Consider the following 72,089-nt stretch of genomic DNA (forward strand, 5'->3'; position numbering starts at 1 on the left):
AACCTACAGAGAAGAAAATGAGGACTGGAGCTGGTGTTCGAATTCTTTGTTAGAATTCTCTCTTTATTGTATTTTCACCTGTCCCTGTGTATTCCTCTCCCGTTTGCATGGGATGTTCCCTTTCCCCTTATTTGTCCTTTCTAGCTCCTTGTTGAACCCTCTTTCTCTCAGCTCTCAGCAGGTCCTTTGAAAATGCAGAAGTGAAATTGTGTAGGAAGGTTGATGCATTAAAAGTTAGAAATGGCAGGCAGCCAGGGAGCTGTCCCTGAGCGACACAGGTGGCTGACATGGACCTTTAACAGAAAAGGACAGGACAGGATGGTAGGATTCTGTAATCAGGTATGAAGGAGGCAGGGAAAGTGACACACCATTACTATACACCTTGCACCCTTCTCTGTGGAAGGTCGTAGGACTCAGCTGACTGAAGATTTACCAAGTATCTTACTCTAGAGCTAGAGCTCTGATCTCTGACTGTGTTTTCAGTTCCCCTCACTCAAAGCCACAGTGCTGTCACAACTAGGCACATCACCTTCCAACTTCTAAGCTGCCATTGGTCAGTTGCCCTTCTGTAACAGCAATTGTTTTGACAGTCCTGTCCTGAGGATATTTTACTCTGTCTGTAAGATCAATTCAAAGTGCCCTTTTTACTACACAAATACCTAAGTCTCCTGCTGTTTGCCTTTTTCTGGAATCTGACAGTCTTTGCAGTATTTTGCTGCCAAGTCTGGGAAGGAGAGTACACGATTTTGGGGGGTGAGAGTGGAGGAAAGTGTCTTTCTTTATGATTCATCATAAAACCAGATAATTAGTGGCTTATTAAAAATTAAAAAGATGTGATGATGGTAAAATGTGGGAAGGCAGAGAATTAGAAGAGGAAATGGGAATAGATGGGACAGCCATGGGTTGTACATATGAATAAAACTTTCCAAATAGGATTTAAAGACTAGTAAATAAAGATTGAATGAGAGAGAGAGAGAGAGAGAGAGAGAGAGAGAGAGAGAGAGAGAGAGAGAGAGAGAGAGGAGAGAGAGAGAGAGAGAGAGAGAGAGAGAGAGAGAGAGAGAGAGAGAGAGAGAGAGAGAGAGAGAGAGAGAGAGAGAGAGAGAGAGAGAGAGAGAGAGAGAGAGAGAAAGAGGCAGAGAGAGAGACAGAGACAGACAGCGAGAGAGACAGAGACAGACAGAGAGAAAGTGACAGAGAGACAGAGAGAGACTGAGACAGAGAGAGGATCACTGTTTTTAAGGTTCAATGTGAATTATGTTGTTCATAATAATATGGAACATTTCATTTTCAGGTATCTTACAAATGCTTGCTCTTGGACGAATTCAACAAAATATAAATTAACTAATTAATACTGTACAATATGTTAGAAAGTACCATATAAAAAATTAGGGACCAAATTCCTTACATGTTTATCCTAATTACTTCAGCAGGTTTTCTCTGATGAAATGCTCATTCTGTGAGGGGTTCTGCCGTATCATAGACTATAATCCATCAGGACAGAGCCCAGGAAGGACAAAGGTTTATACTTTATTCCTACTTTAAATACAGTGCTCAGAAGACCATAGAGTCACATGGATGAGCAATTTCTTTGCTTTATTTTGTAAATTAAGTAATTTTTCCTACATCCTCTTTTGAAAAGAGGACCAATTTGGTAGCAAACTCATCTAATGGACCCAAAATGATTATTTTAAAATTTGTTGCTAAATGCCTGGCAGTGGTGGCTCAAACCTTTAAATCTAGCCCTTAGGAGGCAGAGGCAGGCAGATCCTTGAGCTGGAGGCCAGTCTGGTATAGCAAGTTCTAGGACATCCAAAACTATACAGAGAAACCCTGTTGCTAAAAGGTTAATCCTTTTTGGATTCATTATATCAGATAAGCAGATCAATTTTGTTGTCCAACATTTTTCTTTTTCTAAAAACAAAATGGATTTTTATAAAGGTAAAATGGTACTAGGGGGGTAGAAAACCCTCCCGTATCCTTCAGTTGGGTTCAGTGTATCTTATATGAGATTTACGGGAATATTTCTACCCTGATACCATAAACTTTCTTCCACAAATTTCATTTTCTCTTAAATAAGAAAAAGAGGACTGTGCATATTCATACTAAACTTATCATTTTGGCATCTGCTTTTCAGGGTTGTGATTTACATATAAAATTGTAGAGAAAGGAGACAATGAAAGAAACTCTTGAGAGATCAGAGATTAGGAGGTTTTACTCTTTCACCTCCAAGTGGTTACTTTAGCTGGCTCTAGTTCAGGGGTTAAGGTGAAGATATCCTGCTATATGCTTTCAAAGTCTGGTTTTGATTTCAAGAAGCATTTCCCAAAGAACAGAGGAGCAGGAGAACCAGCTGAAGAACCTTTGAGAAGGGGTAATTTTTTTTGTTGTTTTGTTTTGTTTTGTTGTTTTTGTTTTTGTTTTTTTTGAGACAGGGTTTCTCTGTGTAGCCCTGGCAGTCTTGGAACTCACTTTGTAGACCAGGCTGGCCTCGAACTCAGAAAAGTGCCTGCCTCTGTCTCCCAAGTGCTGGAATTAAAGGCATGAGCCACCACTGCCCGGAGTTTCAATAAGAAATGGTTCTCTCTTTCTGAGTTTTGAATAGTGTCAATTAAAATATAAGGAAAATTAACTTGTCACTTGTGCTTCATATCATGAATACCTGTGATTTTGATTGCTTATTTCTCAGGATTGCAGGCTTGGTGACTCCAAATGCTCCTCTGAGAAGACAATTAGCATGGTTAGAAGAGGACACACAGGCAGCTTACAGGTAACTTTGGCTCCCCTTCCCATCTTCTGCTGTTTGAAAGAATGGGGGTGGTCAGCATGAGTACAGTAAAGGAGGTTCATTTAATATATTCTATAAACTTGGGTAGAAAACCTTGCCATTTCATGTACATATGGGGAAAAATCATCTGGGAGTTTATGGTTAGGAAATGAATCTGGAATATACTAATAGATTCTTTTTTTTTTTTTTTTTTGAGCTCACTCTGTGCTGGGTTGTGTTTCTTGGATGGCTCTGCTATTTTCAGAAGGTGGGCCCTAGCTGGCACAAATGGGTTTCCTGTTCCACAGTAATATGAAAATCTTCTACTGGATTCTCTGGTTGCCTTGAACACTATCAGAATTTCCCACTAGGGTAGTTTCAAACTCTTTGGGTTGAAGAGCAAAATAAAACTTGGCCCTGATTAGTAGTTTTTAACCACACATTTGTCCACAGTGAAATATCTCATACAGCAGATATTTCCAGGTTGAAATATGGTGTTAATTTTTTTCTGGAGATAAAATATATATAATATCAGATGTGGGTTTATTTTACTATATAAGTCCTAAATATTTGAATTTTTGATAATGTATTTCCACTAAAAATCATTGCTATTCTTTATTACCCATTATTTATATATACATAGTCATCAAAATAATTTACTCATTGATTTTTCTTTATTGTTTAACTTTTAAAACATGAATCTTGTTTGTAAAATGTATAAATAAGCATCTAAACACTACATCTAACCATGTATATTAGGTTACATAGTATTAAGAATTTTTTCTTAGACTTGGAATTTTCAACTATAAAATATAAAATTAAATGTAATTTTAAAATAAAAAACATTTTGGAACTTCAACTTTTAAAACAGAGACCATAGCATAAGTCCCACAAATTTTCAGTAGTTTAGATACATTTAGCAGGGACATGTATAGGTAGACCCTATGACAAATTAATTTGTGAGTTGGTTAGGAAAACAAGCAGATTATTTGGTGCTCATCAGAGTTGCAATTTAAGACACGAAAAATTTCGCAGGCTAATGTGTTCTCCAGGATTTTATAGATCTCAAGCAGACATCAAAAGCAAAATCCACAAGGAAGGGCAGAAGCGTTGCATGCGGTGTTGTTAAACAGTTTAAGTTGAGGTAATAAAAGAGTCAGGGTTGTAGGAAATTTTGTACAAAAAGATCTGAACAAATAAAGAAAATTCATGCGACAGTTTAAGGAAAGAAGCTTGGGAAAGGCCAGAGGCATTCCTGGGAGAGGGCTGGGACAGATGACCCTGGTGGCTCTCCATGGGAATGGAATGCTCTAGTCTATGACAACTGGAGTTCCCAGCATGCAAACTATAGCAAGTTGCTAGCATGATATTAGCTACCAGTGAACCCTGTTTTCTGATGTCCTCCTGCCCTGCTATATTAAACCTCCTTTATTTTTATTCAGTTGTAGTTGCTCTGCATTACCATGAACTGTGTCTGATAAATATAGATTTTTCTTTAGCATATTTATGAAATAGGCTTTCTGAAATGAAATCATTTACTTCATTTCACTAAATTAATGTGAGAGTTAATTAGTATGTATTGACTCCAATAATTTTACTTTGAGTGGAGTTCCTATACATAAAAATGCTGTCATTTTTATTGAAGTAAATTTGAGATAAAAATATGGACTTCTCTAAATGCTAAAAAAAAAACAACAACAAAAACTGTAGAGTCAAAACACAGAGTCAAACCTTTATAGCAAAATTCACATCTTTTCCTTACTCTAGTATTCATCAGAAATAGACATCCAGAGAGTATAATATAAAAAACACACAAATAGTATAGAGATCATAATTTTAACAAACATGATTAAAGTAAAGCTGAAACATGCGACATACATACATCACTTCTAAGAATTTTGTCATTAGATGGCTTCATTATGTTTTTGTTACAAATGCTGTTTACATTGCTTTACCCAGACTGAAGTCTGAAATAGGTATGAAGAAATTCCAGTAGTGTTGGCCATCCAGAAATCCTGAGGCTTTTAAGTCCATATCTTTATAATTCAAGTCATTGAGAACTAGAGACTTGTGATTATAGAGGCTAAAGTACTAGAATTATTGCTCTAACACTGTTGATGCTGCTGTCCCAGAATCTAGGAGCAAGTGTTATATAGCTCTAATCTTCAGGCATCTGGTGCCTCTGCTCTGAATCCTTGACAGCTCTCTGGAGCTGTGCTTGACATCACTTGCCCCCTTTCTGTTTGTTTGGCTGTATGATACTTTGCCATCTCTTCCCATCTTCAGTCTTGACTATTTATAGTCCCTTTCTTCTGTTCCCCTCACGTTCTTTGATATCCACAGTGCTTTCTAGATTTTTTTCTCCTGGCTCATCTGTAGAACTCTTTGGTTGTCCCCTATTCTAGTGACACAGTGAAATCATTGTGTGAAATTATCCACAGTCTCAGAGTGGGGCTGTTCATGTGGGTTGAATGAAAACAGAATTGACATTATAAAATGGATGGAGTACTCACTATGAACGAGCATTAGTTTTACAAAAGTAGTTTTTTTGTTTTTTTTTTTTTTTTCTGAAAAATGGGAATGTAACCACTTATGTGGTGAAGCTGCTGAAGAGAGCACGTCTATAACTGTGATACACATGGGAAGAGGGCACAGACTCTGTTGTGTGATTTTGGTTTCAAAAATGAAATTACAGAGAAAAATTTAGCCCTGCAGCTCTGCACAATTATAGTAATAGGATCTGGCCTTGGAACAAGGACTAATGCCTTCAAATCTTTTAGGGTCTTGTTTACAATTTGATGCAAAAGAAGATGATTTACATATTACTAAATGGAACACATATTAATAGATTTTTATAGTATTTCTAAATTACCAAATCTTCCTCATCATTCTTGAAACACAAAATTTAGTTTTGGGTTTTGATTTTCTACAGATAGAAATTATTTATACTTAAATTATTTATACTTCTTGAGTAAGAACAAAACAATTTTCTAATCACACAAGCAGTAAAAGGACTTACTGAGCTACAATGAGCTTAATAAAAACAATGGGAGGCTTTTAGACTGTTGGGTCTACAGTGGAGCAGTCAAGCTGTTGTCCAACTGTGCTGAGTGCAGCTGATCCTCGACTGCTCTGAGTGCCAAGGGTCCTCACCTGCTCAACTTCTGTGAGTGCAGCAGGTCCCAAAGCACCAGAGATCTGGGAGGTGAGAGACTCCCAGGACACAAAGAGAGGGACCTTAGATGAAATGAGGGAGGAATTTATAGAACCCACCTCCAGCAGGAAGACTAGACATCAAGTGAAGGATGGGGTTGCCATCCCACAGTCACATCTCTGACCCATAATTGTTTCTGTCTGAAAGAATTACAGAGAGGAAAATGGAGAGGATCCTGGGAAAAAGAAGGTCCAGCAACAGGCTCAGAGTGGGATATAACTCAAGGGGAAGTCTCAAGGCCTGACACTATTACTGAGGCTATGGAACACTCACAAAAAGGGATCTATCATGACTGCCCTCTGAAAGACCCAAAAAGCAGCTGAAAGAATCAGATGCAGATATTTGCACCAAACCAATGGACAGGAGTAGCTGACCCCTGCTGTTGAATTAGAGAAGGCTGAAAGTAGTTGAGGAGAAGGACGATCCTGTAGAAGGACTATCAGTCTCAAATAATCTGGATCCCGGAGATTTCTCAAACAATGGACCACCAAACAGGCAGCATATACCAGCTGATATGAGGCCCCCAAAACACATACAGTAGAGGACTTTCTGGGTCTGTGTTCATTCAGAGATGATGCACCTAACCCTCAAGAGACTGGAGGCCCCAGGGATTTTACAAGTCAGGTAGGGTGGGGGGGTGGGTGCATCCACATGGAGACAGGGTCATATGGGGTGGAGAAGTGGGTTGTGAAGCAGTCAGAGGGTGCATGGGGGGGCGGGGAATGAAATATGGAGTGTAAAAAATAAATTAAAAATAAAATTTAAGAAATAATAACAATGGGGATTTCTGTCTGCTTTGAGAACTGATCCTGGGCCACAGCTCTCTATATTCAAATATCACCAGGAGAGAGTTGGTCTCCCAGGAGTGCTGACACACCTGTAAGCACAAGACCACCACTTCTGCTCCAGGGACCTGCCCACAGCCCTTGAGACACAGTAACAGAGGAGCAGCCTGGGACTGGATCCTTCCAGTATCTGTCTGAGCCCGGAGCTGACCCACAGAACCTTGAGCTGATCCTGTGCTACAGCTCTCCAGATCAAATACTGCAGGGAGAGAGCTGATCTCTGAGGAAAGTTGACTTACCTGTGAACATAGGATAGACAAGCCAGAGTCAGAGACAGCAAGACCAGCTAACACCAAAGATAACAAGATGACAAGAGACAAGGGCAAGAACATAAATGATAGAAACCAAGACTACATGGCATCATCAGAACCCAGTTCTCTCACCACAGCAAGTCCTGAATACCCCAACACACCAGAAAAGCTGTAATGATTTAAAATCACATTTCAGGGCATGAACTCGGTGGATGGTCTCACGGTTCCCAGAGGACTCTCCACGTTGCAGGTGCCCTAGCAGCATCACAGAGAAAGCTGGACTCTGAGAAGTACTGAAACAATGGATATTATCATAAGGACAGGCTCCAATCAGATATATTGATGGCAGCAAGCACTTGAGATAACCAGATGGTAGGAAGCAAGCATAAGAACAGAAGCAACAGAAACCAAGGTTACTTGGCATCATCAGAACCAAACTCTCCCACCAGAGTAAGTCTTGGATACACCATCACTCCAGAAAAACAAAATATGGATCTAAAGTCACTTCTCATGATGATGATGGAGGACTTTAAGAAGGAAATAAATGACTCCCTTAAAGAAATACAGGAGAAGACAGGTAAACATCTAGAAGCCCTTAAAGTAGAAACAGAAAAATCCATTAAAGAGTTACAGGAAAACACTAATAAGGAGATGAAAGAATTGAACAAAACCATCCAGGATCTAAAAATGGAAGTAGAAACAATAAAGAAATCACAAAGGGAGGCAACTCTGGAGATTGAAAATCTAGGAAAGAAATCTGGAACCAGCTACAAAATACAAGAGATGGAAGAGAGAATCTCAGGTGCAGAAGATTCCATAGAAAACATGGACACAACAATCAAAGAAAATGCAAAATACAAGAAGATCCTAACCCAAATGAGCCAGGAAATCCAGGACACAATGAGAAGACCAAACCTAAGGATAATAGGTATGAATGATGTGATGGTTTGTATATTCTTGGGCCAGGGAGTAGCATCATTTGGAGGTGTGGCCTTGTTGGAATAGGTGTGACCTGGGTGGAGTAGGTGTGTCACTGTGGATTTGGGCTTAAGATCCTCACCCTAGTTGTCTAGAAGTCAGTCTTCCACAAGCAGCCTTGGATGAAGATATAGATCTCTCAGTTCTGCCTGAACCATGCCTGCCTGGATACTGCCATGCTCCCACCTTGGTGATAGTGGACTGAACCTTTGAACCTGTAAGCCAGCCCCAATTATATGTTGTTTTTATAAGACTTGCCTTGGTCATGGTGTCTGTTCACAGCAGTAAAACCCTAACTAAAACAGATGAGAATGAAGACTTTCAATTTAAAATGCCAGTAAATATCTTTATAACAAAATTATAGACGAAAACTTCCCTAACTTAAAGAAAGGCATGCCCATGAACATACAAGAAGTCTACAGAACTCCAAATAGACTGGACCAGAAAAGAAATTCCTCTTGACACATAATAATCAGAACAACAAAAGCACTTAAAAAAGATAGAGTATTAAAAGCAGTAAGGGAAAAAGGTCAAGGAACATATACAGGCAGGCCTATTAGAATTACACCAGACTTCTCACCAAAGACTATGAAAGCCAGAAGATCCTGGACAGATGTTATACAGACCCTAAGAGAACACAAATGCCAACCCAGGCTACTATACCCAGCAAAACTCTCAATTGCCATAGATGGAGAGACAAAAGTATTCCATGACAAAACCAAATTCACACAATATCTTTCCATGAATCCAGCCCTTCAAAGGATAATGAAGGGAAAAGTCCAACACAAGGAGGGAAACGATGCCCTAGAAAAAGCAAGAAAGTAATCCTTCAAGAAACCTAAAAGAAGATAACCTCAAGACTAGAATCCCAACTCTAACAAAAAAATAACAGGAAGAAACAATAACTTTTCCTTATTATCTCTTAATGTCAATGGACTCAATTCCCAATGAAAAGACATAGACTAACTGACTGGCTATATAAACAGGACGCAATATTCTGCTGCATACAGGAAATCCACCTCAGGGAAAAATACAGACATTACCTCAGGGTAAAAGGCTAGAAAACAATTTTCAAAGCTAACAGTCTGAAGAAACAAGCTGGAGTAGCCATTCTAATATGAAATAAAATCAACTTCCAACCCAAAGTTATCAAAAAAGACAAGGAGGGCCACTTCATACTAAACAAAGGTAGAAATCTTCCAAGAGGAACTCTCAGTTTTGAATATCTATGCTCCAAATGCTAAGGCTATCCACATTCATTAAAAATTTTAGTAAAGCTTAAAGCACACATTGCACAGCACACAATAGTAGTGGAGACTTTAACATCCCACCCTCATCAATGAATAGATCCTAGAAACAGAAACTAAACAGAGACACAGTGAAACTAGCAGAAGTTATGAAACAAATGGATCTAACAGATATCTACCGAACATTTTATTCTAAAACAAAAGGATATACCTTTTTCTCAGCACCTCATGGTAACTTCTCCAAAATTGACCATATATTCGTCACAAAACAGGCCTCAACAGATACAAAAATATTGAAATTATCCCATGCATCCTATCAGATCACCATGGACTAAGGCTGATCTTCAATAATAACATAAATAATTGTAAGCCAACATTCACGTGGAAGCTGAACAACATTCTACTCACTGATAACTTGATCAAGGAAGAAACAAGAAAGAAATTGAAGACTTTTTAGAGTTTAATGAAAACGAAGCCACAACATACCCAAAATTGTGGGACAGAATGAAAGCAGTCCTAAGAGGAAAACTCTTAGCTCTGAGTGCCACCAAAAAGAAACTTGAGAGAGCACACACTAGCAGCTTGACAGCACACCTAGAACTCTAAAACAAAAGGAAGCAAATTCACGCCAGAGGAGTAGATGGCAGGAAATAATCAAACTTAGGGCTGAAATTAACCAAACCAGGAGGTTTTTTTTTGTTTGTTTGTTTGATTGTTTTTGAGAAAATCAACAAGATGAATAAACCCTTAGCCAGACTAATTAGAGGGCAGAGGGACAGTATCCTAATTAACAAAATCAGAAATGAAAAGGGAGATATAACAAGAGAACCTGAGTAAATCCAAAACATCATCACATCCTACTACAAAAGGCTATACTCAACAAAACCAGAAAACCTGGATGAAATGGACAATTTTCTAGACAGATACCAGGTACCAAAATTAAATCATGATCATATTAACGATCTAAACAGCTTCATATCCCCTAAAGAAATAGAAGCAGTTATTAATAGTCTCCCAACCCCAAAAAGCCCAGGACCAGATGGGTTTAGTGCAGAGTCCTATCAGATTTTCAAAGAAGACCTAATTCCAATTCTCCTTAAACTCTTTTACAAATAGAAACCGAAGGCACTCTACCCAATTCATTCTATGAAGCCACAATTACTCTGATACCTAAACCACACAAAGGCCCAACAAAGAAAGACACCCTCAGACCAATATTCCTTATGAATATTGATGCAAAAATACTCAATAAAATTCTTGCAAACTTAATCCAAGAACACATCAAAACAATCATCCATCATGATCAAGTAGGCTTGGAAAGATCAGGAATTCAAGGCCCATATCTAAACATAGTAAAAGCAATATACAGAAAACCAGGAGCCACCATCAAATTAAATGGAGAGAAACTTGAGTCAATTCCACAAAAACCAGGGACGAGACAAGGCTGCCCAGTCTCTCTCTGTCTATTTAATACAGTACTTGAAATTTTAGCTAGAGCAATTAGACAACAAAAGGATACAAACTGGGAAGGAAGAATTAAAATATCACTATTTGCAGATGAAATGATAGTATGCTCAAGTGTCCCCAAAAATTCCACCAGAGAACTTCTATACCCAATAAACATCCTCAGGAAAGTGGCTGGATATAAAATTAACTCAAACAAATCAGTATCCTTTCTCTAATCAAAGGATAAACAGTGTGAGAAAGAAATTAGGGAAATAACACCTTTCAGAATAGTCACAAACAATATAAAATATCTTAGTGTGACTCTAACTAAACAAGTGAAAAATCTGCACAAGAAATTCAAGTGTCTGAAGAAATAAATTGAAGAAGACTTCGGAACATGGAAATATCTCCCATGCTCATGGATTGGGCAGATTAATATGGTAAAAATGACCATATTGTCGAAAGCAATCTACAGATTCAATGCAATCCCCATCAAAATTCTCACTCAATTCTTCATGACGTTAGAAAGAGCAATTCTCAAATTCATTTGGAATAACTGAAAACCCAGGTTAGAGATAACTATTCTTAACAAGCTGTATTACAGAGCAATAATGATAAAAATGGCATGGTATTGGTACAGTGACAGGCAAATAGATCAAAGAACACACAAGGTATGCACTCACTGATGAGTGGATATTAGCTCATAAGTTCAGGATACCCAAGATACAATTCATAGACCATCTGATGCCTAACAAGAAGGAAGACCAAAGTGTGTATACTTCAGTGCTTCTTTGAAGGGGGATCAAAATACACACAGGAGGAAATATGGAGACAAAGTATGGAGCAGAGATGGAAGGAAAGGTTATGCAGAGACTGCCCCACCTGGGGATCTATCCCATATAAAGTCACCAAACCTGGAATACTATTGTGGATGATGGGATGTGCTTGCTGACAGGAGCCTGATATGGCTGTCTCTTGAGAGACTCTCTCAGAGCCTGACACATACAGAGGTGGATGCTTGCAGCCAACCATTGGACTGACATCCCAGATGGAGGAGTTGTAGAAGGGACTGGAGAAGCTGAGGGGGTTGGTAGCCCTCAGGGAGCAACAGTGTCAACTGGCCAGACCCCATGAAGCTCCCGGGGACTGGACCACAAACCAAAGAGTACACATGGATGGACCCATGGCTCTGGCTACAGATTTGGCAAAGAATGGCCCTGTTGGACATTAGTGGGAGGAATGGTCTTTGGGCCTGAGGAGGTTCCATGCCCCCCTGTAGAGGAATTCCAGGATGGGAAGACAGGAGTGGATGTGTGGGTGGGAGAGCACCCACATAGAGACAGGGTAAAGGGGACAAAATTGGGGATTTATGGAGGAGAAACCTGGAAAGGGGATAATATTTGAAATGTAAATAAAGAAAATATCCACCTTCTTGAGTTCCTTATATATATTGGATATTAGACCCTTATCTGATTTAGGATAGGTAAAGATCCTTTCCCAATCTGTTGGTGGTTTTTTTGTCTTATTGATGGTGTCTTTTGTCTTGCAGAAGCTTTGCAGTTTCATGAGGTCCCACTTGTCAATTCTCGATCTTACAGCACAAGCCATTGCTGTTCTATTCAAGAATTTTTCCCCTGTGCCCATATCTTCAAGGCTTTTCCCCACTTTCTCCTCTATAAGTTTCAGTGTCTCTGGTTTTATGTGAAGTTCCTTGATCCACTTAGACTTGACCTTAGTACAAGGAGATAGGAATGGATTGATTCGCATTCTTCTACATGATAACAACCAGTTGTGCCAGCACCATTTGTTGAAAATGCTGTCTTTCTTCCACTGGATGTTTTTAGCTCCCTTGTCGAAGATCAAGTGACCGTAGGTGTGTGGGTTCATTTCTGGGTCTTCAATTCTATTCCATTGGTCTATTTGTCTGTCACTATACCAGTACCATGCAGTTTTTATCACAATTGCTCTGTAGTAAAGCTTTAGGTCTGGCATGGTGATTCCACCAGAGGTTCTTTTATCCTTGAGAAGAGTTTTTGCTATCCTAGGTTTTTTGTTATTCCAGATGAATTTGTAGATTGCACTTTCTAATTCGTTGAAGAATTGAGTTGGAATTTTGATGGGGATTGCATTGAATCTGTAGATTGCTTTTGGCAAGATAGCCATTTTTAAAATGTTGATCCTGCCAATCCATGAGCATGGAAGATCTTTCCATCTTCTGAGATCTTCTAGAATTTCTTTCTTCAGAGACTTGAAGTTCTTATTATACAGATCTTTCACTTCCTTAGTTAGAGTCACGCCAAGATATTTTATATTATTTGTGACTATTGAGAAGGGTGTTGTTTCCCTAATTTCTTTCTCAGCCTGTTTATTCTTTGTGTAGAGAAAGGCCATTGATTTGTTTGAGTTAATTTTATATCCAGCTACTTCACTGAAGCTGTTTATCAGGTTTAGGAGTTCTCTGGTGGAAATTTTAGGGTCACTTATATATACTATCATATCATCTGCAAAAAGTGATATTTTGACTTCATCTTTTCCAATTTGTATCCCTTTGATCTCCTTTTGTTGTCGAATTGCTCTGGCTAGGACTTCAAGTACAATGTTGAATAGGTATGGAGAAAGTGGACAGCCTTGTCTAGTCCCTGATTTTAGAGGGATTGCTTCAAGCTTCTCACCATTTACTTTGATGTTGGCTACTGGTTTGCTGTATATTGCTTTTATCATGTTTAGGTATGGGCCTTGAATTCCTGATCTTTCCAAGACTTTTATCATGAATGGGTGTTGGATCTTGTCAAATGCTTTTTCTGCATCTAACGGGATGACCATGTGGTTTTTGTCTTTGAGTTTGTTTATATACTGGATTACGTTGATGGATTTCCGTATATTGAACCATCCCTGCATCCCTGGGATGAAACCTACTTGGTCAGGATGGATGATTGTTTTGATGTGTTCTTGGATTCGGTTAGCAAGAACTTTATTAAGTATTTTTGCATCAATATTCATAAGGGATATTGGTCTGAAGTTTTCTATCTTTGTTGGGTCTTTTTGTGGTTTAGGTATCAGAGTAATTGCGGCTTCATAGAATGAGTTGGGTAGAGTACCTTCTGTTTCTATTTTGTGGAATAGTTTGTGAAGGAACTCAAGAAGGTGGACTCCAGAAAGTCAAATAACCCCATTAAAAAATGGGGCTCAGAATTGAACAAAGAATTCTCACCTGAAGAATACCAAATGGCAGAGAAGCACCTGAAAAAATGTTCAACATCCTTAATCATCAGGGAAATGCAAATCAAAACAACCCTGAGATTCCACCTCACACCAGTCAGAATGGCTAAGATCAAAAATTCAGGTGACAGCAGATGCTGGCGGGGATGTGGAGAAAGAGGAACACTCCTCCATTGTTGGTGGGATTGCAAGCTTGTACAACCACTCTGGAAATCAGTCTGGCGGTTCCTCAGAAAATTGGACATAGTACTACCGGAGGATCCAGCAATACCTCTTCTGGGCATATATCCAGAAGTTGTCCCAACCGGTAAGAAGGACACATGCTCCACTATGTTCATAGCAGCCCTATTTATAATAGCCAGAAGCTGGAAAGAACCCAGATGTCCCTCAACAGAGGAATGGATACAGAAATTATGGTACATTTACACAATGGAGTACTACTCAGCTATTAAAAAGAATGAATTTATGAAATTCCTAGCCAAATGGATGGACCTGGAGGGCATCATCTTGAGTGAGGTAACACAATCACAAAGGAACTCACACAATATATATTCACTGATAAGTGGATATTAGCCCAAAACTTAGGATACCCAAGATATAAGATACAATTTGCTAAACGCATGAAACTCAAGAAGAATGAAGACCAAAATGTGGACACTGTGCCCCTTCTTAGAATTGGGAACAAAACACCCAGGGAAGGAGTTACAGAGACAAAGTTCGGAGCTGTGATGCAAGGATGGATCATCTAGAGACTGCTGTATCCAGGGATCCATCCCATAATCAGCTTCTAAACGCTGACACCATTGCATACACTAGCAACATTTTGCTGAAAGGACCCAAAGATAGCTGTCTCTTGTGAGACTATGCAGGGGCCTAGCAAACACAGGAGTGGATGCTCACAGTCAGCTATTGGATGGATCACAGGGCTCCCAATGGAGAAGCTAGAGAAAGTACCCAAGGAACTAAAGGGATCTGCAACCCTATAGTTGGAACAACATGATGAACTAACCAGTACCCCGGAGCTCTTGTCTCTAGCTGCATATGTATCGAAAGATGGCCTAGTCGGCCATCACTGGAAAGAGAGGCCCATTAGACTTGCAAACTTTATATGCCCCAATATAGGGGAATGCCAGGGCCAAAAGAATGGGAATGGGAGGGTAGGGAAGTGGGGGGCGGAATGGGGGACTTTTGGGATAGCATTGGAAATGTAATTGAGGAAAATATGTAATAAAAAAAAACAGTGAAAAAAAAAAGAAAAAAAAAAGAAAATATCCAATAAAAATAAAAAGCATGACAATGGGAATCTAATTTAAGATGGAGAATTTATTCTTTTAACCTTTTTAAAATTTAGATTGGTTAGAAAATATCAGATAAATCTGCTTTCATTACACACACTCAGATAACATATCATGGCAAAATACAAGAGAAATCAAAGGATAATCAGTTGGATACTTTACAAATTCTACTGAGAAAAATTCTGTTAAAAGCAGGCTTGATTGAATCAAAAACTGAACAACTATAGATAAGAAATATATTTCATATTGAAAATTGTTAATATTGTTAAATAATTGAAGTTTCCAACTGAGTTCCACCTTCTACATTTATTAAAATAAATCATTTTCTCACACACTCTAATTATACACACATTTCAAGAATATATTTTATATAACACTAAATTTATCCACATTATTCTCTGACAGAAAAGTAGAAATTAATAATGTCTTGTAGAATGTTCATTTTAATGAAAATGCTACAAATGAAGGAATTTAAATTAAATTTGAGGAAAGTATGTGTTTGTGAGTTTGTGTGTGTGTGTGTGTGTGTGTTTGCTTGCATGATTGTATATGTATGTGCCTATCTGTATACATTCTTCTGTAGTAGATGGAGAGTATTACAAAAATCTGAAAGAGCCAAGATGAATCCAACAGTATATACCACAAGGTGCCCAACCCCAGTGGATACAACACCACTCCTTCATAAGATGTTCAGGGAACACAGTGGAAGAAGGGTCAGAAAAATTGCAATAACTAGATGGCCAGGACATCTGCTTTAAGATAGTGCCTTCTCTAAGATAGGGAAGCTATTCTTCATAGTATGGTTATCTAAACAAGACCTACACAGTGAAAATACCAGTTGATATTCCAACACTGATGGAGGAAATCTTAAAATGCTCTACACTTAGATGAAAATCTAAAGAAAATTAACTACTGCTGAGAGTGAGAGAGAGAGACAGAGACAGACAGAGAGACAGAGGGGGGCAGAGACAGAAAGATACAGAAAGAGAAAGAGTCAGTTTTATCTAGACACAAGGACCTAGATTGATTTTACAAACCCAAGTAGCTAGCTCTAAAATTATATACTTAAAAGAAACACTATATGGACTCAACAGTTCATGTGTTTCTGTGTGTGTGTGTGTGTGTATACATTTTTATGTGTGTATGTAGAGTAATTATAGAAGAAATCATAAATTTAATGATAGTAGAGGACATTGGAGGAAGTTGTAAAAAGAAAAGTGAGGGATGCAAATTTTATTAGTATAATAGGAATGTAAGAAATTCTCAAAAATATGTAAATTAAAACATATAAATAAAAATAAACCTCATATTCTATAGTCAGTGATTTTAAAGTTGTACAGCATTATGGGCTTCTGAGTCTGCAGTGATTAATTTTATGTAAATTCTTATACATCTTGAATAGGTTGTATGGAAGTTGAGCTAAGAGACTCTAAGCATAGAGAATATGAGCAGCTTGCTGAATTTTGTTTTTTTTAATCCAGTAGCCCACTACATGCTGACAGGAGCCTGATATAGCAGATGCTTGCAGCCAATCATTGAGCTGAGCACCAGGTCCCCAATGGAGGAGTGAGGGAAAGGACTAAAGTTGCTGAAGGGGTTTCCAACCCTATAGGAAGAACAACAATATCAACCAACCAGAGCTCCCAGGGTCTAAACCACCAGCCAAGGATTACACATGGAGGGACCCATGGCTCCTACCATATATGTAGCAGAGGATGGCCTTGCCAGGCATCAATGAGAGAAGAGGCCCTCGGACCTGTGAAGGCTCGATGCTCCAATATAGGGGAATGCGAGGGCGTGGAGACAGGAGTGGGTGTGTGGGTGGGTGGGGACACACCCTCATAGAAGCAGGAGGAGGGGGATGGAATAGGGGTTTCGTGTGGGGGTTGGGGGAGCAAATTGGAAAACAGGATAACATCTGAAATGTAAGTAAATAAAATATCCAATAATAGCCCTAGAAAATAATATTTAAGTTGATTACTTTTCAATAAGCAGAAATCAACATGCAAAATTTTATAGGCAGATAATGCCGAAAAAAGACAAAGCCAATAGAAATGTTTAATTAGGGAGACCAAAATGAGGTTAAATGGACTGGATTCTAAGAGCCTGAGGCAAATCAGTGTTTCATGAGATTCAGAAATTAGTGAGAGAGTCCGACTTAACTAGCTCATTTACTGTCTGGCTTACTCTGTTATATGCTCTGAGTTCTATAACAATTTCCACAAAGAGCCCACAGAGGAAGGAGAAGGGAATGGGTATAATTTGGTTTATGTTTCAAAATAATATCTGACTGTTTAGAGGCTAGTCAATTAGAGCTGTTGATTCTCCACAGACTAGACATGGGGTTTCTCTAGAACATCTCCAGCACTGGCTATGTGTTCTAATCTAATTATAAAAATCTCCAATTATATATGAACTATTTTTTTTTTTTGGTAATTGACTAAGTTTTGGAAAGGGTTCACAATGAGTTTGGAACAAATGCTAAAACAGTTCTAATACAGTTAAAATTCAGCAAAACATTACTATTAATAGCAATATAATGTATAATTATGGCATTAACAGGTTTCTGTGTTATATTAGAACTTTATCAATACTACAGTGCTTATAACTCTTATATTTGATGTTTTTACCTCAGTTTCAAACAGCAACAAGAACAAACTGTTCAGATATATATTTTAGCAAATCAGAGACTGCAGTGTCTAGGACAGCCCTCCATATATTAAAAGCTAAAGAAGGAGACAATAAATCATATATCACACTAAAATATTCAAAGCAGTGCTGCTGTATAAATTTATAGAATGAATTTTACAGTTTCAGAAGATTTATTTTCTCTATATAGAAAAATTTATAGTTATGATAGGGTATGAATAAAAGAAATAACTTATCACCCATAAGCACATTTTGATGAACTGGAGAGTGATCTGTGTTTATGGTCTGCACTCTGCTAAACAGATGAGCTGTGTTGTTTCTGACTTAACTTGCTTTTCTCAGATGTCAGTATGTGAGCAGGGACATAATTAGAGATGATATAGGTAAGGCTAGGGTGAAGCCAAAATCTAATAAATTATCAACATAGGTGACTGGGGAAGGAAGGTTTGTCTGACCATTCTCTCTCTGTCTATCTTTCCTACCTAAGGTATGAAGTCCTTATCAACGGTGTGTGTTTCTAGATATTCACGCATATATGGGAGCACAAGGTATATCTTCTCTTTGAGCCCTTGATACCTATGTCTCTTGTCTGTCACTTTGAGGGGAGCTCTAGGAGCTATGATAACTGAACCAAAGTCAGAATTTAATTTTGGAGAAGTGATTTATGGTAGAAAATTAAAATAATGATTTTATTTATTATTGCTTGAAGTACCTGCATTTTGGTGAATTATGATATAATTTCACAAAGGATAATTTTAAAAAGTACGATTGTGCAATAATTTCTCTTATGCTATGTAATAGCTAATATTCTGGTTCTCATTGAAATCATCAAAAAGGAGGAATGGAGGGAGAAAGAGAGAGTATGTATTAGTGTAAGTATGTAATTTAAGAGATTGTGTATTTGAGTGTGTGTATGTGTGAGTATGTATGTTTGGGCATGTGTGGACAAGTGTATATGTGTGTGCATATGTGTCTTTGAGTGTGTATGTGTGAGTGAGTATGTAAATGTTTGAGAATAGGTTTATATAAGTATAAGGTATCTATATGGGTATATATGTTTATGAGTTCGTATATGTCTAGCTATGTATATGTTTATATGTATGTTAATGTACATGATTATGTATGTATGTGTGCTTGAATATGTATACTTGATTATATATATACATACATATATATATGTAAGCTACATAAATATGTGACTGTCTATGAACATATGTGTTTAAGAATATGTATGTATGAATATTAATGTGTATCTGTGTGTATGATATATATGTGTACTTGAATATTCATCATGATTACATACACACATCATGTATGTATGTGTGGGTAATTATGTGTTGAAATGCAGAATGTATAATGAAGCTAGGCTACACTTTTGTAACCTCACACTGTAAATTAATCAAACTTTAGTATAAAATTATCAATAATTAGAATAAAAATTACATATATTTACATATGTATCCCCATTCTCTTCCTACACTGTATTTTTTGATGTGGTTCACTCTCATTATGCTAACAGTATCCATAATATTCCATAGCATTCTGATTTCATGTCAAGCTTGACATTCAAAGACATTCCTTCTGAACAGTCTTGTAATATTAACACAAAATATCTGTTTTTATGGAACAACATTTTTTTCCATAAATTCTTAGCAGAAGTCAATGCTGCATTTGCTTTCAATTAATGAAAATGCTAAGGCATGTTTCCTTATCCAGAGGTCCCACAAATACATGCAATGTGGCTGTACTGAATAGACGGCTATATTTTAATAGACTACTCCAATTTAATCTCTTGACTTCTACAGACCAAATAGAAGAAGCCATTGGGAGTGAGGAGCCTTTGATCTACAATATATTTTGTCTGCAAGATATGCTAGTGCAATGGTGGCACAAAGCTATGGGAGTAACCAAACAAAGTAACTGGTTTGACTTAAGGTCCATTCTATGACACTTGATTGATCAAGAACCAGAGACTAGACAACCCAGAGACCTGGGGTAAAGTAGAATACTACTTGTCTAATAAAAAATATAGTGATAAAAAGACTCCTAGTATTATTCTGCTAAGCTTATAGATCAGTGGCTTATTCAGCTAATATGTTAAAAGCTTCCTCCTACTGCAGGTGGGAACAAGTACAGAGACCCACAGCCAGACAGTGTGCAGAGAATGAGAGAACATAGAACACTCAGCCCAAACAGAAATTCCTACATTAAATACTCCCCATAGGCTCAGAGAGCCCTGTGAAAGAGAATGTAGAAATGGTGTAAGAACCAGAGGGGAAGGAGGACACTAGGAGACCAAGGCCCTTTAAATCGTCATGGTCAAAGTTCATAGGACCTCACAGAGGTTGAGTACCTCTGCACAGTTCTGTACCAGGCTTTCTGCCTATATATTACAGTTCCCAGTTCAGTATTTTCATGGGATCCCTGACTGTGAACGAGTCAGTCTCTGATTCTTGAGCCTTCTCTTTGGGCTCTTTTTCCTCTGTTTGTCTTGTCCAACTCTGAGGCTTTTGTTGTAGCTTCCTTTATTTATTATTATCACTTAAAAGCCTGTTTTTTCCCCCTCATGACAGACAAAGAGTGGATAGAGAGAGGAGGGGAGGAGAGGTGGGAAGGGAGTAGAAGGAGTAGAGCCTAGGGAAACCATAATCAGGATTTATTACGTGATAAAAGAATTTATTTTTATTTTTTTAAAAAAGGATAAAAAGAGAAGAAAGAAACAAAGAGACCAAGAAACAAGATGAAACAAAGTAAACAGGAAAGAACAAGGAGAGGAAGGAAAGAAGATCCTAAATCGTTAGCAGAAACCACAGCTCCTTCTAACTCATCTAAAACAGTACCGTCCACTGGGGGCTTTACATATACTTTATGCCGTAAATGTCATCACTATGTATCATTATTTTTACTGTTTGTCTCTAGTTTCAGTATCAAAGGGAAAAATCAGCGATTTTACAAGTCTTTGGGTTAGTTTGAATATCAGCAGGAAATAAAAGAAAGACAAAGTTCTGAAATTACTTATGCTGGCAATATTTGTGTATCATCATCACAGTATCAACTCACAGATTTTAGAGGGGGCCTAAGTTCATCCTCTGATGAGAGGGGCTTCTGGAGGTTCTAAGTTTGATGTATACTGTGAAGAATCTAATTGTGATTCATTAGTCATCCGTGTTGGTATTATTGTTGGAGTCTAAATTACTCCAAGGTTCCTTAGAGGTGTCAAGTTCATTTTAATCGGGGATGGCCCATAAGAAGTTACTTATTATCGAATGAAATTGAAATTTGCTGAATATTCTTGCTGTTCTTTGAATAAAACCTCACTATCCAATTACTTATTATATTTGAAAGGCAAAAAAATACTGAAACCTTAGGTTCCCTATGTAAGCAGTTTTGTGAGAAGTCTCTGGGGAACATTTCAAGTCCTTTTAAGTCTGTGCTCAGATTTTCTTCTAAAATGCAGCCTCTAAAAATCTTACTGTTTCTTCCACTGGGTGTCCTGGGCCCCTTCAGCAGACACACTGGTTGTGAAATTTATAGCACAACACTTAGCTTAGTTTCAGACTCCTTTGAGTAACCCTGACAGTGTGGGGGAGGGGAGGGAAGCACTGTTTTATTTAGCTCACTGCAGGGGAATGTTTGATAGCAGAACTCAGGGCCTTAGAGAGCCACAGGGCCACTGTGTTCTTTGTCCTTTGTTTTATGTTAAGCTGAAAGGACTTTGGGATTGGTGATTCCAGTCAGCAGTATCTGCCTGTCAAAACTACACAGATGAGAAAATGTCTTAGTAAACATTTCAAGGTAATTATGAATCATGTTCACACTCGAGAAGAGCAAGAATTAGACTACTTTGCCATCACTCATGACAACGTGGAAATGCAGGGCAAGAGGTGTGAGAACACCATCTAATTTCAGAGTCATTGTCTCGAGCAGATTTAATATTTGTTTAGGGAAACTGAGACATTGCTTAAAACTTTATGTGATACCTAACAGGAGTTAAAGGAATATAAGCCCTTGCAGCTTTTTATCTCACAGTCTGACCTATAAGGAAAACATTACTTTTTGCAAACAGACTTTGCTTATGTCCATGCTGAACTGTTCAGAAACAAAAGAGAAGACTCTACTTTAAGATAACACTGTGTCAGGAATCATTCCTGACATGTAATATTTTGTCACTTTTATTTTTTACATATTTTTTAAGTAGTAAATCTGTTTCAAATCTAAGAATAGGAGTGAAAGAACTACATTTGTTTCTCCCAGGTTGGTCTCTACAAATACGTTACTCTTTTATTTGAGTGGAGAGAGTATTTATTCTGTTTGGATATTTGCTTTGTTTTATAGGAATCTCAAACATGAAAGACAATAAAAGGATGCCATTTTTTTATAGTATAAGAAGTAGTGAGGCACATACCTCACATATACCTTAAACATCAAAGATACTTTTGACTTGATTTACTGGTGGAATAGGTAAGATTTATTCTGTCCAGACAGTGCCCACCTTTATGGAGATTTTGTATAAAATAATGTGGTGTTTAAGGCTTGGGATGGAACACTAAAAGCTGTGTGCTGTGCACAGGAGTCTCAGTGAGATACAGTAGATGTGTGCATTCAAGTCAGTCTCCCTGATGGTCTGTATGTTGTTCTAAGCATCCAGTTCAGAGTTGTCACAGTAAAGCAGGATTCCTGGAGTTTTTCATACGTAAAAAATGCCAGGGCTTTTAATGTACTCATTCTGATACAGAAAGTGTCCAACTGAGATCATGAAAACTGCAAAAGAATGGCTAGTGGTTGTGTTAAGTCTCATAATAAAAATGGAATATTCTCTGAAATAAAGCAACGCTCTAACCTGATTTTTGAAACAAAATCAGGAAAATATGAGTTTTACTCACAAAGGTTTAGGGTATCTGTTTTGCAGTTGGCTTAGTTTAAAGGAATTCAAATTACTTACATAGTTCACTTTGCTTGAAACAAAACCTAAAAATAATTCTGCTAGATTTTCCGAATGTTTACATAGAAAGGCAAAAGAATTGTACTAGAAGAAAACATAGGAGAAATCATACCAGTCAAGTAAACACTTGCTTATATTTGACCCCAGAAATACTAACTTGAGGAACGAAAACCAACAAATAGAATCACACGCATAGTCTTCAAAACCAGATAAGAAAAACAAAGGGGGAGGTAAGTGACAAGTTTTGGAAAGGGAAAAGATATTTGCAAGCTACATTTCTGGTGAGGGTCTGAATTCAAGAAGAAAAATAAAAAAAGAAAGCCAAGAAATTCTGTAAAATGAATATATTATGTTGTCAAAATAGTCAAGAGGAGAATGCAAAGTGGCTCAGTAGTTAAGGATGCTTGTAGCCAAGACCAACTACCTATATTTCACTCAAGTGACCTATGTGCTGAAATGAGAATCAACACCTGTAGTCCTCTGACCAATGAATACTGTAGTATATACCTAAATGCAATAAATATAATAAATGCTAATAAATGGTAAAGAATCCTTAACACATTTCTCAAGAGAAGACATAAATGGATACCAAGTATATGGAAGCACTGACCACTGTGATGGATTACTATGAAAATGAAAATTTACATCATGTTTAATTATAACTATCTTTCAAAATAGCTCTCAGAAGGATTAAAGGTCACCGTGTTGCTAAGGGTTGGGACACAGGGAGCCCCATACATTGTTTTTGGCAACATACATCACTATGGTCATTAAATAAAAAATATTTCAGCACCAAATGATAATGGAAATAGAGGTAAAAGTAGAATATTGCAGGTAGTGATGAATAATTCTTGTAATCTCAGCTACCTGCAAGGCTGGTGCAGAAGGACTACAAGTTTAAAGCCAGTCTGGTAAGCATAGTGAAAACCTATGTTGCAAAATATGTGTGTGTGTGTGTGTGTGTGTGTGTGTGTGTGTGTTATGTGTGTGTGTGTGTGTGTGTGTGAGAGAGAGAGAGAGAGAGAGAGAGAGAGACAGACAGACAGACAGACAGACAGACAGACAGAGAGACAGAGAGACAGAGACAGAGTCAGAGACAGAGAGAGAGACAGAGAAACAGAGAGAGAGAGAGAGAGAGAGAGAGAGAGAGAGAGAGAGAGAGAGAGAGAGAGAGAGAGTCTGGTATATGCTAATACTTCTGAGAATTTATACGAAAGAATTTGAATCACTATAGAAAAGAAACCTTTGCAACTGTGATCTTTGCAGCCCTGTGTACTTGATTAAGGATTCCAGATAGTTTTTATTGCAAGCAACAGATGAATGTGTAAAGAGAAAACATGTCATGCACATGTTCTTTCTATGTGATAGGGTACTATTCAGCCTTGATAAATAAAGGCACTATAATTTATAACAAAGTGTATAAAATCAGAGAACAATATGTTATGTGAAATATAACATGCAAAGAAAGAGAAATGTTTATACTTTCATCTACATGAAATCTAAATGACTGAATTTATGGAGCCAGAGAGACGTCATACTGTGGTTACCAGAAGCTGGTTCAGAGTCGGACAGCATCATTGTGGTCAGAGGAACATCATCATCAACAGGGAAAATGAGGAGTTTCTTTTTCTCTTGTTTGGTTGTAGTTGTTTCTTTGTGATCTATCATACAATAATTTAAATTTATTAACAGCAAATTATATATTTCAAAATCACATAGCAAATTTCAAACATTTTCATCACAAACAATGAGATTTATGTTGACAGGCACGTTATCTTGGTCATTACATGGTATGCATATAAATGGTATTGTCGTGTTATGCCACATAATACAGGGACCAGAAATTAAGCTAGGATCTCTTACTTTCTGCCTGTCCCTAACACAGCTATTCAGTAGCTTTCATTGTTTCAAAAAAATCCAGTAGTTCTGGACAAACTGGAGAGATCTCGCTTCCACTGCACCCCACATCCAAGGATGTATCTTTTCATTTTTGTAGCTTCTGCACCCGCCAAACTGCTTGTCTGTTTCTCTGCTATGGGCAGCAGCCTCTCTTCTCACCTCACTCTGCCATTTCAATCTCTCTCAGCAGTTCTTTCCTCAAGAACACCAAAATGATGTAGGAGAGCTAAGCAAATCTATTCTACTTCTTTCAGTAAAAAAAAAAAAAAAAATCACTTTTCTCTTGACCACAAGAGTTGAAATAAAATCTACTAGCATCCTTTTGCCTACAAGTGCCAAAGTCAGTAAAGTGATCTGAGTTCAGCTGAGAACAGGTGTAGAATGATATCCTAAATAAGATTGAAATTTGTGGTGGTTTATCCTGAATATAATTTGAAAGTCAGACAGAGTTCAGCTTAATTATGTAGGCAATGATATCAAATGAGTTATGAAAGAGAACATATAGGTAATGTTTTTCTAACTATATTTCTTCTATGGATCTTTAGTGTTGGTGGTAAATAAGTGCATATACAACAATGAAAAATGTAAAATCCAGTGTGGAACTCCTTGGTTTCATTTTTAAATGGCCACTTTAACTGCATAGAAATTCATTCAGTTGTATAGACTTCGGGGATGGTTACCTTTGCTACGTGATTTTTTTTTCCATTTTCCATTTTTTATTGTAATGGAGTTTTAAGAAATATTCCACTATCACAAAATATTAAGGCTACAAGGGGTTTCCGACAATTAGTCAAATAAGAAACTTTTAATGAGAAGCAACTTAAATATTAAATTGAAAAACAAAGCAGTAATTCTAAATACATTGTGAGGATTTTTTGAAGAAAGAGAAGTTTCACTCAAGAGACCCATGGGGTGAAAGAAGAAACCATATCTGCAGGTCAGAAGACAGTCTCTGACTAGTGTATACTGTAGCAAGCATGTTCACATATACCTAAGCAAACAATAGATACAATATATGCCAATAAACAATTAATGGTCAAGAAACCTTAAAACTGTTCTCAAAAGAATACATAAATGGACATCAAGTATATATTTTCTTTAGTATGTAAATTTGTAGCAGGACAACAAAAGCCATCAATTATGGATAAAAATCTTTTGCATCTTTATCTACTTCATGTGGATAATCTAAAAGCATAAGTCAAGGACTGTAACACTTTTATGTCCTGTTCTCAGCCTATTGTCTGGAAATTGCCCTATTAAAATTTAAACAGAGGAACAAACTCAGATATCATTAAAGCTTCAAAGGATAGTGTATTTCCATTATGTATATGAAGATGTGTAGACATGTTTTATTTTATTTCTCTTGACAGTTATTAAGAAATTTACCATTTGATATGAGGAGAAGTATATGCAAGTTTCTCTGCAATTAGAAAATAAATATACATAATAAGGACATAAACAATGCATTCTTTCATGATTGTGTCTTCCTACAATCATTTTGAAATTGCTTATGGGCTTTCAGCCCAGGGAACATTATATCATTCTTACTCATTTACCATAGAATAAAGAGTTAACATATCAGATATCCAGAAGCTGGAAAGAACCCAGATGTCCCTCAACAGAGGAATGGATACAGAAAATGTGGTACATTTACACAATGGAGTACTACTCAGCTATTAAAAAGAATGAATTTATGAAATTCCTAGGCAAATGGATGGACCTAGAGGGCATCATCCTGAGTGAGGTAATCCAATCACAAAACAACTCACATGATATTTACTCACTGATAAGTGGATATTAGCCCAGAATCTTACAATACCCAAGATACAAGATACAATCTGCAAAACACATGAAACTCAAGAAGAACGAAGACCAAAGTGTGGATACTTTGCCCCTTCTTAGATTTGGGAACAAAACACCCATGGAAGGAGTTACAGAGACAAAGTTTGGAGCTGAGACGAAAGGATGGACCATCTAGACACTGCCATACCCAGGGATCCATCCCATAATCAGCCTCCAAACGCTGACACCATTGCATATACTAGCAAGATTTTGCTGAAAGGACCCCTCTTGCGAGGCTATGCTGGGGCCTGGCAAACACAGAAGTGGATGCTCACGGTCAGTTATTGGATGGATCACAGGGTCCCCAATGGAGGAGCTAGAGAAAGTACCCAAGGAGCTAAAGGGGTCTGCAACTCTATAGGTGGAAAAACAATATGAACTAACCAGTGCCCCCTCAGAGCTCATGTTTCTAGCTGCATATGTATCAGAAGATGGCCTAATCGGCCATCATTGGAAAGAGAGGCCCATCAGTCTTGCAAACTTTATATGCCTCAGTACAGGTGAATTTCAGGGCCAAGAAGTGGGAGGGGTGGGAGGTGAGTGTGGGGGGAGGTTATGGGGGAGGACTTTTGGAATAGCATTGGAAATGTAAATGAAGAAAACACCTAATTAAAAAATACAAAACATCTCTACTGGTAGAAAACAAACAAAAAAAATAATTTAAAGATTCACATACTGCTTCATATACTTTGGATTCCGTCACTCAAACCTTTGGCATTGGACATGAGAACTCACAAACCCAGATCTATGCAGTATAATAATCAGTGGAAGTGGGGCATAAATGCAAAATTGGAATATGCTGAGATGGTGAATGACATACTCCTAGGAAACAGGTGATGATATTGTAGTCTTAATCCTTGTGACCAGTTCTGAGCAAAGATGTCCTTAATATATCTCTCTTTTTATTGCTAGTTGATATACCCGGTAGCACAAACTCTAGTTCTAAGTAACTAACTCACAGGGCTATTTTGAAGATTAAATTCAATGATGCATAGGAAATATTCTTGCAGATCAATGTCCTATAGACTTATTTTACTGTTATTAAGAAACACTGACTGAGGTTTTATTCATATGCTACATGTTAGGGTTTTTGGTTTAAATATCACTCACCAACTATGGATAAAGCCACTTCAATGCTAAAACATGATGGCTAATTATATAAGTTTATTCAACCATGAAATTACTTTGTTGATACATAAGAAACAAACTAGTGTGTCTACTTGCAAATGAATACATCTTTGTAAATAGCTACTTTCAAAGAATATTTTGATTACTTTCTTTTAATATAATATAATGTGATATGATATAATATAATATAATACTGTTTTGTAGACATTAGCTTCTTATCATTTGTAAATATGGCATGGTTTCCCTAATTTCACACCCAATGTCAAGGACAGTAATGTTCAAATACATAATAATAAATACAGAGTATACATAAAACATGTAAATGTTGTTTGTGTAGATTGAGCAGGAGGTTTTATTTTCTTTATTGAACATGATTGTTTCAAGCATCCTGTTTTTTTTTTCTATACACAGTTAATAATTATTCTTTCAAGGCCTATAAAGAATTGTGTTGGAATTTTCATGAGACTTGCTGTAGATTGCTTTTAGTAAGGTGATCATTTTTACTATGTCAATCCTACCAATCCATGAGCATGGGAGATCTTTAAATACCAATGGAATGTTCATAAGAATGAGGGACCAAGAGGAGAGTTTTTTAAAGGCCATGGAAGTTCTAGCAAGTGAAAGGTGGATGAAAGTCAGGATCTCTGTAATCTTTACAGGAGGGAGAATTGTTGCACCCTTAGGAACCCATCCCTGTATTGAAGACTTCCATGTTTTGTGGGGTTTTTTTATTTAAATATGTTTTTATTAGGTATTTTCTTCATATATATTTCCAGTGCGTTCCCAAAAGTCCCCCATACCCTCCCCCACCCACTCCCCTACCCACCCACTCCCACTTCTTGGCTCTGGCTTTCCCCTATACTGAGGCACAACCAATGGGCCTCTATGATGGCCAACTAGGCCATCTTCTGATATATATGCAGCTAGAGACAGGAGCTCAGGGGGTACTGGCTAGTTCATAATGTTGTTCCACCTATAGGGTTGCAGATCCCTTAAGCTCCTTGGGTACTTTCTCTAGCTCCTCCATTGGGGACCCTGTGATCCATCCAATAGCTAACTATGAGCATCCACTTCTGTGTTTCCTAGGCCCCAGCATAGTCTCACAAGAGACAACTATATAAGGGTACTTTCAGCAAAATCTTGCTAGTTTATGCAATGGTGTCAGCATTTGGAGGCCTATTATGGGATGAATCCCTAGTATGGCAGTCTCTAGATGGCCCATCCTTTCTTCTCAGCTCGAAACTTTGTCTCTGTAACTCCTTCCATGGGTGTTTTGTTCCCAAATCTAAGAAGGGGCAAAGTGTCCACACTTTGGTCTTCGTTAATCTATAGTTTCATGAGTTTCAGAGATTATATCTTATATCTTGGGTATTCTAAGTATCTGGGCTAATATACACTTATCAGTGAGTAAATATCATGTGAGTTCTTTTGTGACTGGATTACCTCACTCAGGATGATGCCCACCAGGTCCATCCCTTTGCCTAGGAATTTCATAAATTCATTCTTTTTAATAGCTGAGTAGTACTCCATTGTGTAAATGTACCACATTTTCTGTATCCATTCCTCTGTTGAGGGGCATCTGTATTATTTCCAGCTTCTAGCTACTATAAATAAGGCTGCTATGAACATAGTAGAGCATATATCCTTCTTAATGGATGGAACATCTTCTGGATATATGCCCAGGAGAGGTATTGCAGGATCCTCCAGTAGTACTATGTCCAATTTTCTGAGGAACCGCCAGACTAATTTCCAGAGTGGTTGTGCAAGCTTGCAATCCCATCAACAATGGAGGAGTGTTCCTATTTCTCCATATCCTCCCCAGCATCTGCTGTCACCTGTGTTTTTGATCTTAGCCATTCTGACTGGTTTGAGGTGGAATCTCAGGGTTGTTTTGATTTGCATTTTCCTGATGATTAATGATGCTGAACATTTTTTCAGGTTCTTCTCAGCCATTCAGTATTCCTCAGATGAGAATTCTTTGTTAAACACTGCTTCCAATTTTTTTAATGGGGTTATTTGAATTTTTGGAGTCCACCTTCTTGCGTTCTTTATATATATTTGATATTAGTCCCCTCTGTGATTTAGGATAGGTAAAGATCCTTTCCCAATCTTTTGGTGGCCTTTGTGTCTTACTGACAGTGTCTTTTGCCTTACAGAAGCTTTGCAATTTTATGAGGTCCCATTTGTGGATTCTTGATCTTACCGCACAAGCCATTGCTGTTTTACTCAGAATTTTTCCCCTGTTCCCATATCTTTGAGGTTTTTCCCCACTTTCTCCTCTATAAGTTTCACTGTCTCTGGTTTTATGTGGAGTTCCTTAATCCACTTAGATTTGACTTTATTACAGGAGATAGGAATGGACCAATTCGCATTCTTCTACATGTTAACCTACAGTTGTGTCAGCACCATTTGTTGAAAATGCTGTCTTTTTTCCACTGGATGGTTTTAGCTCCCTTGTCAAAGATCAAGTGACCATAGGTGTGTGGGTTAATTTCTGGGTCTTCAATTCTATTCCATTGGTCTACTTGTCTATCGCTATACCAGTACCATCCAGGTTTTATCACAATTTCTCTGTAGTACAGCTTTCCGTCAGGCATGGTGATTCCACCAGAGGTTCGTTTATCCTTGAGAATAGTTTTTGCTCACCTAGGATTTTTGTTATTCCAGATGAATTTGCAGATTTCACTCTCAAATTCGTTGAAGAATTGAGTTGGAATTTTGATGGGGATTGCATTGAATCTGTAGATTGCTTTTGGCAAGATAGCGATCTTTACTATATTGATCCTGCCAATCCATGAGCATGGGAGATCTTTCCACCTTTGGAGATCTTCTTTAATTTCTTTCTTCAGAGACTTGAAGTTCTTATCATATAGATCTTTCACTTCCTTAGATAGAGTCACACCAAGGTATTTTATATTATTTGTGACTATTGAAAAGGGTGTTGTTTCCCTAATTTCTTTCTCAACCTCTTTATTCTTTGTGTACAGAAAGGCCATTGACTTGTTTGAGTTAATTTTATATCCAGCTACTTCACTGAAGCTGTTTATCAGGTTTAGGAGTTCTCTGGTGGAATTTTTAGGGTCACTTATATATACAATCATATCATCTGCAAAAAGTGATATTTTGACTTCTTCCTTTCCAATTTGTATTCCCTTGATCTCCTTTTGTTGTCGAATATCTCTGGCTAGGACTTCAAGTACAATATTGAATTGGTAGGGAGAAAGTGGGCAGCCTTGTCTAGTCCCGGATTTTAGTGGCAATGCTTCTAGCTTCTAGCCATTTACTTTGATGTTGGCTACTGGACTGCTGTAGATTGCTTTTATCATGGTTAGGTATATGCCTTGAATTCGTGATCTTTTCAAGACTTTTATCATGAATGGGTGCTGGATTTTGTCAAATGCTTTCTCCGCATCTAATGAGATGATCATGTGGTTTTTGTCTTTGAGTTTATTTATATAATGGATTACGTTGATGGATTTCCATATATTAAACCATCCCTGCATCCCTGAAATGAAACCTACATTGTCAGGATGGATGATTGTTTTGATGTGTTCTTGGATTCGGTTAGCTAGAACTTTATTGAGGATTTTTTGCATTGATATTCATCAGGGAAATTGGTCTGAAGTTCTCTATCTTTGTTGGATCTTTCTGTGGTTTAGGTATCAGAGTAATTGTGGCTTCATAGAATGAATTGGGTAGTGTACCTTCTGCTTCTATTTTGTGGAATAGTTTGTGAAGAACTGGAATTAGATCTTCTTAGAAGGTCTGCTGGAACTCTGCACTAAACCCATCTGGTCCTGGGCTATTTTTTGGTTGGGAGATTATTAATGAGTGCTTCTATTTCTTTAGGGGATATGGGACTGTTTAGATAATTAACCTGATCCTGATTGAACTTTAGTACCTGCTATCTGTCTAGAAATTTGTCCATTTCCTCTAGGTTTTCCAGTTTTGTTGAGTATAGCCTTTGGTAGAAGGATCTGATGGTGTTTTGGATTTCTTTAGGATCTGTTGTTATGTCTCCCTTTTCATTTCTGATTTTGTTAATTAGGATGCTTTCCCTGTGCCCTCTAGTGAGTCTGGCTACAGGTTTATTTATCGTGTTGATTTTCTCAAAGAACCAGCTCCTCCTTTGGTTGATTCTTTAAATAGTTCTTGTTTCCACTTGGTTTAATTCACACCTGAGTTTGATTATTTCCTGCCATCTACTCCTCTTGGGTGAATTTGCTTCCTTTTGTTCTAGAGCTTTTAGGTATGTTGTCAAGCTGCTTGTGTGTGTTCTCTCTAGTTTCTTTTTGGAGGAACTCAGAGCTATGAGTTTTCCTCTTATATATGCTTTCGTTTTGTCCCATAAGTTTGGGTATGTTGTGGCTTCATTTTCATTAAACTCTAAAAAGTCTTTAATTTCTTTCTTTATTCCTTCCTTGACCAAGGTATCATTTAGAAGAGTGTTGTTCAGTTTCCACGTGAATGTTGGTTTTCTATTATTTATATTGTTATTGAAGATCAGCCTTAGTCCATGGTGATCTGATAGGATACATCAGATAATTTCAATATTTTTGTATCTATTGAGGCCTGTTTTGTGACCAATTATAAGGTTAATTTTGGAGAAGGTACCACGAGGTACTGAGAAGAAGGTATATCCTTTTTGTTTTAGGATAAAATGTTATGTAGATATCTGTTAAATCCATTTGTTTTATAACTTCTGTTATTTTCACTGTGTCCCTGTTTAGTTTCTTTTTCCACGATCTGTCCATTGAAGAAAGTGGTGGGTTGAAGTCTCCCACTATTATTGTGTGAGATGTAATGTGTGCTTTGAGCTTTACTAAAGTTTCTTTAATGAATGTGGCTGCCCTTGCATTTGGAGCATAGATTTTCAGAATTGAAAGTTCCTCTTGGAGGGTTTAAACTTTGATGTGTATGAAGTGTCCCTCCTTGTCTTTTTTTATAACTTTGGTTTTGAAGTTGATTTTATTCGATATTAGAATGGCTACTCCAGCTTGTTTCTTCAGACCATTTGCTTGGAAAATTGTTTTCCAACCTTTCATTCTCAGGTAGTGTCTGTCTTTTTTCCTGAGATGGGTTTCCTGTAAGCAGCAAAATGTTGGGTCCTGTTTATGTAGCCAGTCTCTTAGTCTATGTCTTTTTATTGGGGAGTTGAGTCCATTGATATTAAGAGATATTAGGGAAAAGTATTTGTTGCTTTCTAATTTTTTTGTTGTTAGAGTTGGCATTCTGTTTTTGTGGTTCTCTTATTTTAGGTTTGTTGAGGGATTACCTTCTTGTTTTCTCTAGGACGTGGTTTCCGTCCTTGTATTGGTTTTTTTCTGTTATTATCCTTTGAAGGGCTGGATTCCTGGAAAGATAATGTGTGAATTTGTTTTTTTCGTGGAATACTTTCGTTTCTCTGTTTATGGTAATTGAAAGTTTGGCTAGGTATAGTAACCTAAGCTGGCATTTGTGTTCTCTTAAGGTCTGTATATCATCTGTCCAGGCTCTTCTGGCTTTCATAGTCTGGTGAAAAGTCTGGTGTAATTCTGATAGGCCTGCCTTTATATGTTACTTGACCCTTTTCCCTTACTGCTTTTAATATTCTATCTCCATTTAGTGCATTTGCTGTTCTGATTATTATTTGTTGGGAGGAATTTCTTTTCTGGTTCAGTCTATTTGGAGTTCTGTAGGCTTCTTGTATGTTCATGGGCATCTGTTACTTTAATTTGGGAAGTTTTCTTCTATAATTTTGTTGAAGCTATTTGCTGGCCCTTTAAGTTGAAAATCTTCATTCTCATCAACTCCTATTATCCGTAGGTTTGGTCTTCCATTGTGTCCTAGATTTCCTGAATGTTTTGAATTAGGATCTTTTTGCATTTTGCATTTTCTTTGATTGTTGTGATGATGTTCTCTATGGAATCTTCTGCACCTGGGACTCTCTCTTCCATCTCCTGTATTCTGTTGCTGATGCTCGCATCTATGGTTTCAGATTTTTTTCCTAAGGTTTCTATCTCCAGCTTTGCCTTGCTTTGGGTTTTCTTTATTGTGTCCACTTCCCTTTTTAGGTCTAGTATGGTTTTGTTCATTTCCATCACCTGATTGGATGTGTTTTCCTCTTTTTCTTTAAGTTCTTCTACTTGTTTAGCAGTGTTCTCCTGTATTTCTTTAAGTGAGTTATTAAAGTCCTTCTTGATGTCCTCTACCATCATCATGAGATATGCTTTTAATCCGGGTCTAGCTTTTCGGGTGTGTTGGGGTGCCCTGGACTGGGTGAGGTGGGAGTGCTGAGTTCTTATGATGGTGAGTGTTCTTGGTTTCTGTTAGTAAGATTCTTACATTTGCCTTTCGACATCTGGTAATCTCTGGAGTTTGTAGTTATAGTTGTCTCTGGTTAGATATTGTTCCTCTTGTGATTCTGTTAGCCTCTATCAACAGACCTGGGAACCTTGCTCTCTCCTCTGAGTTTCAGTGGTCAGAGCACACTCTTCAGGCAAGCTCTCTTCTGACAGGGAAGGTGCACAGATATCTGGCGTTCGGACCTCCCTCCTGGCAGAAGATGAAGGCCCGAAACAGTACCTGTCCCAGAAGCTGTGTTGTTAGGTCTGTCACAGAAGCTGTTAGCTTCTGTAGTCCACACTCTCACCTGCACAGACTAGTCTCAGAGGAATCCGGGAACCAAGATGGCTTCCCCAGGTGTTCCAGCAAAGCCCTCCTGGGCAGGGTGGGCACCTCTCCTCTGGCAGGAAAGGTGGCAGGATGTCTGGAGCCCGAAATGGGGTCTGTCTCAAAAGCTGTCCTCTAGGGACCTTTGGGGTTTCCACTGACTCTGTGCCCAGGTGACCAAGTGCTGGCACTGACCGAAAGGGACTTGTGACCCTGGTCAGTCCGTGTTTCCTGCTTCTCTAATGCTGTCTCAGGTCCCGCGCAATTGGATTGGAATAGAAGTTGTGTTCTACTCATTGGTGGTCCTAAGATCATGTGGAGAGTCCTCTAGGGGACCTTGGGGGTTGTGTTATTTTTTAGCTATACCAAGTTAATTAGAGGAGTAGTGATCATCATTTTGTTTTGCAGATGAAAAACACTTGAAGGTTTATGCTAATTATCCTAAAGTCAAAATTAGGATAAGTGGTCTTTCTTCTTCTGGCATCTAGGTTTCATGAAACGGGACAAAAATGATTAGTGAAACGATGATGGGCTCATTCACAAGTTCTTTCAAAATAATTTAAAACATCAATATCTAAGACTGTGGATAGTATTGTAAAGTTTAAAGCAATCATATGTTTAAAATAATTAAAATATAATGAATTGTTATAAAGACATCTGTTATTCTTTATCAAGTAGTCATAATATTAATTATTTTACAATTTGCAAAGAGAAGCACATAATTTCCATACAACAAACTTTAATTTTCCTATGAAAAAGAATGTTCTTGATACATAGATATTATATTCCATTTTTTCATAAGAACAAAATCAATATGACACACTAAATTTCAAGTATTATTTGTATATATAGTATAATATAAAGTAAAACAAATTATAAAAGAATATTAATGAAAAAGGAAGAGGCAAAGATTATAATCATGGACTTCATGCAAGAAATTATAAAGGAAAATAATGCCCCCATGAAAACTAGTAAAATAAAGTGAAAAAAGATAAAGACTTAGAAAGCCTTTGAAAGACAAGTATCAAGGTCATAGAGTCAGTGGTAAGATGGGAAAAATAGAAACCAATGGACCAGTAATAATGAACAAATTATGAAAAAATATTTGTTAAAAGTATGATTAATTCACATTCAGACTTGCTAAAATTTTAGGAAATGCCAAATCAATGAAAGATACAGTTTTACTATCATCTTACCTCATTGAAAACAATGATTACACAACTTGAAAATAAAAAATAAAAAAATAGTTCCGATTTGCATTTCCCTGATGATTAAGGATATTGAACATTTTTTCAGGTGCTTCTCTGCCATTCGGTATTCCTCAGGTGAGAATTCTTTGTTCAGTTCTGAGCCCCATTTTTTAATGGGGTTATTTGATTTTCTGGAGTCCACTTTCTTGAGTTCTTTATATATATTGGATATTAGTCCCTTATCTGATTTAGGATAGGTAAAGATCCTTTCCCAATCTGTTGGTGGTTTTTGTTTTTGTTTTTGTCTTATTGATGGTGTCTTTTGCCTTGCAGAAGCTTTGCAGTTTCAGGAGGTCCCACTTGTCAATTCTCGATCTTACAGCACAAGCCATTGCTGTTCTATTCAAGAATTTTTCCCCTGTGCCCATATCTTCAAGGCTTTTCCCCACTTTCTCCTCTATAAGTTTCAGTGTCTCTGGTTTTATGTGAAGTTCCTTGATCCACTTAGACTTGACCTTAGTACAAGGAGATAGGAATGGATTGATTCGCATTCTTCTACATGAAAACAACCAGTTGTGCCAGCACCATTTGTTGAAAATGCTGTCTTTCTTCCACTGGATGTTTTTAGCTCCCTTGTCGAAGATCAAGTGACCGTAGGTGTGTGGGTTCATATCTGGGTCTTCAATTCTGTTCCATTGGTCTATTTGTCTGTCACTATACCAGTACCACGCAGTTTTTATCACAATTGCTCTGTAGTAAAGCTTTAGGTCCGGCATGGTGATTCCACCAGAGGTTCTTTTATCCTTGAGAAGAGTTTTTGCTATCCTAGGTTTTTTGTTATTCCAGATGAATTTGCAGATTGCACTTTCTAATTCGTTGAAGAATTGAGTTGGAATTTTGATGGGGATTGCATTGAATCTGTAGATTGCTTTTGGCAAGATAGCCATTTTTAAAATGTTGATCCTGCCAATCCATGAGCATGGGAGATCTTTCCATCTTCTGAGATCTTCTAGAATTTCTTTCTTCAGAGACTTGAAGTTTTTAGTATACAGATCTTTCACTTCCTTAGTTAGAGTCACGCCAATATATTTTATATTATTTGTTACTATTGAGAAGGGTGTTGTTTCCCTAATTTCTTTCTCAGCCTGTTTATTCTTTGTGTGGAGAAAGGCCATTGATTTGTTTGAGTTAATTTTATATCCAGCTACTTCACTGAAGCTGGGAAATGCAAATCAAAACAACCCTGAGATTCCACCTCATACCAGTCAGAATGGCTAAGATCAAAAATTCAGGTGACAGCAGATGAAGGCGAGGATGTGGAAAGAGGAACACTCCTCCATTGTTGGTGGGATTGCAAGCTTGTACAACCACTCTGGAAATCAGTCTGGTGGTTCCTCAGAAAATTGGACATAGTACTACCGGAGGATCCAGCAATACCTCTCCTGGGCATATATCCAGAAGATGTCCCAACCGGTAAGAAGGACACATGCTCCACTATGTTCATAGCAGCCTTATTTATAATAGCCAGAAGCTGGAAAGAACCCAGATGCCCCTCAACAGAGCAATGGATACAGAAATTATGGTACATTGACACAATGGAGTACTACTCAGCTATTAAAAAGAATGAATTTATGAAATTCCTAGCCAAATGGATGGACCTGGAGGGCATCATCTTGAGTGAGGTAACACTATCACAAAGGAACTCACACAATATGTATTCACTGATAAGTGGATATGAGCCCAAAACTTAGGATACCCAAGATATAAGATACAATTTGCTAAACGCATGAAACTCAAGAAGAATGAAGACCAAAGTGTGGACACTATGCCCCTTCTTAGAATTGTGAACAAAACACCCATGGAAGGAGTTACAGAGACAAAGTTTGGAGCTGTGATGAAAGGATGGACCATCTAGAGACTGCCATATCCAGGGATCCATCCCATAATCAGCTTCCAAACGCTGACACCATTGCATACACTAGCAAGATTTTGCTGAAAGGACCCAAATATAGCTGTCTCTTGTGAGACTATGCTGGGGCCTAGCAAACACAGAAGTGGATGCTCACACTCAGCTATTGAATGGATCACAGGGCTCCCAATGGAGAAGCTAGAGAAAGTACCCAAGGAGTTAAAGGTATCTGCAACCCTATAGGGGGAACAACATGATGAACTAACCAGTACCCCGGAGCTCTTGTCTCTAGCTGCATATGTATCGAAAGATGGCCTAGTCGGCCATCACTGGAAAGAGAGGCCCATTGGACTTGCAAACTTTATATGCCCCAATACAGGGGAATTCCAGGGCTAAAAGAATGGGAATGGGTGGGTAGGGAAGTGGGGGTAGTTATGGGGGACTTTTGGGATAATATTGGAAATGTAATTGAAAAAAATACGTAATAAAAAAATTTTAAAAATTAAAAAAAATAAACTTAAACTTGTCCTAGGAAATAAAGTTTTCTGACTTCTAAAAAATAAAATAAAATAAACTTAAACTTGTCCTAGGAAATCAAGTTTTCTGACTTCTAAAAAAAAAAAAAAAAAATTAGTTCCAGCCAGTGATCCAATATTTAGACTAATAAAAATTTATTCTGAGCAAACAACAGGGCTTAGAGATAAATACCAGAATTGTATTACATATTTATAACATAATAACATTTGAGCACATAAACAATGTAATAAACACATGAGAGCATAAACAAATAATATCTGATAATTAAGCTATGCTTTTAAAGTAGTTTCCCCACAAAATTTAAATAATTGTTTACAGTGAAGGAAAAGGAGGAAGAGGGGAAGAAGGAAGATGAAGGAAGAGGCGGGAAGGAGGAGGAAAAGGGGAATGGGAAGGAGGAGGAAGAAGAGAAAAAGGAGGAAGAGAAGAAGGAGGAGAAAGAGGAAAAGGAGGAGGACAAGGAGGAGGAGGAGGGAGAGGAAGAGAAGGATGAGGAGGAGGAAAAGTATGCAGAACAAACTGTGCTGGAGAGGGAGGTTTGCATGACTCCTGGATGGACCTGTACTGGTAGAGCAAAGTTGAACTGATGGCAGAACAAAGCAAACACATAACTGAAATTCCTGTGATTGAGACTCAACATCTGTTCTCGCCTGAAGTGTGAGCTGGGTCATGTTAGCAGTGGTAGGGGCAGTGCAAATCATCTAGTGGAGATGAAATAGTAACAACAGAAGTAAAAAAAAAAATAGTGATAGGAAAGCAGATTTTAAAGTGTCCAGTTTATGGCCAGTCGAAACCAGAAATTCAATAGCCTATTAAGTATTAGAAATTAGACTCATATCGAAGATAAAATGTGAGTTGCCAGTTGTTAGTTGTGTATCCTTTAAATGTCAGATTCCTCAATATGAAGAGTAGTTGGGTAGTACCATTCTAATATTCATGCCTTGAAGATCTAAGATAATACAGAGACATTACAGTGTGCAAAATTATACCAAGGATAATATTTTACACTTGTTAAAAGAGAATTATTTTTTTAATTTCTTTAAAATATCCTACATCTAATTCTGTTTATACCTACACAGTATTCTTCACTAAAAGAAGCCCATATGGATGTTATTTTGACTAGATGGGATATTAAAATATTGATATCAACTTTATTTTTTATTATTTCTTCTCTCATAAGTACAACACAACCAAAATTTCCCCTCCCTTCTCTCCTCTCAGTCTCTCCTCCCCCAACCTCACCTCTCTTCCAGATCCACTAATAATCCTTTCCCTTCAGAAAAGGGCAGGCCTCCCAGGGATATCAACCAAACATGGCATATCAAGTTGCAATAAGACTAGATATATCCCCTCATATCAAGGCTGAATGAGACAATATGAGGCTGGGAAAGGGTCCCAAAAGCAGGCAACAGAGTCAGAGACAGCCTTTGTGCCCATATTAGGAATCCCAGAAAGCCACTAAGCTACACAACCATAACTGTATGAAGAAGACCCATATAGACTATGTGATTCTTAGTTCAGTCTTTCTGAGACACTGGGAGCCCAAGTTAGTTTATTCTTTGGGTTTTCGTGCAGTGTTCTTAGTCCCCCTGGCTCTTACAATCCTTCCTTTCCTTCTGCTGGATTCCTCCAAGCATTGCCTAATGTTTGGCAGTGGGTCTCTGCATCTGCATCCATCAGTTTATGAATGAAGCCTTTCAGATAGCAATTATGCTAGGGTCTGGTCTATGAGTATAGCAGAGTATCATTAGGAATTATTTCATTGACTTATTTTTCTGTTGTGTTTGCTTCTATGCTAAGTCTCTGGGCTATCTAGTCTCTGATTCCTGACCCTCCAAGCAATGTTAGCTGTCATAAAGCACAACATCATATTTATTTATTTATTTATTTATTTATTTTATTATTATTATTTTTTTTTGGTTTTTCGAGACAGGGTTTCTCTGTTTAGCCCTGGCTGTCCTGGAACTCACTTTGTAGACCAGGCTGGCCTTGAACTCAGAAATCTGCCTGCCTCTGCCTCCCGAGTGCTGGGATTAAAGGCGTGCACCACCACGCCCGGCTCTTATTTTTTTTCTTGCTCTTTGGTTTATTTTTTTGAGGCAGGGTTTTATGTAGCCAAGCTGGCTCTGAAATTGTTTTATGAATGAGGATGAAATTGAACTTCTGATTGTGTCACAACTCCCCACATCATCCACAACACTGGGCTATTAACTTTCTCATTTTATGATTTTTGAATGCTTAAATTTTTATAAGTTAATGGCAATATTCTGTATAGAGGACACTTTCTTAGCACTGAACATAACTGCTTGGAGCAGTATCAAATTGGCTAAAAAAGTATTGGATAGCAAATATGATTTTGTATTTGTTGTGTCTTTTCTTAATGAGTAAAAGAAGCTGTGACATCCAAACGGTAGAGGATAAAGCATATGGGACTTAGTGTAATCTAAAGCTAGTTAATGCTTTTCATTGTAAATAGAAGAATATAAAATCTGGGAAAGGTCACAGAAAACAGTTTTCAAGGAAATAGCCAACCAAAAATTTAATGGTTTGTAGTAACTAGGCTTAATCTTGACTGTGATCTAATAAGATGAAAACTAGATGTGATGCCCAGTTACCTTAATTCATATGTGTCTTAAAGGTACATGCTACTCTCTCAATTGACTATCACACCCAGAGTCACAGGAAGTCCACCTGCGGTACTTGTTTAATCAAGAAGTAGATGGAACGGTTTTATATAAGGTGAAACTAATACCCTGAGGTGACAAAAGATGAATTCTAAGGACATGGAGGAAAATCACATCAGCACAAAAAATGGAGATTATGGAAATTGAATCTGAACTTAGGCAGACATTTCAAATATCTCTTTGATATTACTCATTTTCCACACTTGAGTACCTGTGTTAGCAGATTTCAGAAAGCATAATCCTTCAGGTGGGGGAAACTTTCATGGATGTTTGAAATTTAAATCTCTCCAAGAGACAACAAAGGAACTTAGATCATTGCCATTAGTGCCCGGAAATTCTCATTAAATTTATGGTAATCACAATGAACATCTTTTGCAAAATGACTAAATTTGTCTACTTTCCCCTCCAGCCATTAATACAGAAATGAAACATATGCAGGTGAACCCTGATAACGTTTTTTTCCAACAAAACTTTCAGTTTTTATAACCCCATAAAGTTGCTATTTGCTGCTGTGAGGAGTGCTGTGGAAATCTATCAAGTCATTTTGATGTGTGCACATATTTGGAATTTCCATAGATAAGCCCAAATCAATACAGTGTGAAAGCTAATGGAGAAAGCATATTTTTTACTATTATTATTATTATTATTATTATTATATAATTTCTTTATTTATAGTTAAAATGTTATCCTTTATCCTGGTTTCCCCTCTGAAACCCCCTATCCTCTAACCCCTCCCCCTTTCACCAACCCACCCACTCTGGTTTCCTGGCTCTGGATTTCTCCTATACTAGGGCATAGAACCTTCAGAGAACCAAGGGTTTCTCCTCCCAATGATGACCTACTAGGCCATCCTCTGCTCTATATGGAGCTGGAGCCATGAGTCCCGCCATGTGTTTTCTTTGGTTGGTAGTTTAGTTCCAGAGAGCTCTGGGGGTACTGGTTAGTTCATATTGTTGTTCCTCTTATGGGGCTGAAAACTACTTCAGCTCCTTCATTGGGGACCCTGTGCTCCATCCAATGGATGGCTGTGAGCCATCTGTATTTGTCAGGCACTGGCAAAGCCTCACAGGAGACAGCTATATCAAGGTCCTGTCAGCAAGCTCTTATTGGCATCTGTCTAGTGTCTAGGTTTGGTGGGTGTTTATGGGCCATCCCATAAACAGGTGGGGCAATCTATGGATGGTCATTCCTTCAGTCTCTGCTCCATACTTTGTCTCTGTAACTCCTTCCATGGGTATTTTGTTCCCCCTTCTAAGAAGGATCAAAGTATCCACACTTTGGTCTTCCTTCTTCTTGAGTTTCATGTGATTTGCAAATTGTCTCTTGGGTATTTCGAGCTTCTAGGCTAATATCCACTTACCACTGAGTGCATATCATGTGTGTGCTTTTATGATTTGGTTACTTCACTCAAGATGTTATCCTCCAGATCCATCTATTTGCCTAAGAATTTCACAAATTCATTGTCTTAGGTTAATAATTTTGGGGATCTTCTACAGTTCCTAAGATTGTCCTGTACTTGGTAACACACTGACACTACCTTTTTAAAATGTATTCTTTTTTCACCCATTGTTTTTTGATAAAGGATCCTAACAGCAAGACTGCATACATGTACCTTCCTAAGCCTTGACTTCTGAAGAAGCTAGGTGGTAACTAACGGACATATGTTCAAGATGGGATCTGGATCTAGAAACAACTAAGAGCCTCTGGTGGTGGCTTACCCTTCTATGCATGTAAAAGATGAAGCTGTGGTGGCCAATTACATCATTTTAATGCCCAACAATTGAGTTTGTTCCAGATTGGAAATCCAGTTTCCATATTACTGAGGCATAATCTATATATAAAACATCTTTTCTCTATTATGTGTATATTTAATGAGTTTGTACATACATTCACAAGTAAGTATACACTCATAATACCAGCACCACATTGGAGCATAAATTCTGTTGCTTACCTCCATAGCTGTTTCTCTCCATGTGTGCTCCTTTTTCCTAAGCAAACGCTTTTATGAGATCAATCAATATATTTTGAAGTCAGTGGTGTTAATTTTAAAGACCATGGAGCTGGATGCCCCTGAAAACCGTGAAAAAGAATCACAAATTTCTACTAGCTCATGGCCCGTAGGATGATTGTCAAAGCACTAATCTTCTGCAAATCAAAGTGTGTGTGTGTGTGTGTGTGTGTGTGTGTGTGTGTGTGTGTGTGTATCTGTGACAGGGAAAGAGACAGAGAGGCAGAGAGACTGAGACAGAGAGACAAAGTGACAGAGAGACGGAGAGAGAAGGCAGTAGGTGGTAAGCATGTTAAGACAAGCATGTGAAGATGAAAAACCCTTTTGGGTCCTCACTTTCTGTCTTATTTGAGGCAGGGTATATGTGTTTCTTACCACTGTGTTGTGTTCACCAAAGGAACCTGCCTATGGGTTTCTGGAGATTTTCCTGCCTATGCCTGTCATCTTGCTGAAGAGGCACTGGATTACAAGCTCAATAACTTTGACTGGCTTTATGGGTTCAAGCTCAGGTACCTAAATTTGCATGCCAAATGCTATTACACAACTGAACCATCTCCTGAGTCTTAGAATACACTTCTATAATAGACTGTACTGGTTTGTGTGATACCTGTCAGGATACCTAAGGAAGTGAATGAGTGCAGGCTAATAATAGATTTTTTTTCAGTCAAGTTCAGTTCTCCCATAAAAAGAGAATGGAATTTTGTGACTACTAATACTCATTGTTATGGTGTAATTTTTAATGTCTTAAAACTTCATATGTAATTGCTTTTTCTATTCCCATGCCTCCTCTGTCCCAAATATCCTGTAAGGACTTCACCTGAGGGGAAGATGAGAGACCTTAGTAGTTAAGGACACATGTCCTCCTGTCAACCCTGAGGGCCTGAGTTCTTTTTTAGGATTCAGATGGTAAAGGAAGGGACCCTACACCTGCAATTTGTTCTTTGACCTAGACAGGAACATTATGGTTATCTCTATGTTATTTCAATGTTCTTTGGTCTGTATAGACTTTGTTTGTGTCTGAGTATGTGCTCATTTTGAAGAAATTTTATGAGGTGCTAAGATGATATTCTTTTATGTTTGGGTGAAAATTTTTGTAAATATCTGTTAAGTCCATTTGGCTTATAACATGTTAGAGCCAGTTAGTTTCTGTTTTGTTTTTCTTAGGATTACCCATCTCTAGGCAAGAGTGCAGCATTGAAGTCTCCCACTATCAATGTGTGAAGGCTAATACACAATGTAATCTGTAGGTATGTTTCTTTTATGACCTTGTGTGTCCTTGTGTTTGGTGCATAAATGCTAAGAACTGCTCTTGGAGGTTATTCCTTTGATGAATATGTAGTGTCCTACCCTATCTCTTCTAAATAGTTTGGTTGGAAGTCTATTGTACCAGATATTAAAATGGCTAATTGACATGCTTGTTGTGGCTATTTTCTTGGAATATCTTTTCCATCCTTTACTCTGAGGGGATTATTTTTATCCTGGATGTTAAGGTGCATTTTATTGGTCTGTGTCTTTTTATTGTGGGATTGAAACCATTGATAAGGAGATATGTGAGTGTACTGTTATCTTATTGTTGTTGTTGTTGGTGGTGGTGGTGTTAGTGGTGGAAGTAGTGGTGGTGGTAGATGTGGTGGTAGTGGTGGTGGTGGTGTGTGTGTGTGTGTGTGTGTGTTTTGTGTATTTTGGTGTTGCTATTCTGGGATTATTTATGCCATGTGTTTTCTTGGATATAATTTTCCTTCTTGCACAATCTGTAGAGCTGGATACATTGATAGATTATTGCTTAAATTTGCTTTTATCCTGGAAAGTCTTATTTTCTCTAGCTATGGTGATTGAAAGTTGTATTGGGTATAGTAGTCTTGGCTGGTTTCTGTAATCTAGAATCTATAGGACATTTTTTCAGGTTCTTTTGTCTTTCAGAATCTGCACTGGGGATTCGAGTGTAATGCTAATAGGTCTGCCTTAATTTGTTACAAGGAATTCTTCTTGTAACTTTTAATATCACTTATTTGTTCTAGACATGTAGTGTTCTGATTATTGTGTGCTTGGGGGCTTTCTTTTCTGTTTGGTTTATACCTTCATAGGCATATCCTTTAGGTTTAGGATATTTTCTTCTCTGATTTTGTTGAGAATATTTTCAAATGGTTTAAAATGGATTAACTGTATATTACTTTGTGACTAGTGTAGAACTCTACACACAGCTGTATCCATAAATCACTAGCAGTTCTCCAGGTTATAAGGAACTACAGTTTTTGGTAAAGACTAATTTATAGATAGTCTGCTCTTGATAGAATGTCAGATTCTCCACCACAAAAAAATAAATAATTATTTCCATGTGAAAAATTAGACAACATTTTTTAGGTGAACAAAATACTAATGATTAAAAATATATAAAGATTAGATTCAAAAGAGCAACTAATATTTTCTAGACAAACAAGAAGGAACAACTCCTTTGCTTTCTGAACCTTACATTTAATCTGGGCCTTGATTATATGTCAAGCCTATGACTCTTGAGCTGCTCTCCTAGGATAAGAGGTCAGTGATATGTCAATAGTATGTGATTAGTGGTGTAGAATATGTCAAACTTTAAATATGAAGAAGATTTTCTTTGTCTCTCTGACTTCCTTCCTGGAAAGTTTGTCAATATGGACTAGAATGGCAGCTGGAGGGTTAGCAGAAATAGAGAAGAACTTTTGGACTCCTACCACTTCTAGATTATAGTTTCCTGTTGGATAAAGAGGCTCATATTTATTATCAATGCTGCCATAGTAGTCCGGAGGTCCAAAATAATACCTGCTTCAAAAACTGAAAAGTGAAAGAACAAGCATCTTACATTAGTAGGCATCATAACAAAGAAATAAAATCATTAGTTTTGTTAATTTGAAACTAGTAATGTGTATATGTGTGTGAAGCAGTGTATATGTATACATACACTGGGAATGAGGAATTGTTTATAGTTAAGCAAAAATTTTCCAATATAACTTAAACTATGTTAATTGAAATTTTATTGTTGTAAGACAGAAGTATTAATACTCCATTATAGCTGGTAAATAACTAAGAAGTCTCTTCTACCAATTTGTAATCTGATTGAACTTGAAGTTTTAGACAGATCAGTGAATAAAAAATAAATAAAATCCATAAATATTGAAAAGATTAATTGCTATTGCTTTGATATGACAAATGGGAACTCATGAAACTGCAAAGCTTCTGCAAGGCAAAAGACACCATCAATAAGACAAAAAGACCACCAACAGATTGGGAAAGGACCTTTACCTATCCTAAATCAGATAGGGGACTAGCCAGGCATGGTGGTGCATGCCTTTAATCCCAGCACTCGGGAGGCAGAGGCAGGCAGATTTCTGAGTTCGAGGCCAGCCTGGTCTACAGAGTGAGTTCCAGGACAGCCAGGGCTATACAGAGAAACCCTGTCTCAAAAAAAAAAAAAAAACAGATAGGGAACTAATATCCAATACATATAAAGAACTCAAGAAGGTGGACTCCAGAAAATCAAATAACCCCATCAAAAAATGGGGTTCAGAACTGAACAAAGAATTCTCACCTGAGGAATACCGAATGGCAGAGAAGCACCTGAAAAAATGTTCAACATCCTTAATCATCAGGGAAATGCAAATCAAAACAACCCTGAGATTCCACCTCACACCAGTCAGAATGGCTAAGATCAAAAATTCAGGTGACAGCAGATGCTGGCGAGGATGTGGAGAAAGAGGAACACTCCTCCATTGTTGGTGGGATTGCAAGCTTGTACAGCCACTCTGGAAATCAGTCTGGTGGTTCCTTAGAAAATTGGACATAGTACTACCGGAGGATCCAGCAATATCGCTCCTGGGCATATATCCAGAAGATGTCCCAACTGGTAAGAAGGACACATGCTCCACTATGTTCATAGCAGCCTTATTTATAAAAGCCAGAAGCTGGAAAGAACCCAGATGCCCCTCAACAGAAGAATGGATACAGAAAATGTGGTACATTTACACAATGGAGTACTACTCAGCTATTAAAAAGAATGAATTTATGAAATTCCTAGCCAAATGGATGGACCTGGAGGGAATCATCCTGAGTGAGATAACACAATCACAAAGGAACTCACACAATATATACTCACTGATAAGTGGATATTAGCCCAGAAACTTAGGATACCCAAGATATAAGATACAATTTGCTAAATGCATGAAACTCAAGAAGATTGAAGACCAAAGTGTGGACACTGTGCTCCTTCTTAGAATTGGGAACAAAACACCCATGGAAGGAGTTACAGAGAGAAAGTTTGAAGCTGTGACCAAAGGATGGACTATCTAGAGTCTGCCATATCCAGGGATCCACCCCATAATCAGCTTCCAAACGCTGACACCATTGCATACACTAGCAAGATTTTGCTGAAAGGACCCTGATAGAGCTGTCTCTTATGAGACTATGCAGGCGTCTAGCAAACACAGAAGTGGATGCTCACAGTCAGCTAGTGGATGGATCACAGGGCTCCCAATGGAGGAGCTAGAGAAAGTACCCAAGGAGCTAAAGGGATCTGCAACCCTATAGGTGGAACAATTTTATGAACTAACCAGTACCCCAGAGCTCTTGACTCGAGCTGCATATGTATCAGAAGATGGCCTAGTCGGCCATCACTGGAAAGAGAGGCCCATTGGACACACAAACTTTATATGTCCCAGTACAGGGGAACGCCAGGGCCAAAAAAATGGGAAGGGGTAGGTAGGGATGTGGCAGGGGGCTATGGGGGATTTTTGGGATAGCATTGGAAATGTAATTGAGGAAAATACGTAATAAAAAAAAGAAAAAAAGATTTTGAAATAAACAGAGAAGACTAAGGAATCTTTACATAGTTAACAGAGGGATTGAGAAAGGTCCCCAGAAAATTATCCTACTGCAAAAAAAAAAAAAAAAAGTTTGATTAGGAGTGAGAGCTATCAGTGGATATAAAGATTAGTATTTAGAATGCAGTTATGAATTATAATAGCCTGGTCAAGTGGCAGAATGAGAGTATGCCCTGGGATTTGTGATCTCACTTGTCACAAGTTGTTATCTAGGTTCACAATACCAAGCATGATTTTTTGTGTGTGTATTTGTGTGTGTGTGTGTGTGTGTGTGTGTGTGTGTGTTGAATGGGTCTTAAGTCTAATTTGACATCTACTGGTTATCACCAAGCTACAAATGCCACTATTTCACTTTAGGTATATCTTCCTGTGCTTATTATTGCTCTTGTTTATAGACATCATAGCTAGTTATAATTATTGACTGCTTTTTATCCCTGTCAGCCTGCATAGCACCACACAATGCTATAAAATGTAGTCCTACCCTCAAAATGCAAAGACCTTCTGAATGTGAGGTGCCCAGCTCCAATGATAGATTTACAACATAACTTCTGCATCCAAGAATCAGGAATAATAGTGAAAGATGGTATGAAAAGACTGTATGAGCCAGAAGACAAGGAAGTCTGATGAGGTATTGCGTCTTCTTGAGATGACAGAAAGTTATACACTAAAATCTCAGCAATGAGGCTGCTTAAACAATACCCGAACAATTGCAACACCAGTTGACATCCCAAAATGGATAGGAAAACTAATATGCAGCCACACTGATAAGGAAATATATTGATAAGGAAATCTGCCCCAGGAATGAGCACTATAAATATCCATCCCAAGTCGACAGCCCTAAAATGTATACATGAAAGAAAATTTAAATAATATTAATATATTTAATTATGCATTAATATATTTAATCATGCACATACATGTGTGATATATTTATCATATATCTGCAATAAGTAGACATGTGTTATATCAATTAATATCTAATTATTTTTTATTGAATTTATATAAAACATCTCTAATAACTTTGTTATTTATAATTTGTTATAATAAAATTCTGAGCCCAGAATGTTACTGATTTTGCTCTGCCCTGCAGCCAACCTTGTTTTCTTTTCAATAAGGATGTGTCCTTTCATGTTGTCTCAAACTTGTTATGTATCACTAATATTCACACTTTTTTTATTCATACATCAACTTAAAATACACTTTAATTTCTCTAGGGTATTATAAAGTCATTTAATTATTATTTTGATCACCTTATGCTGTCCTCTTACCTTTTTCATGTTTTCTATTTCCTTATTGCTTTCATACTTACTTCTTTTGAATTCTCAACTTTGATTATAATGTGACAGCCATACTGAAATTATTGTCAAGTATATATCTTGACAAATTATCACAACAGAAAAGCTTTCTGTAGCTATCACCAGAGAAAATTTTCTTGTGTTCTAATTCCCTGTTTATGTAGAGGAGGTGAGGAATGGTGTGAATATGTTCATTGTACAAAATTCTCAGAGAACTAATATAAGAAAATATGCAGATAGGTTTTAATATAAAATATTATATTAAATACAAACTATAAGAATGGAACAAAGACTGAAGGAAAGGCCATCCAGAGACTACCCACCTAGGGATCCAACCCATTTGCAGACACCAAACCCCCACACTATTGCTGACACTAAGTGCTTGCTGATAGGAGTTTGGTATAGTTGTACCCTGAGAGGTTCTGCCAGCACTTGACAAGTACTGATACAGATACTCACAGCCAACCATCAGACTGAGCCTGGGACCCCAATAGAAGAGTTAGTGGAAGGACTAAAGGAGCTGAAGGGGATTATAACCTGATAGGAAGAACAATATCAACTAACAGGACCACCCAGAGCTCCCAGGAACTAAACCATCAACCAAAGAGTATACCATGGAAAGATGCATGGCTCCAGATACATATATAGCAGAAGATTGTCTTGTCTGACATCAATGGGGGGTGGGGTGCTTCTTCTTGTGGAGGTTTATTGCCCCAACATAAGTGGATGCTAGAGAAGTTAGGTGGTAGTGGGTGGAGGAGCACCCTCATAGAGGTAAAGGGGAGGGGGAGGAGGGAAGTGATGGGAAATTTGTGGAGGGGCAACCAGGAAGGGGCATCTCATTTGAAATGTAAACACATAAAATGCTTAATAAAAAAAGAAAACAATTCAACTTAATAGCAAAGCCAAACAAACAAAGACAAAAAGTGATACAAAATGAACAACTTGATTCCCAAAAGGACTAAGGCTCTAAGCAAATATTTCTTCTGAGACATCATACAACTGGGCAAAGACATATCAAAACTACTCAAAATCTCAGCAATCTGAAAAATACAAATCACAATAATTAAGCATCAGACTTTTGGTAGAAAGTCTATTATTAAAACAACAAGCATAACACATGCCAAGGGATGCTGTGGAGAAGAAGTTTTCACCCTACAAGTATATTTGTAGCTTTCACACTTAGGGTTCATTTGTAGATCAGTACAGCCTTTATAGTTAGCAGCTTGATGCTCCTTAAACATGATCTTGCAGTCTCACTGCCTGGAATATACACAGAGAAAGTGAGATGTGTCAGAGAAATGCACCCTCCCAAGTTCAAGGCAGCACTCTTCCAAACAGCCAAGGTCTCCATCACAGCATGACTGGATAAAGAAAATAGTGGTCTGAGTTACCCAGGGCTATCATCCAGCCATAAAAAAATGGGATCATGACATTTACTTCAATATGGATGAACATAGGGGACTTTATATTAAATAAAATGAGATGGTTCCAGAGAAGAAAACACTGTATAATTTCACTTCTAAATGGAATTGAGGAAGTTAATGTTATAAAAGTTGTCAGTAGTGTTTCAAAGTCAGAGAATAGTAGTGGGAATAAAACTATGAAAAGGCCGGTCATTGGGTGCACATTAGAGGGAGACAGAAGCTATAAGCTTTGCCCTTCTACTGCATATCATTAGAAATAATGTTTGTTTCTCCATAATGGAAAGCATTTTTAAATAATCTCAGTTCAAATATCAGAAATGTTCAAAGTCAGGTATATCTTTATCATGTCTCTTTGATGTAATGTTTAACATATATTCAAAAGCACATTGTACCTCATAGACAAATACAGTTATTAGGTTCATCAAGGGAGAAATAACCACATGTTAAAAGAACTGGACATAGCATCCAGTTTATGATTGTACACTTTTTATTTTATAAATAGATTTAAATCACATCATTTCCCTTCCATTTTCAATATCTAGCCCTTTGCATGGTCCACACCTTGTTTCTTCTCATATTCATGGCCTATTTTTAAAATAGCAGTTGTTACACACACACACACACACACACACACACACAAAGGTGAAAATCTAACATGCTAAAATCATTTAGTTTAGTGTACATGCATATGACATCAGGACTGACCATTTGATACTGGATAACCATTTAGGGGCTCGTCCAGGGAAACTGGTTATTCCTCTCTAAGCATCCCTTACTTGCCTATACTTCTGTGTCCTTAACTGAAATGAAAAAGAATTGATCAAGAATTCAATTCAGATTCATCCATTTGTTTCCTGGCTTTTGTGGCATGAACATGGGCATGGAAGTATCTCTGTGGCAAGATGTAAAGTCCTTTGGCGACATGCACATTATTCTATAGCTGGATGCATTACTTACTATTTTGCTATGATAAAACACTGTGAAGAAAAGTAAAACTTAAAGGAAGAAAGAGTTTCTTTAGGCTTTCAATTCCAGAATCTGAGAAGTTATGATATGACACTGATCCTATATTTTTATTTTTAGGAGAGAGAGAGAGAGAGAGAGAGAGAGAGAGAGAGAGAGAGAGAGAGAGAGAGAGAGAGAGAGAGAGAGAGAGAGAGAGAGAACAGAGCATTAAATACTTCTGAAGAGTACATAATATCCCTCAAACACTTCCACCAACTGTGTCCCAATTTTCAAGTCCATAAGCATATGAGGAGCATTTGTCACTAAAAGCACCATACTGGGTCATAGAAGTTGGCACATTTTAGTGTTTTGAGAAACCTCCAGAATTGTTTTTAAAGAGGTGAGCTTTGTAAGGGAATTTATAAGGAAGATGGAAGTTGACAAAGGTTTGCAGGAGATAATGATGGTGGGCAATGAGTGGCCAGAGTGAATTATGTAATTGTGTACTTGTAGGAGATTGCCAGAAAACACAATTTATTAATAAAAAAGTATCAAACTGAGTTACAAGAAAATGTGGTGTATATATAAAGAACTCAAGAAATTAGACACCAACAAGCCAAATCACCCAATTAAAATGGGTTACAGAGTTAAACAGAATTCTCAGTAAAAGAATCTTAAAAGTCTGAGAAGCATTTAATGAAATGCTCAACTTCCTTAATCATCAGATAACTGAAAATCTGAATAACTCTGAGATTCCATCTTGTGATGGTTTGTATATTCTTGGACCAGGGAGTGACATCTTTTGGAGGTATGGCCTTGTTGGAATTGGTGTGACCTGGTTGGAGTAGGTGTGTCACTGTGGGTGTGGGCATAAGATCCTCACTCCAATTGCCTGGAAGTCAGTCTTCCACTAGCAGCCTTTGGATGAAGACATAGAACTCTCAGCTCCTCCTGCACCATGCCTGCATGGATGCTGCCATGTTCCCACCTTGATGGTAATGGACTGAACCTCTGAGTCTGTAAGCCAGCCCCAATTAAATGTTGTTTTTTATAAGACTTGCCTTGGACATGGTGTCTGTTTACAGCAGTAAAACTCTAACTAGTATACATCTTAACCTCATCAGAATGGCTAAGATGAAAACCTCAAGCATATTCTCTCATGCTGGAGAGAATATGGAACAACAGAACACTCATCCATGACTGATGGGACTGAAAACTTGTACAACCACTTTGGAAATCAATTTGGCGGTTTCTCAGAAAACTGTAATAATTCTACCTCAACATCCAGCTACATCATTCCTGGGCTTACACCCCAAAGATGCCCCATTTTAACACAGAGACATTTGCTCAACCACATTCATAGCAGCTTTATTCATAATAGTCAGAAAGTGGAAGCAACCTAGATGTCCCTCAATTGAAGAATGGATAAGGAAAATGTACTACATCTACACAATGTAATACTATTCAGCCAGTAAAAACAAAGACATGATTCATTTTACAGGCAAATGGATGGAATTTGAGAATATCATTCTGAGTGAGATAACTCAGAAAGACAGATATACTATGTATTCAGTTATAAGTGCAGGGCAACCATGGTACAATGTATAAGCCCAAAGAAACTGGGTAACAAAGAATCTCAGGGGATGATGCACAAATCTCACTCAGGATGGGAACATAGGCATTGGAGGTGGATAAAGAGAGGAAAAGGGGTAGAAGAAGGTATGAGGAGTGATCAGGTGTGGGGAGAGGGAGATGAGAGTAAAACTGGCAATCAAGTGGTGGTGGGGGCATATCTGGTGACAAGCTGGAGGCCTGGGTCTAGGGAGAGTACAAGTGATCTATGGAGGCAACCCTTGCTTAGATTCCTACCAGATGGGGTGTAGAGACTAAAGTAGCCACCTCATGGAGCCAGGCAGGGCTTCCAGAAGAGGAAAGGGACTTCAATCCACCTATGAAACCTTCAACTCAAAGTTTGTCTTACCTACAATAAATACAGAGATAAAGATGGAACAGAGAGTGAGGGAACAGACAATGAATGTTTGCCCCAACTTGAGTCCCATGCCATATGAGAGAACCAACACAACACTTTTAAAAAATGTATTGGTTATTTTATTTATTTATATATTCAAATGTTCAAATTTATTTATATATTCAAATGTTATTCTGCTTCCCTGTTTCCCCTCCACCAAGCCCCTATCTACCTTCTCCCCACTGCTTCTATGATGGTGCTCCCACCTACATCCACCTACTCCTGCCTCACCACCCTAGCATTACCCTATCCTGGGGCATCAAACCTTCACAGGACCAAGGACCTCTTATCTCATTGATGCCATATAAGGCCATCCGTTGCTACATATGCAGCTGGAGCCATGGGTCCCTCCATGAATATTCTTTGGTTGATGGTTTAGTCCCTGGGAGCTGGGGGTGCAGGGTCTGGTTGGTTGATATTGTTCTTCCTATGGGGTTGCAACCCCTTTAGCTCCTTTTCCTAACTCCTCCATTGGGGTCCTCATGCTTAGTCTGATAGTTTGCTGCAAGCATCTGCTTCTGTATTGGTCAGGCTCTGGCAGAGATTTTCAGGGAGAAAGTTATATCAGGCTCCTGTCAGCAACTACTTCTTGGCATTAGCAATAGGGACTGGGTTTGGTGGTTGCATATAGGCTGATTCCCCAGGTGAAACAGTCTTTAGATGGCCTTTATTTCAGTCTCTGTTTCATTCTTTGTACCTGTGTTTCTTTTAGACAGGAACAATTCTGGGTTAAAATTTTTGAGAAGGGTGGTGGCCCCATCCCTCAAACAGGGACCATTCCTAACCACTCCATATGGTCTCTAGAGAGTCTCTCTCCCTTTTATTGGGTATTTCAGTTAATGTCATGACCATTGGGTCCTGGGATCCTCTTGTTTTTCTTGTGTTTGTGACTTTTTGTTGGCTATCCCCATTCCCCATCCCCCATTGCTACACACCTTTGTTTCTTAACTCTCTGTACATCTCTCCTGTCTCCTCTCACACCTGATCCTGCCCCCACATTTTTCCTCTTCCCTCCTTTATTCCTTCTAAGTTCCTCCCACCTTCTATCTCCTGTGATTATTTTGCTCCCCCTTCTAAGAAGGACTGAAGCATCTATGCTTTTGTCTTCCTTCTTCTTTAGCTTCATATGGTCTGTAAGTTGTATCGTGGGTATTCTGAGCTCTTTTTCCTAGTATCCACTTATCAGTGAGTACATACCGTGTGTGTTCTTTTGTGAACAGGTCACCTCACTCAGGATGATATTTTTTTAGTTCCATCCATTTGCCTGAGAATTTCATAAAGCCATTGTTTAGGTTTTCAGTCAGAAATCTATCATAACTGTCTCCTAAGTGGCTTCATGTAGCAGCTGATGGAGGCAGATGTAGAGACCTACAGACAAACATCAGGCAGAATTTGGGGAATCTTGTGGAAGGGTGGGGAGCATCAAATGAGCAAGCCAGAGGGGTCAAGGATACAATAAGCAGACTTGCAAAGTCAACTAACCTAGGACCATGGGGACTCACGGAGCCTGGGCCACTAACCAAGGAGCAGTGGCTGAACTTAGGCACCCTACACATTTGTAGCAAATGTGCAGCTTGGTCTTCATGGGGTCCCCTAACAAATGGAATAAGGGCTGTTTTCATCTCTGTTCTTTGCCACTGGATCTCTTCCTCCTACCTGGACTACCTGGTTGGATTTCAGTGGGAGAAGATGTGCTGATTGTTGCTGGGACTAGATACCCCCGAGTGGGGGGTGGTACCCACTGGGGTAGCTTCCCTTCTTTGAAAGGAAGGGCAGGAGGCAATGGGGGAGGGACTTGGAAGGGTATAACTGGAAAGAGAGGAGGGAGAGGGGCTGTGATCAGGTTGTAAAGTGAATAAAAACTAAGTTATTGAAAAAAACAGTTTGATAGTGTTTTATTTAGGTGGGTAGAAGTGTTAAGCTGTTGTGCTGAGGAAGTGATCTCTCAGAGTTACAACTGTAAAGCAACAGTTGTATAATAAATTTAAGTATCAAACATTTCAGCCATTTGCACCTTACAGTGAATGCTTAATAAGTGCTCAATATTTTATGCATGACAATATTCATGAATCATTGTTTGCAAAACAGAAATTTGGAAATTAAAGTTTCCTACAAATGTGTTCTTTTTCTATACATAAAATTTAATGGCCATTTACTGAAATGCATAAAGACATGAAGTTGATAATTTTTGCTATTATAGCACATGAAAGTTTAAAAATTGGAACGAATATAAATGTTCACATTTAGGAAGCTAAATAAAAATTTTATGTCACATGTATAAATGAGATACTATGGAACATCAAAACTAAGATGATAATTTATGCATGTATAAAAAGCAATGCCAGTGATGGAGTTGCAAAAGGAAATGCTGAACAGGAAATTAAGTAGATCACTAATGATCTTGTTTTCCTAAAACATACTAATAGAAAGTGAGCAAGAGACAGAGAGGGAGTGAAGAAGGAAGGGAGAGAGGGAGGGAGGGAAGGAGCAAGGGAGGGAGAGAAGAAGAGAGGGGAAGAGAGATGGAGAAAGAGGGGGTAAGGAGAGGAAGAGATGAAGAGAGTAAGAGAGGAAGAGGGAGAGGGAGAGGCAGAGAGAGGAAGAGGGTGAGAGATGGGGATGAGAGAGAGGGACAGAGAGAGACAGAGGATGGAGAGAAGTGTGGCAGGAAGACAGACTGGAAAGAGTTCTAAATTAGAGCAGATGACACTGAAAGAAACAAAGAACAGAAAAGGAATCTGAAAGCAGATGGTGAAAAATCTTGCGAGTTGACTAGAAGATGAACACCCTCATTGAAACCTGATATGGGTCTGTGGTTTGGACAGTTTGACTTGTTCATTGTTTTCTTTTATAACAAATGGGAAAGCATTTTTAATTTTAAACAATTTTTTTCAAACGTCCTTCTTGTGAAACCACATCAAATATTTAGCAAAAGGAAACAAAATTTAACAGGTATGCAAGTCAACTAGTATCACAAAGAAAGGAGTAACCACACAGACAAGTAACCTATTTCCACAAGCATAGAAGTATATGCTGAAGTTACATTTTTGTGAACTAAGCAAGTAAGCCACCAACTGGATGTTTGTAATTTTCTAAATTACAAAAATATACTTTGGAGTGTGTTGTTCATGTTCGTACAAATCTGTGTACATCCAATTCTGTTCTGTCTAAACTCAAGCATCCATTTCCAAGGCAGCTTATGAGACACATAAAGATTCATAAACAAATTTGTCTTTAAAAATGATTTTCCATTTAGAAATTTTTTTCAGGTCTAAGAAACATCAATCAGTGATTATTCAGTAAAGTGATAGTTAAATAAATAAAAGTTTTACAGAGAAATTTCATAGTGAATCATTTTAAGAGCATAATAGGTAAGAAGTTTCAAAAAGTTTCAAACAACAAAATAATGTAAATTAGTTGAAAGGGAGATTTCCTTGTGTATGTATCAGTATGCATGTATGTGTGTGTATGTGTGAATACATGTGTTTATATGTGTATATGTGTATGCATGTATTTTAATGATTTTGCAAATACCCTTGCCTTGCTTTTACATTACTAAAAAAATCATTATCAGATAAATAATGTGAGGGTATACATGATCTAAATACATGCACATAAGATACATGCATACAATGTGTGAATATATACATGAAAATGTCTAAGATTAAATTTAAAATATTAAAAACTAAGATCAATAATGTCCATCAAATAGCCTTTCATATTACAAGCTATGACTCACTTTGCTGATATCAAAATATTTCAATCTTGTTATTAACTTTGAAAGAACTAATATTGAAGTATTTCTGAACTAAACTGCTCTAGTGATAATTGTCAGACTTTGGGGGTCAATCTCTTAATCATTCATTCTTCTATATTCTATGACAGTAGGACAAAGTTATTAAGAGCTTGAAGCAAACTGATCCATGTCTAAATCCTCATTCTAATTATAAGCAGCTACTGTCTAACTTATTTAATCTTTCTTTTACTCAATTTCTTCAATTACACAAAGAGAAATATATTGCATTTATGTTACCATGTGGTTGTGAAAATTGCAAATAGTAGCATATGTAGAAAACTTGGATCCATGTGTCTATTTGCCTATGTTTCTGTTTTGTCTTGGTGCGTATGTTCGAGTATGTGTGTGCGTGTGTGTGTGTGTGTGTGTGTGTGTGTGTGTGTGTGTGTATGAATCTACATAAACTTCCTTTTTGACAAATCACTATGATGTAGTACAATGTAGAGAATATAGAAAGCTCTTTAGCATTAGCTGCCTTTTTCTTATGATACTGCCATTCCATGCTCTTTTATCTGTAGCCTACCTATAATCAACATTTCATAAATTAGGAAAGCATTTGAATGTTGAGAACTTGATGGGTTGTTGTGGGAGTTTGGAAAATAAGAATTTTGAGAACAATGCAGATTACAGAACCCTGGCTTGTGTGGTTTCAGAGAGATGGTTGAGAATCCCTCAAAGCCTCTATCAGAACCATTTCTATGATGCATGAGATTAAGAATCTGTTATTCTGATCAGCTAGGGCTGAAGAATCAACTTCAGTTAACAAGAGACTAGCAGCACTGAAGTAAAACCTTTATTTTACTAGGAACTTGATTATTAGCTGGGGCTGTGACATCAATTATAATTAGGAATAGATAAACATCATTAATACAAAAATCTACTAGGGAATGTTTTCTTGCAGTAATCATTCAAAAAATGTGGTGTGTTGCAGACGGAGGCTACATCTCAAGCTGGCAACCAAACTTGGTATTGTGAAATAGTTTTCGTGTGGCACTGGATTTGGTGGAAGGAAAACTCCAAGATTTTTGAACTTTGGTTCAAAAAGAGCAGAGAGAAGAGACGATGAGAGAGAAGCTGAGTGTTGGGCACTTTGGGAAAAATTAGAGTCCTAAAAAATCAAACAATTTCTAAGTACTGAGGAAACTTATGTCTTATCTGTAGCTTCAGGAAAAATTAATGATGACATTTAAATCAGAAGATATAATCCCAGATGTAATTTTATATCTATATAAAGTAATACAGAACCTCCAGGATGTACTTTGTTGCTTTAAAAATTTTGCCCAATACAAAACATTCTGTCCTTTATAATTCAACTGCAAATTTCTAGATTTAGACACGGGCACTTTTCTATGTGATTCAAATCTACTAAACTCAAATGTTTTCTATTACAGGTTATGCTTCATTCTGGGAAAAAAAAACTTTCATTAATCTCATCTGGAGACACATTAATATTATGTAAATGCTTTTCTGATTTCTATCTGCACTCTGGAGCTAAGCCTGTTCCACAGACCTCTATACCTAAATCTGGCCTAGAAAGAGATATTCTCCTGAGGAGTGCTGACACACCTAAGATCACAGGATCACAGTCCATCAGGAGAGACATGATCCAGTCAGAGACAGCAAAACAAACTAACTGCAGAAATAACCAGATGGCAAGAGGCAAGCACTAGAACATAAGCACAAGGAACCAAGGCTACTTGACAACATCAGAACACAGTTTTCCCAACACAGCAAGTCCTGAATAACCCAACACACCAGAAAAGCAAGATTTGGATTTAAAATAAAATTTAATGATGATTATGATAAAGGATTTTAGGAAGGACATAAATAACTCCCTTAAAGAAATACAGGAGAACACAGGTAAAGAAGTAGAAGCCCTTAAAAAAGAAACATAAAAATCCGTTAAAGAATTACAGGAAAATACAACCAAACAGGTGAAGGAATTGAAGAAAAACATCCAGGATCTAAAAATTAAAAGAGAAACAATAAAGAAATCACAAAGGTAGACAACACTGGAGATAGAAAAAGTTCAGAAGTCATAGATGCAAGCATCACCAAAAGAATGCAAGAGATAGAAGAGAGAATCTCAGGTGCAGAAGATACCTGAGAAAACAATGATACAAAAGTTAAAGAAAATGCAAAATGCAAAAATCTCCTAACCCAAAACATCCAGGAAATCAAGGATACAATGAGAAGACTGAACCTAAAGATAGTAGATATAGAAGAGATCAAAGATTACCAATTTAAAGGGCTAGTAAATATCTTCAACAAAATTATAGAAGAAAACTTCCATAACCTAAAGAAAGAGAAGCCCATGAACATACAAGGAGCCTAGAGAACTCCAAATAGATTGGACTAGAAGAGAAATTCCTTCCATCACATAATAGTCAAAACACTAAATTCATAAAACAAAGAAAGAATATTAAATCAGTAAGGGAGAAAGGACAAGTAACATATAAAGGTCAGAATTACACCAGACTTCTGACCAGAGACTATGAAAGCCAGACAATCCTGGGCAGATGTCATACTGACCGTAAAAGACCATGCATAGCAGCCCAGGCTACTATACCCCCCAAAATTCTCAATTGCTATAGATGGAGAAACCAAGAAATTCCATCTCAAATCTAAATTTACAAAATAGATTTCCACAAATCCAGACCTACATGGTTAATAGGTGGAAAACTCCAACACAAGGAGGGAAACTACACCTTGGAAAAAGCAAGTAAGTAATCCTTCAACAAATCCAAATGAAGATAGCCACACAAACATAATTCCACCTATAACAACAAAAATAACAGGAAGCAACACTCACTATTCCTTCACATCTCTTAACATCAATGGACTCAATTCCACAATAAAAAGATGTTGACTAATAGGCTGGATATGTAAAAAGGACCTAACATTTTGATGCATATAAGAAACATACCTCAGTGACAATGACAGATGCTACGACAGAGTAAAAGGCTGGAAAAAAAATTCCAAGCAAATGGCCCCAAGAAACAAGCTGAAATACTCATTCTAATATCAAATAAAATCAACTTTCCACCAAAATTTATTAAAAATAGATAAGGAAGAACACTTCATACTGGTCAAAGGAAAAATCTACCAAGAAGAACTTTCAATTTTGAACATCTATGCTCCAAATGCAAGGGCAGCCACATTCATAAAAGAAACTTTACTAAAGCTCAAAGCACACATTGTACCTCACACAATAATAGTGAGAGACTTCAACACCTTATTCTCATCAATGAACAGATCATAGAAACAAAAACTAAAGCAAGACACAGTGAAACTAACAGAAGTTTTGAACCAAAGGCCTTTAACAGATATCTACTGAACATTTCATCCTAAAACAAAGGAACATACCTTCTTCTCAGTACTTTTTCCAAAATTGACCACATAATCTATCACAAAACAGATACAAGAACATTGAAATAATCTCATACATTCTATCAGATCACCACGGACTAAGGCTGATCTTCGAGAACAACAAAATCAACAGAAATCCCACTTACATATCGAAGCTGAACAATGCTCTACTCAATGATAACTTGGTCAATGAAGAAATAAAGAAAGAAATTAAAGACTTTTTATTATTTAATGAAAATAAAGGCATATAATACCAAAACTTATGGAGCACAATGAAAGCAGTGCTATGAGGAAAACTCATAGTTCTGAGTACCTCCAAAAGTAAACTGGAGAGAGCATACACTAGTAGTTTGACAGCATACCTGAAAATTTTAGAGCAAAAAGAAGCAAATTCACCCAAGAGAATAAATGGAATAAAATAACCAAACTCATGGCTGAAATCAACCAAGTAGAAACAATAAAATCTATACAAAGAATCAACCAAATCATGAGCTGATTCTTTGAGAAAATCAACAAAATAGATAAACCCTTAGCCAGACTAACCAGAGGTCACAGAGAGTGTATCCAAATTAATAAAATCAGAAATGAAAAGGGAGACACAACCACTGAAACCAAGAAAATTAAGAAAATCATCAGATCCTACTACAAATGCCTATACTCATTCAAATTAGAAAATCTGGTTGAAATGGACAATTTTCTAGACAGATACCAGCTGCCAAAATTAAATCAGAATCAGACAAATTATGTTAACACTTCCATAACCCCCAAAGATATAGTAGCAGTCATTAAAAGTCTCTCAACCAAAAAAAGCCCAGAACCTGATGGGTACAGTTCAGAATTCTATCAGACCTTCAAAGAAGAAATAATACCAAGACTCTTTAAACTATTCCACAAAAAAGAAACAGAAGGAACACTACCCAATTCCTACTATGAAAACAAAATTATGCATGTACCTAAACCACTCAAAGACCCAACAAAGAAAGAGAATTTCAAACCAATTTCCCTTATGAACATTAATGCAAAAATAGTCAGTAAAATTCTCACAAATGAAATCCAAGAACATATCAAAATGATCATTCACTGTGCTCAAGTAGACTTCATCCCAGGGATGCATGGATAGTTCAGTATATGGAAATTCATCAACATAATCCACTGCATGAATGAACTCAAAGGAAAAAAAAACACATGATCATTTCATGAGATGCTGAAAAAGCATTTAACAAAATTCAACACCCCTGCATGGTAAAAGTCTTGGGAAGATCACTAATTCAAGGCCCATACCTAAACATAGGAATAGCAATATACTGCAAACCAGTAGCCAACACTTGAAGCAATTTGACTAAAATTAAGGACTAGACAAGGCTGCCCACTCTCTCCCTATCTATTCTATATAGTACTTGAAGTTCTACCTAGAGCAATTAGACAAAAAAGGAGGCCAAATGTATACAAATTGGAGAGGAAGAAGTCAAAATATCACTATTTGCAGGTGATAGGATAATATACTAAAGTGACCCCAAAAATTCCACCAGAGAACTCCTATAGCTGATAAACAACTTCAGCAAAGTGACTCAGTATAAAATTAACTCAAACAAATAAGTATCTTTCCTATACTCAAAGGATAAACAGGCTGAGAAAGAAATTAGGGAAATAACGACCTTTACAATAGTCATAAACAATATAAAGTATCTTGGTGTGACTCTAACCAAAAATGTGAAAGATCTGTATGACAAGAACTTCAAGTCACTGAAGAAAGAAAGGTTTCAGAAGATGCAAAGAACTCCCTTGCTTATGGATTGGCAAAATTAATGTAATAAAAATGACCATCTTGCTGAAAGCAGTCTAGAGATTCAGTGCAATCCCAATCAACTCTTCATAGAGTTAGAAAGAGCAATTCTCAAATTCATTTGGAATGACCAGTAACCCAGGACAGCAAAAATTATTCTGAACAATAAAAGAACTTCTAGGGAAATCGCCATCACTAACCTCAAGCTATATTACAGAGAAATAGTCATAAAATCTGCAGAGTTTTGGTATAATGATAGGCAGGTAGATCAATGGAAAAGAATTGAAGACCCAGAAATGAACCCACATACCTATGGTCTCATGATCTGGACAAAGTAGGTAAAACCATTCAGTGGATAAAAAGACATCATTTTAAAGAGTGGTGCTGCTTCAGCTGGTAGTCAGCATGTTGAAGAATACAAACTGATCCATTCTTATCTCCTTGTACAAAGCTCAAATCCATGGGGATCAAGCACCATCAGTAAAAGCCAGATACACTGAAACTAATAGGAGAGAATGTGGGGAAGAGGCCTGAATACATGGGCAAAGGGGAAATTTTCCTGATCAGAACACGAATAGCTTATGTTCTAAGATCAACAATCAACAAATGGGACCTCATTAAATTTCAAAGCTTCTATAAGGCAAAGGACACTGTCAATAGGACAAAAGGGCAAACCACAGATTGGGAAAAAATCTTTACCAATCCCACATCAAATAGAGGGCTAAAATCCATATATACAAAGAACTCAAGAAGTTAGACTGCAGAGAAGTTAGAAATAAATAACCCTACTATAAATGGGGTACAGAGCTAAACAAAGAATTCCCAACTGAGGAATATCAAATGGTGGAGAAGAAGCACTTAAAGAAGTGTTCAACATCCTTAGTTATCAGGGAAATGCAAATCAAAACAACCCTGAGATTCCACCTCACACCAGTCACAGCAGCTAAGATCAAAAACTCAGGTGACAGCAGATGCTGGGTATGGAGAAAGAGAAACACCCCTTCATTGCTGGCGGAATTGCAAGCTTGTAGAACTACTCTGGAAATCAGTCTGGTGTTTCCTCAGTAAATTGGGCATAATATTACCTATGGACCCAGCTATACCACCCCTGGGCATATTCCCAGAAGATGCTCCAACATGTAACAAGGACACATGCTCCATTACGTTCATAGCAGCCTTATTTATAATATCCAGAATCTGGAAACAACCCAGATGTCCCTCAACAGATGAATGGGTACAGAAAATGTGGTACATTTACACAATGGAGTACTACTCAGCTATTAAAAACAATGAATTCATTAAATTCTTAGGCAAATTGATGGAACTAGAGCTCCTGAGAGTCTCTGCCAGAGCCTGACAAATACACAGGCAGATGCTTACATCCAAACATTGGCCTTAGCACGGGTTCCCCAATTGAGGAGATAAAGGACTGAAAGAGCTGAATATGTTTTCAACCTCATAGTTAGAACAACAATAATTATCAACCAGCCCCCCCCCCCCAGAGCTCCCAGGGACTAAACTACCAACCAAAGAGTACCCATGGTTGGACCCATTGCTCCAGATACACATATAGCAGAGAGGATGGCATTGTTGGGCATCGGTGGGAGGAGATGCTCTTGGTCCTGTGAAGGGCCAATGACCCAGTGTAGGTGAATGCCAGGGAGGTGAGGTAGGAGTGGATGGGTGGGAGAGGGAGCATATTCATAGAGGCAGGGGGTGAGGGGGTGGGGGAGGGGGTTTCTGGAGGGGAAACCAGGGAAGGGGATAACAGTTGGAATGTAAATACAAAAAATATCAATATCATATAAAATTTTTGTAAATGTAGCTTTTTCTATATTAAAATAAACATGATGATGTTTTCTTCATGTAGTTAAAAATATGTAAAAATTTGATGTCTACAATAGACCAATCTCACTTCACAGAGTCATGTAAAGCATCTTATTTTCATCATGAAAATGTTCCAGGTGCTTTACTGAAAATTCATGTCAGAAAAATATGTTTAGGTGAAAAACACAGCTTAATCTTTTAACTCATGTGTCTTTGTGTGTGTGAGTGTTTTAAATGTAGAACTATTTTGATAACTATACATCATAAATATTTAAATTGGGCAATTCCTACTAACATTCTGTGTCTTTGTTTTGTGATTGCATAACAAAATCTTTTATATAAAGTAATTTAGTTTTATTTCTTTTAAAACAAATTTGTATTCTTACTGGGAAGGCATTGTTTATCCCAAGGTGAGCCATTCTCAAGCTCATTGTCTGATGAAGGCTGCACACTGTTTCCAAAATGCATCCACTAGAGGAGTACGTGACTGCTCCATCCTCAAGAGAAGAGGAATGCCATGTCTTCCCTGAGAAGCAGGAGAGCTAAGTAAATGTTCAACAAGTCTCTTTGTAGTGGATTGAATAGAAATGACCCTCATATATCCATAGGGATTGGCACTATTAGGAGGTATGGAGTAGGTTTGACCTTGTTGGAGTGTATCACTGGGGTGTGAAAATTTGAGATTTCAGAAGATCAAGCCAGGCCTACTGCCCATTCTTCCTTCTTGCTGCCTGAGGAGAAAGATGGAGAAAGTTCAAGTTCTCTATGTCTATGGACCATGTCTGCCTGAACTCTGGTTGCTTCCTGCCATGACAATAATGGACTATGCCTATGAACTGTAAGCCAGCCACCAATGGTTCTTCTTCACAGCCATAGAAATCTTACCGAAGACAAAAGTTGGTACCAGGAACTTGAGTATTTCTATTATAGTCCTACTCATGCTTTTTTTTTTTTTTTTTTTTTTTTTTTTTTTTTAGTTATATGGATTTTGGGACTTTGGACTAGCAAAGCAGAGGAAGGTTTTAGCAGGCCTTACTGGGCTATACTAGTAGAAGTATAAAAGACAGCAGTACTGAGGGTGAACTGTGGAGGCCCAGCCGAAAAGGTTTTAGAAGAGAAGAATATCAATATATGGCTTGGAGATCCTTCCTGTGACATCTTGGTGAAAAATGTGGCTGTTCTCCACCCTCATCTAAAAACATTTGCCTAAGGCTAAAGTAATGAGTTCTAGATTAACAGTTTTGTTTGAGGACATTTCAAAACACCCTATGATTATCAGTGGCCTGTCTTATACATATATGGATAAAAGGGCCACCAAATAAGGTGAATAGGTTAAAGAAAAGCCTGTTGCTCATGGTCTAATGGGAGTCATGACCTCAAAGCAAGACTACATACTAACACTCAGAAGGCAGACTTCAAGGCCAGCCTAGTCTATAGATGGAGTTCCAGGACAGTCAAGTTTAAGGAGTGACAGCAACCATCAAAATTAGAAAGCTGGTCAAAAGGTAACTAAAAAGAGGGGAGCCTTGTTCTAATCTCAGCAATCAGCAGAACTTGGCAGAATCAGTCACCTGATTTCAATTTAGAGTCATGTATACAAGAAAGGCAATATGGAATTTCCTTCAATGAGTAAAGAAAGCTGCTGAAGCCAGGCAAATAGCATGACTGTCACTGCATGGAGGCCTATAAAGGCCACTGAATTAATCTGTGAAGGGGAAGCCTGGGGCTCCTAGGGGACCTCAAGATGTTGGAGATGCCACAGTCATGGAGGTACCAGCCAAAGAAAGCTGCTTATAGGGAGTGGAACCAGCCCATAAAAAGGCAGGGTGTTGCAGTCAACAAAGCTGGAAGGATTTCAAGATCTGAAGCATGCTTTGACATCAGTGATTGGAGAGTCATAGTTTGGAGTTTGTCCAACAAGTTGTTGCTCTTGCACTGGCCCAGTATTTTCTCACTGTGTTCCCTTTCTTTCCTTTTGGAATTATAGTGTTATTGTTTATTGGAACTATGTGATCACCTTTACATTTTGATTTTACAGGGATTTACAGTTAGGAGATTTCCATGAGTCTTGGAAGAGACTAGAATTTTAAACAAAATTGAGAGTCTTATGTGCTATAGGGACTTTTGAAGTTGGACTAAATGCATTTTGCATTATGATATGGCTACAAGTCTATAGTAGTCAGCAAGTGTCTTGTAATGGTTTGAGTAAAAACAGCCCATGATAGCCTATAGGGAATGACACTATTAGAAGGTGTGGCCTTATTCGAAGAAGTGTGTAACTGGGGCATAAACTTTGAAGTTTCAGAAGCTCAATCCAGGTCTAATTGCTCATGATTTTTTTCCTGCTGCCTTTTGAAGAGGGTTTAGAAATCTCAGTTCCTTCACCAGCATCATGTCTGCCTTCACTCTGTCATTCTTCCTAACATGATGATGATGGACTAAAGTCCTGAATAGTGAGGCAGCTTCCAATTAAATACTTTCCTATATAAACGTTGCTGGAGTCATACTATCTCTTCCTGGTAATAGAAATACTAAATAAAACATACATTTTAATTGAAAATAGTGTCTGACAGAGACTAATCCTGAACAATGTTGTCATCATCATCATTATCATCATCATCATAATTATCATCATCATCATCATCATCATATTTACTATGGTGTTATTGCAGAATTTACATGTAGGTGTCCTTAAAATCCTACTCCTAACAATAATATTTAGGTGTGATTGGGTTATGAATGTAATTCCTCATGATCATTATTTACTGAATAATGGAGATTCTAGAAAGCTAACTAGTTCCTTTACTCTAGGAATGAGATGGATGCCACAAAACAACAGAAATTAATTCAAAGTATATCTTAAATATAAAACAGGCAGAGATGTGTTGGATCCTCAGTCTGAGCTGACTGACTCCAACTAAAGAAGAAGAGAGATAGAAGTGTTGAATAAAACACCTGGTCTATTCAAACAAAGGAAGACACATGCCTTTATGAATTGGATGTTATGGGATAAACTTTGATAATTTTATATTAATCATGATTGTGTTTTGCGTTGGCATCTAGGAGTCACCTGAAAAACTACATGGACACCCATTTCAGTCAGACAGGGATAGTTTATTGACACCCAAGAACTGGTTGACTAGGGCCATAGTCCAGATTTGGGGATGAACCATGACAATTTAAGATACTACAGGGTTTTTAAGTCCCAAATCCACCAACATCCATGCCAAGTTATTTCACCAATAAGTATTTAGGCATAGGGCATTTCCTTAGGAACTTGTCTTTGTTCTATTTATCCTGCTCCCATTGATTGGGGTATTCAACTGGGGCAGGGGACTTGCCTTGTCTAATATTCCTGTCTCAAGTTGTCCACCAGAATGGGACTTGTCTAACATTCATGCTTTAACTTGCCAATCAAGTTGTGAGTTACCCATGTACTTGTCTATTTCTGCCAAGTACAATGTCAGTTCCCAGGGAGGTCTTGGTAACTTAGACTTTACTTTACTACTCAAAATGGAAGTCTTATTTCAAATAGTTTTTTATTCCAAATAGTCTCTATTATGCTATAGTCCATCCCTGGTGCAGTTTATACCATAAAAGCTTATACACAGGCGCTGAAAGTGCTCATAGGTGGTTGGCTCAATTCCAGGCTTATTGTGGGTAACTATACAAAACAGGTCTACTAGCTTCTCTTATGATTGGTTTTCAAGGGCATAGAACATAACAGAATATGTAATCAATCTTGGAAGTTTCCTAGGAACAGCAGAAATATACAACATAGTTTCCATATAAAGGCAGGCTAGCCAGCTAATGGTTACCTAGGACTTGACATTCCAAGTTGGCCTTACTATTTCACCTAGGTGCTAACATTTTTCAAAGATTTTGTCTTTCATGCCATAATGTATTCCAACTTTGCTTTACGAAGGGATATCAGTTTAACCTAGGGATTGCTAGAGCCTACGTGGCTCAGGTATCACTAACTTGGAAAATATACTGATTTTAAGGTTTGTGATTTAGGACAAATTTAATAGACTTTCAGTAGTTGAACCTCTCACAAAACTAACAAAAGAACACAAAGCTAGGTTTGTAAATGCTGCTTTTATTTCCTCAGATGGAGGGATGAGTTGTACGAAAACAAAGCTTCGGCTGAGCAAGGAACATTTCTTTCTCTGATCTATCTTTCGGGCCTAGGCCTGGAAGCTTCTAGCCTCCATACAATGTAATCTTCCAAGCCGACTGATTTACTCTAACTTCTCTCCACTTTTGCCTGACTTCTGCTCAGCCTCATACAAACTTTGGCAATAGGTTTTAATCTTCTCATCCTTCTCATTCTCTGGTTCTTTGTGCCTTCACCCATGTCTGGCTTGTTATCTGCCACCTGTCTTTGTAAAACAGTCCTGCTAAAACTACTACACACTACCCCATCTCCCCCTTCACCCCTGCATGTCTCATTTTCTTTCTCCCTGAGCTGTGCTTAAATAACCTTTCTCTACTATGCTGTTCTTGTGTGAGTTAGGCATATTCTGTCTCTGATACTTCTGCCAAATCTTTCCCTCAATTAAATGTGACTTCCAAACGTGGCTGCTTCCCTTTGCAACTAACCTTCCCTTCATTGTTAGTGACTAAATATGTGTACTAAGGGCATTTCTGTATTCCAACCAGATCATGCTGTAATTCAGGGTGTGTCTACATTCCGGCTGGATCCTATAGACCTGGAAAGTCTTTGAATATGATTCCCTGCCAAAGAAATCATGTTGCTGAATTAAAATTCCTTTAAATAAAGTAAAATTTCCTAGCTGTAAGGAGCAGGAACTCAAGCTAACTCTATGTTAGGATCTTTATTCAATTTAACTATTTTCAAAGAATTCCATGCAGGAATACTGAACTTACATCATTTATGTCCATCATTCTCCTGCCTCCAAGTCTTCCTATGTCCCATACCTGCCTCAAATATGTGACCTTTTTCTATAATTATCACCATTGCATGTACACAGAAGCATTCTAATTTAATCAAAAACCAATGTCTGAGTCAGAGGTGTTACTTTATAGACCAGCTTGCGTATAGTTAGTATTGTGTCTACAACTCCAAGATGGGTGATTTAAAACAGTTAAGCACTCCGGGCTGCAGCGAGAGTCCCACCCATGGACATATTCTTTGATCTTACAATGGCATTTTACAATGAGTGTTTTTTATCACTAACCATCTCAGCTTAGCTGTTTAGATTTGTAATCTTGAAGCATTTAGGTTCTGTTAAAGACCATGTGTGTAATTGTCTGGAACACCACCAGCTTTAGCCTAATCACAAGGATTCCCGACTTCTTAGTGTTTTACCTAATTTGATTTTCCATAACAACTGCGAGGAGAATGAAAAAGGATGGGCAGAAGAAAACACATTTTATTAGTTTAGTGCTTAATAGGTTAAAATTAGGTGAAAAAGCTAGTATGTTCAAGAATCCAGATATCTAAGCAGTGTTTACACAAAAATAAAATCCATCTTGGAGCTGGACAGATGGCTCAGTGATTCAGAATGTATATGGCCCTTGAAAAGGGCATGTGTTCATTTCCAAGCCTCCATTTTGTGGAGTTTATGACTAACTAAAACTGCCACTTGGTACCATTTCTGTGCTTTACAGACACCTGAAATTCCATGCATATATATGTATACTTACACACAGACCACAGACACAGACACACAGACACAGACACACACACACACACACACACACACACACACACACACACACACCAGATTTTTAAAAGTATTTTGTATAGAATACATCTGCTACTTAGATAAGAACAATAATAAGGGCCTACCAGTTCGTTTTTTATAGTTTTAAAATTATAATTGCAATATTTTTTCTTCAATATCCTTCCTTTAAACTCTCCAAGATACCTCTATGCTCTTCTTCAAATCTATTAATTGTCTTTGCCTGAGTATAATCTATTCAGACTGTGTAGTTTTACTTTTATATGTGTTTTCATGGCTGATCATTTGGCACTGGGCAGCCAATTGGTGTGCTCTACCCTGAGGAAGACTACCTCTCCATTCTCATGCTGTCTGTGGTTCTAAACCTCTTGTTGAGCTTTCATGGATTTTAGTTATCTACTTTGGCATGTCCACTGGTGTTGTCTTTGTTCAGCTCATGTTTGGCAGTTATGTCTATGTCTGCTAAGTTTTTAACACAAAGTAGTTAGCTAAAGTCATTGTCCATTTACAAACTGTCAACTTTGAAGGGCCATTCTTGAAAAATTTAGCTTATCAGCACAATGACAAATACTGGCATGCCTTTAATGTTTCATTGAAAAAGTCCATATCAGATCTTCTACTAGTACACATTTGTCTATATGCAAAGGAAATCTGAAAACAACCTAATTTAGACTTTGTCCTTGTGGTTCACTCTTATGACAAGCACTTTGATCAATTGTAGCAAACTGAGAAAGGAAAAATCCAAAATGTATGGTTTAAAGATTAAAAGGGCACCAGGAAGTAGAATGTAGTTAAATCCATAATATTAAATGGAATTAATGATGTGGTGGCCTACAGGTAAGATTCCACCCAGTTATTGTTTATGTGTCTGCAGTTTAACTAGAAATAGTTATATCATGTTAGATATTATTATGACCTGCTTATTGTTTTAATATAATATTTAATCATAAGGAGATATGACTGTGTGTCAAATTGACAAGGGATTGTGATGGCTGTTCTCTGTTGTCAGCTACATGGTATCTGGAAGGAACTATAATCCAGGACTTATAAAAATCATATGAAAAAGAGTTAAAGAAAAGCTCATTTCAGGCTTGGAGGCACATGCCTTTATTCCCAGGAGACAGAGGCAAGAAGGTCTCTGAATTCAAGGCCAACCTGGCACAGAGGAAGTTCCCGAATAGGCAAGCTTAGACACTGAAGGAAATCATTGAAAACAGAAATCTGGTAAAGATGTAATAGAAAAGGGGGACCATGTTCCAACTCCAGAAAATAGCAAAATTCAGCAGTTCTAGCCATATGGCTCTGGCTTTATAGTCAAGAATACAAGGAGTTACTGGGGCAATTGGTGCTGGTTAGGTGAAGAAAAGAAACTAGAAGTGGTTGAGAAGAGAGCAGCATCACTGAGGTGAAATTAACTCTGAATTCTGAGAACCCAAAGAAACTGTGTTCCATGGATAGACATCATGCTGGCAGCTTGACTTGATTGCATGTAAGAATCACCAGGTGGTATTGGTTTTGAAGTAATGAATGGGTCATAGAGAGGAGCTGAGACTTGGCATTGTGAGAGGAAACAAAAGGCCTTTGGTGAAGATGCAGCCTCAATGGTAGTTGAAGGCCCAGGACAGAAAGAGTCATGCAAAGAAGTTGAAATTTGGCACCATGAAAAAAGCTTGTGAGAGATGAACATGTACTCTAGTTTCCACAGAAGAGCCCAGCATACTGACAATGCTAGTGCCATGAAATGACTCATAAGAACAGCAGCAACAGTGAAGTGGAGTTAGCCAGATCCTAGGGTGCTACAAAGTGCAGAGATGGAGGAGTGACCCAGCAGAAACAGAACCCAGCCTAAAACAAAGAATGGGTCCTTGGGTTTTCTCCTATATATTCAGAGCTGAATATTAAATTTTGAACCTTGATCAGTGAACTTTGTCTTGGCTCATTATTTCTTTCCTCTATCCATTCTATTCTATCCCTAGCTCTCCCTCCAGGTGCATCCAGTTCTCCATAGCCGCTGGACTGCTACAATGTGAATATGTTTGGCACATAGGAAGCACTATTAGGAAGTATGACCTTATAGGAGAAGGTGTGACCTTGTTAGAGGAACTGTGTCACTGTGTAGGTAGGGCTTCGAGGTCTCAAATTTATATAATCCAGTATGGCCAGTGGAATCAGTGCCTCCTCCTGGCTACCTGAAGAAGACAGTCCCATTCTGCTGCCTGCAGATCAAAATGTAGAACTCTCAGCTCCTCCAGCTCCATGTCTGCCTATAAAATGCCATCTTTTCTTTTTTTTTATTAGATATTTACTTCATTTACATTTCCAATGCTATCCCAAAAGTCCCCCACATGCTCCCCCCCACTTC

Source organism: Mus caroli, unplaced genomic scaffold, assembly GCF_978045245.1.
Source record: "Mus caroli unplaced genomic scaffold, Mus_caroli_1 scaffold_6, whole genome shotgun sequence".
In the NCBI taxonomy this organism is placed as follows: domain Eukaryota; kingdom Metazoa; phylum Chordata; class Mammalia; order Rodentia; family Muridae; genus Mus; species Mus caroli.